Genomic DNA, 71684 nt, shown 5'->3' on the forward strand with positions numbered 1-71684 from the left:
CAAGGTATCCCGATTCACCATAATTAACCTTGTCAACAGGGGGCGGAGCCAGCCTAGGGCTCGGGGGGGCCGGAGCCCCCCAGCCACCGGCTCCGCCCTTGAGTATTTATCGATTTGTTCCATGTAGCCCCCCTAAAATTAGTATATATTGACTCTATGTAGTCTTATTTCAATATTTATAGGTAGATGAGATGGTTAAGAATGCATGCTCCTATTTTAGAGGTCCTATGTGCAAATCCCCCCAACCTCATTTTCTTTTAGCAAGTTTTTATTTATTTTAACTTTATATTTCAATAATTATAAAAACATGTTACCATTATTAATTAATTTAAATGGACTCTTTAGTTTGATAACACTTTTGAATTCATTTTTATTATGTATTTACTATTAAAAAAAGATTTAACATATTTAATTCCATTAGTTCAATGCTAATTTCTAAAAAATGATAAGATTTTTGCAGTTTTAACGTGTTGGAGGCTAAAATTTTTTTGTCCAACCCTAACGGGCTAGACTTTGAAAATTTATCCTCAACCGCACGACTAAAATTAGCCCCCCCCCAATTCTAAATTCATGGCTCCGCCACTGCTTGTCAATATCACTTGTAGAATATGCATTATCCTCTGTTGATGTTCCAAACAAGGTACCCATTGTACCCTCCATTGAAGGTTGCTCACATTCCTCCATTGTCAGATGCTCATATTCCTCCATTGCAGGTTGCTCATATTCCCTCACTGCAGATTGCTAAACAAAAAATTTGTTTTTTCACGAAAATAAATCTTTTAATTAACAAATTGGATATTGGGTGACGAATTGCTTAAGAGGAATTATGTAAAGGTTTACATGGAGGAAGTTCAAAAGACATTCATGCTTAATGAAACATGCATATTTTCTAACATGATTACAATTTTCGAGAATATATGTCGTTTGTAACGGGTTAAAATGAAAAGAACATTGCAATTACATCAATAGCTTAACACTTTTTTGTACAGCTATAACGGGAAGAAAGAGACGCATTGCAATTACATTAACTAGCTTAACATTTTTATACAAATGCAACGGAAAAAAAATCAACATTGCAATTACATTAACACATGTAACATGCAAAGGAGGCATTGTAATTACATTAACCAGCTTAATAATTTTTATACAAATGTAACGGAAAAAAGAGAGTCATGGTGCAATTGCATTAACATATGTAATAGGTAAAAACAAAGCCCGTTGCAAAACATATTTTCTGTATCGCGTTATTTTAAAAGCATGTTACTAAACATGTTATTTTAGTATCTTTTGTAATAGTCTTACCCATTACTTAAATCCCATTTTTTTTTTTTTACCGTTATTGCTTGTCTTAATGAAGAGAGTATTAATTGGACGCAGATTTTGGCGGGAGATGAAGCTGTGTAAAAAGTTAGAGAGAAAAGTTGGAATCTATTATAATACTAAAAGCTGGATTCTAAAGTTGATTATGTGGCTGAATGTTTACATGACTGTTTTGTAGAGCATGTAGTTGAATTAAAATCGTATTTATTTATTTTTTAGTTTGAAAAATTGTATTTATTAATTTTGTACGTGTTAAAAAAACCACATCTCCACGTTCTTCAGTTATTTAGCTCCTCTATGTCAAACTAAAACTACCATCATGTATTAGTTTTCTTTGCCCCTTTTAAACCACTTCCTGTAATCCAACCTTTATGAAACGATTTTATGTCTCCCTCTATTTCATTTCCGTGCGATTTTGTTTTCATCTTTTTATTTCTGTTCTTCAATGCCATACTTTCGCTGAAGTAAGCACGCTATGTGAATATATCATGGTTTTCGATTCATAGCAGTTGAATCTAATTATGGTTGTCTTGATCGATTCATGCAGGTAAAAGTTTCATGAAATTTTCAGAAGCAGAATTCTCAATTCGACGAAGTAAGCACGATGTGAAATATATCATGGGTTTTCGATTTATAGTAGTTGAATCTGATTATGCTTGGGTTATTAGGTATGAAATTACTTTCAATTTCGTCTTTGTTAGAAGTTTTGAATATATAGATCACTGCTTGATTCATGGGTTTTGTACTCGGCAATTTAACTTATAAGCTAAATGTAGATGATGATATTTTAATTAACAGTTCTCGATTGATTTTGAACTTTTGAACTAAGATAGTCTGATTTATATGGGGTCAATTAATGATATTCTTGGCATCTTTTCTTTTTGGGTCTGTCCTTCATATGCAGACTTTGAAATTCACTGAAATAAGCATGGGTTTTCGATTATTAGTAGTTGAATTTGATTATAGTTGTCTTTATCGATGCATGCAGATAACAAATTCCTGAAGTTTTCAGATACAAATTTCGCAATTCACTGAAGTAAGAGGAGTTGATGGACGAACAGAGTAAAGAGGTTGAAGGTGGAGGTGAAGGCGCGATTGGGGTGAGAAATAGAAGGAAAGCAATAAAAAATTGTCAGGTGAAAATAAAATACATTCTTTTGAAATTTTATAACTTTTTGTTTCATCGATTTGAACATGTGTTGATAAAAAAAATAGGTTTTATTGAATTCCTAATCTTTGGCAATTTGTGTTTCCATCAATTTCCATCAGTTTGTTGAATCCCACCCCACTATGCCCTTCACTTTCATCTCTTGCTTCACTCATTCCTCTATTTTACCTTCTCTTAAGGGTAAGTTTTGTTATTGATTTGCTTTAAATTTTAGGTTATTCCAAAAGTTTGATTTTGAGTCATTCACTTTTAAATTGGTAATTTTCGTTTTCACTTGCTTTTTGACTAGATCTTACATTTTGGGGCATTCGCTTTTCAATTTCCATGTTTTTGTAAAGGCTAGATCAGTATGATGATAATTCTAATTCTGCTCTAACCCGAGCATTTTCTATAAGTCTATGTTCATGATGAATGGACAAGCAGAGGTCTCTGTTTTCTAGGGTCTTTCCATATTACATGGATTGGTAAAGCATTCTTCTTACATCTTTCAACAGTATAGTCCATAGAATTTTAAATATTGATTTTCGGAATGTATTTGTCATTATCAGTAAGCTTTTCCATGGGTTTATTTACATCTTATGTTTTTGTAAGCTTTTCCATGAGTTTATTTACATCTTATGTTTTTTTCATTCTAAAAGGAATGAACTCTGTTATTTTGGTATGCATATGATGATGGTTATTGTGCTTCATCTTTGTTCTCAGGTTTTTAAGCTTTAAGACTTTCATTGTTTTAATTGTTGGTTGTGTTAAATATTTGGGATTAAACTCATGAAGCAGGTTTCAACTATTTGAGATTAAATTATTTATGACATTCCAACAAATTCAAAGGTCAGCCATTCCGTTAGGCGTTGCTTCATAATTAATTAGCAGTAGAGCTACCGTCTTCTGTCACTTTTTGATTCTAATGTGTTTCCTTGCAAACTGATTAAAATACTATCATTATAAAATTGATTTAACTTGAAAGAAAGGAATAAATTGGATGATATTGACTCACTACATCATTTGATGGCTATCCTTAAGTTTCTGATCATTTTCTTGTTCATTTTCTTGGTAGTTTGTAAGGAGTATCTAAACAACTAGCAGGTTATACTTCACATAGCCAATCAGTCTGTTTTGTATTTTACCATCTCCTAATTCTTAATTTTCAGATTGTAATGATTTTTAATAGCTTTGTTTTATTTTGGGTGTGGTCAATTTTGAAATTAAAGTGGAACATATAATTAATGAAATCATCACTTATACTCCATGGTTTGTTTAAATATATAAACTGTTAAACATTTTGATGAATTTATGCTTTATGACGGTGAAGGACTTACTTTTGTGATCTGCTCATGATAATTAAATTACTCTCTTATTCTATAGTATTTACCAAATGATCTGATGTGTTTGTCTTCTTGATTGATAGGTTTTAATCATGGAATTGAGGGGTTTAAAGTGCATTTTCATTTGAGGATGATAGAGTTGGACTTTACATCTTCACTTTCTTCTTCTCCAAATAATGAAGAAACTGGTGTTGTTGGGCAGTGACAAAATTATGGTTGGAGAATGTCTTTAGACAACATTTTTCCAGCATCTCTACTAAGTTTGGACGAGTCATCAATGAACCCTTTGTCTAAAGATGTAAAAGAAATCAATTAGAATGATAACACCTCTGTACCAGTTCATACGTGTTGTAGAAAATTTTTACATTCAAAAAATTATTTAGTCCATATTTCAGTATGGAATTTTAAAATTTGAGCTGATTTGCCTTGGTTATAGATTCTTTTGATTAAATTGAATTAGCTTGGAAGGTTTTATTGAAATCAAGGTCTTAAAATATCATGATTAAGTCCTTAAATTTATAAAAACGCCATAAAAATGTACAAAATAGAAAATTAATTTGTTTTATAGATTTAAAATCTGAATTAGGTCTTTACTTTCTAAATTTTGAATTTTTTTGACATATGCGTATTTTTTTTCTTTTTTAACAAAGACCTGTTTATAATGGCATCCATATCTTCAAACACATTATTTTACGTCCGACGTAAAATATTGGATTAAAGTCGTAAAATATTGGATTAAAGTCGTATGTAGTCCTTGTGGTATCTAAGATTTTATCATTTATCTTGTGTGTATCATTTGATAAAATTTACTCAGAATTATTCTCATAGGCGACATTTACTCTATTTTGGATAAAATTATTTAATGTACAAATAATTTTAAATTGTTGTTTAAATATATAAATTTAGAAAATTCTTACATCAATACTTAACTTTAAAGGCTTGGTCTCTCTTTCTCATTTGGTTAGATTTTGGGTAGAGGATAGCAGGTTGAGAAAGAGATATAAGGATTTGCTGCTTTGCGATGAAAAGCGGATTGACCGAGCTCTTGGCATTGCTTTGTTTTTCTCTCTTTTCTTATCAGCGAGTTCTGATCATAATTGATAGTAAATATTTTTTAAAAATAAAAACCGTACTTTGGTTTTCCTTGCCGGCTATACTTGATCAGTTGGTGCCTTTCTCAAAGAAAAAATATTTGGTGGATTATTTTATTTTAATTGATTTTAGCAGTGAATTTTGTAGCTCAAGTCAAATTTTTTACAAATTAAATTTCACTTATAAGTAATATACTTTTAAGTCACTGATCTTTACATAATTTTAAGCCACTGAACTTTACGTAATTTAAAATTTATTGATTACTATAATTTTAAATCATTGCTTGACTTTTTTTTTATACCAAAATATTATAAGGCATCCCGTGCAATGCACGGGGGTTCATGCTAGTTTTCTACTAAAAACACTAATTCTAGAACTCAAATTTATTGTCAAAATTAATGGAAGCAACTTCCTATCAAAAATAGCAATACTCATTTCGAAATAAGTGTAACTACACTGACTTTTTCCCCCTAAAAAACAGGGACTTCAAAAGCCTACTTTGATAAGCCCTCTAATTCAATGGGCATTACAATGCATACCCATTCTTATGTTTAGAATTAGATGTAGATTATAAAAAAAATTACAAGTACAGAACCTAACTAAATCTGGTTTGCTCGATTTTGTGGTCTAAAAATTCATAAATACATGTCCATAATTTGTACAGTTTAAACTTGGGAAAATTACAAAACTAGGTCAAATTGAAGGCCCATTTATATATTTAACCCATTTACTCAACCTACTACATATCTAGACTGATTTTGTGTGACTTTCCCATAATACCCTCAATATTTACGCGTGTCTCGGCCCCTCCCGCCTGACTTCGCAGATTCCATATTATGCGAAGCCTGCGAAGCTAATGTTTGGGTTTATATGCGAAGCCTTCGAAGCTAAAGTATGATTTACTTGATGAATTTAGTTCGCATATGCGAAGCCTGCGAAGCTAAAGTTTGGTTTACTTGATGAATTTAGTGCGCATATGCGAAGCCTGCGAAGCTAAAGTTTGGTTTACTTGATGAATTTAGTGCGCATATACGAAGCCTGCGAAGCTAAAGTTTGGTTTACTTGATGAATTTAGTTCGCATATGCGAAGCCTGGATATGTTTTGAAGCTAATTCGCGAAGTGGTATATAACAAAAAATGGCAAGCAACAACGGATTCTAACATTAAAATCATAACATTATCAAAATTTACAGCAAGATTGCCACAATAACAACATTAAAATCATAACATTATTAAAATTCACAACAAGATTGCCACAATAAACTCCTAACAAATCACTTCAAAGTGAACCTGACTAATCCGATACCAATTTTTGAAGCGGATGAGTAATCTTGGTGTGCACCGTGGGACACATCCATCCCAAAAGGTCTGGACTTCCATTTCTAGAAATGGCAGTCCAGACGTGTCTCATGGTGCACACCAAGATTACTCATCCGATTCAAAATTGGTACCGGATTAGTTAGGTTCACTTTGAAGATTGGCACCATGGGATGGATGTGTCCCATGGTGCACCCAAGATTGGCACAATCTCTCCTAACGAACCATTTCAGGAGTGAATGTGTCAATCTTGAGGGAAGTTCATCCCTATACAGGAAGGAAAATCATCTCCCCTAAAGCCTAGTACGCCGCCTTCCAGAAAGAGATGTTACGTATTCAACCACCTTCAGAAAAAATTAATCGTGTTAGGCAGAAAAAAGACGATTTTGGCTTCACGAAATGAAGATTAGCGAAGCATGCGAATGTAAATGTGCAGGAAAAGAGGTGATTTTATTTCGCTAATCGATTTTTTCACGAGGTATGCGAGGTCCGAAACGTGACGATCTACTTCGTGAATCGATGCTTTCGTGAAGTCTGCGAGGACTGAAACGTCAGGATCTATTTGCAGACTTCGCGAACTAATCGATTCGCGAGGTAGATCCAAACGTTTCAGACTCTTTCTCTTCGCAGATCTTCGCGAAATCATCGATTCACGAAGTAGATCGTCACTTTCCAGACTATTTCTCTTCGCAAAGCTTCGCGAAACCATCGATTGCGAAGTGAATTCATGAAAAAATGCAGAAAAAACAACAGATACTTACATTTTTCGCCCCTTTCACCCCCAAAAGCGACAATAACAATATGATAACATGGAGAAAATGAAGGAAATAACGTAGAATAACCATTTCTAACATGGTAACAAGAAGAAAGAAACCAAGTAATGAATAGGAAGATGAAGAACCATGGCTTCGTTTTCTAGGGTTAGGAAGTTGCAGAATCAAGAGATGAAGAGAGAAAAAAGAGAAATTCATTGTGATTTTGGCGAAATAGTGCAGATTTCGTGCAATTTAAAGGAAGAAAGGAAGATCAAAAGTCCTCAAATCATTAATGCAGGAGCAACTTTTCGCGTAACCAAAGAGATAGGGGAACAGCCGTTGTTAAATGATTTTTCTGTTAAAAATAATTATTTTAAAATGGAAACAATCAAAAATTTAATTTACAAAGTCAAACCTTTAAGCTAATTTACAATTTCAAATTACTTCATTTTTTTTTTTGAGTGAATCGTTGTGACAACAATTTTAAATGGAAATGCCTTAGTATGCAAAATACACAAATCACAAACCTATATGCAAAAACAATCAAACCACAATGATTTTTGTGTTTGTTTTTTTTTTTTTTTTTTTTTACAAAAGAAAAATTAGAGCAGAACAGGATAAAAAACGTGAAAAGTTTATTTGACTATTTTTAACAAATTCAGATTGCTTTTTAAGCAACCTTATCAGAATACTTCTTTTTCATACTTCAAAATAATTAGTTCAAATAGAACTCTCTATACAGTAGGTTCTTCAACATGAATTGCACTCAATTGAATAGTTTCAGAATTTTAACTTGAACCTCTCTCTATTTCAAACACACAGACAAACACCCACGAATCTCTCTCTATTTCAAACCATTTCATTGATAGCATCTCTATCCAAGGGCTTTTCATGGAGCTTCTATCATATTTGCGTGTAAAGCCCTTGAAACTTACAACAAAGCAGAGTTCGAAGAATGATTATTTTGTAAAAATTACAGTCTGCAACTCTTGAAATAAAAACTGTATTTAACTGACAATGTCTATCATATCATCCTTCATACATAAATGATCTTTAGCAAAATTTTGATTGGTTGACAATAAGACCGACCCTAAACATAAACACCAGATGCAAGTAGAAGGAACAAGGACCCAAAACCCTGCACCAGAGATCATTATTAACTGTAAGCAACAAACCGAAATTTGCAACAACGAATCAGCGCAGATAGTGAAAAAATAGATATAACAAACTCTACCAGAAAGAAAGATGCCAATGCTCCTGACGCAAGTTCCTTTGGAAGACTGCGATTTCGCCTAGATGAGGTTGCTTCATAGCTGCAAAATGATATTTATACTGGTTAGAAAACAAATGGCATAGCAGATGAGCTATGTTTTGTTAGACTTAGATAGAAAGGATCAAACCCTTCACAGCTGCAAAATGACATTTGAGTAAATAAGCCCTCTGGCAGAGTTTAAAACTACTTATTGCATGCTCTTGTAACATGAGAACAATTGAAAGCACCATTGTCTATTTATATTTAAACTCAAGACAACTTCGATACGTGAACATGATAATTCAATTTGTTCTGTCTAGAAGTGCTATTGCAAATTAGAGCTTCTAACAAAAATTTAAAGGACTCCAAAACAACTTTTGAAGCAATGTTCAGAACTATAAACCTCATTAAAAGATAAATAAATAGGACCATATTCTGGTTTGTGCAGGTTTCATGAGTCCTGTAGCTGCTAGAGCCACACACAATTTTAAAGAGTCCAGCAAAACGTTTGAAAAGATGAGTTCTAATGATCATACATTTCAAACATTTAATGTTATATTGGATAGGTTGTAATCAACTTCGTAATGAACTCTGCAATGGAATCATAACATAATGGTGTTCAATTTGAATCTGTTCTTCTCCTTATCATAATGAAATCAACATTACAGTTTCTCTTTACAGTAAGAAAGGTCATTATTATTTCTTCAAAATTTCAATAGTATCGATATTACATATTTTTATTTTTTTCAGATTTTGTTTTCCATCTTATCTCCTCAATGCAATGTGTGCCTTTTTCAATTTAGATTATCAAAAATTCTTTTAATATCATTATTTTTTCTCAATTTTTAATTGTTTTAAGGCAGTCATCGTTTCTTCCAAGAGAGATGAGATACTTATATTCGATGCTTTTATCACATAATAACAGAATCACATTTTCATTTCATTATATTCAATTACACCCTTGTTACATTCCATTACATGCTATCAAACATACATTAGTGTTCCCACAGACCTCGACTGACCAAAACCTTAAGATCTAGGCTTATTAGAATCCTAGGGTGGAGATTAAAATCATCTTAAGGCCTAGATCTAACGGTGATCACTACCGATCAAACATACCTTAGTAGACATTCTTCTCATTCCCATAGTCATAGTCCTAGAACATCTCATGCAAATTACTCTAACTATTAACCATAAATTACTGTATTGGAACTCCAAAATATATTAGATATTCGAAGCAACATCCCAACTTAAACTACCAAATCAAAGCAACAATTGAGCTTCAAATTATCATCTATGTTTTGGACTAATGTACACTCTGGGAGGAAGGAAATAGAAAAGGCTAGTCATATCAGGATAAGAACTATTTTCTGAAATTTTAATATACAGATTGCCATTGATATAGAAAAGCATAATAACTTAGAAACGATTTTGATAATGTGTAGGAGCTTGATTAGAAAATGTGCCGAAACCAAAATCGTAATATAGGAAAAGCAATTATTCCTTCTTGGTTCCATTATACGCATAACGGGCATTACAAACGAAAACAATTTTAAACTCCACAGAAATTCACGAAAATTCTAGATCAAATTTCACCGTCAAACATTACAATAATCATATAAATCACAATCGATTAAACAGAAGTTTATAGCTCAGGAAAAGCCTAGATCTACCCAAACACTAAAACAAAAAGGAAATTACAGATCAGATCGAACTTACATGAAGAAAGAAGCAGTGACCACGAGGCCGATCGAAAGCATAGAGACTGCAAGGACCGGGTACAAATTGACAGGGACTGGACTGGTGATCGGTATAGGAGCCTTCAAAAACAGAAGGAAAGAAAGAAATAAACGAAACGCGAAATCAAAGACAGCAAAGCAGAATTCAGGTGATGAATGGAAATGGTGAGGGACGAAATTGAGGTCAAATGTGAGAGACTTACCATTGATGGTGACAGAGAAGGCAGAAGGTCTCTTCTTCGCTGTGGTGAGGATGGAGGAGAGTGAAGCCACGCTCTGATAGTGAAAAAAACCTGAAGTGACCTACTGAGGTCCGGTTTAAATGAGCCAGAGGAGGGTAGACTGCGTTGACGCTGGCTTGATATTATTCCGTGCTCCGTCTACACCTGAAAGTTTCGAGGACTCTCGCTAGGGGAGATCTGAGCCCTTGGTTAAAAGGGTTAGTTCGGGAAGTACAGATATTAGCCTAACATAACCTACTATAAATTTTTGGGTAAATTACAAAACCATATCAAATTTATTTAACCCATTTACTTAACCTACTACATATTTAGACTGATTTTGTGTAACTTTTTCATAATACCCCTAACCTTCACACTTTCCCTTTACACGAACGTTCTCTCCCCTCTTCTCATTGGTTACGTGAAACGGTTGACAGCTCCTCCATTAATGATTCCAAGACTTTTGATCTTCTTATTTTCCTTTAAATTGCACGAAATTTGCACCATTTCTCCAAATCACAATGTATTTTTCTTCTTTCTCTCTTCATCTCTTGATTCTGCAACATCCTAATCCTAAAAAACGAAGTCATGGTTCTTCATCTTCCATTTCCCTGCTCGTTTCTTGGTTTCTTTCTTTTTGTGACCATCGAGGAAATGATGATTCTACGTTATTTTCATCGTTTTTCTCAGTTTATCATATTATTTTTGTCGAAAAATGTAAGTATATAATGTTTTTTTTTTTTTTTTTGCGTTTTCCCCATAAATCCACTTAGCATATGCGGTTTTCGCGAAGTCTGCGGGAAGAAATTTATCGATTTCACTTCGCGAAATGATGATTACGCGAAGTTTGCAAGGTAATTCGACAAATTTCTCTCGCAGACTCCGCGAAATCATCGTTTCGCGAAGTCAGAGCGTCACATTTCTTCTCGCAGACGTCGCGAAATCATTGTTTCGCTAAGTAAAATCAATCTCTTCCTTGCACATTTATGTTCGCATACTTAGCGAATCCTCGTTTCGTGAAGCCAAATCTTCCTTTTTTCTGGCTAACACGGTTGAATTTTTCTGAAGGTGGTTGAATACATAATATTCATTCCTAGAAGCTGGCGTGCCATGAGAGATATCCATTCCAAAAAGCCTGAACTTCCAACCATCGGTTGTGAATAGGAGTCTACACCGTGGGACAGGTCCATCCCTCTGGTGAATAAGAGCCTATGTATCGTGAGACATCCATCCATCGGTGGTGAATAAGAGCCTATGTATAATGAAGTGATTTGTTAGAAGTTTATTGTGGCAATCTTGTTCTGTACCGTGAGACACATCCATCCATCGGTATTGAATAGGAGCCTATGTATTATGAAGTGATTTGTTAGGAGTTTATTGTGGCAATCTTGTTGTAAATTTTGATAATGTTATGATTTTAATGTTAGAATCTGTTGTTGTTTGACATTTTTTTGATATATACCATTTCGCGAATTAGCTTCAAAACACATCCAGGCTTCGCATATGCTAACTAAATTCATCAAGTAAACCAAACATTAGCTTTGTAGGCTTCGCATATGATCGAATCTGCGAAGTCAGACGGGAGGGAGACAGACGCGCGTAAATATTGGGGGTATTATGGGAAAATCACACAAAAACAGTCTAAATATGTATATTATATAGTAGGTTGAGTAAATGGATTAAATATGTAAATGGACATCCCATTTGACCTAGTTTTGTAATTTACCCTAAATTTTTTTTTTGTTAATACATCACCAGCTCACCTTATTTAAAAAGTAGACCTGGACATGGGCTGGCGAGCCCGCCAGGTCCAGACCCATTTATCCGGACTTAGACACGTGAAAATGCATTCAGATCCGGCCCGACCCAAGTCCGTATAAGCCCGTCAAAAACTGAACGGGCTTGGGCTTTATAGATTTTACATCGGCCCGGCCCGACCCGACCCGATATAACATATATATTTTTATATATATTATATAATTATATAAATATTAATCATAATATAATTTTATAAACAAAAATAAAAATAATTAAAGTTTGCTGAATTATTGTTTCGTTTAATTTTGAAAGTCGAAGAATATTAGAAACTCATGTTTACAAAATGCTGTATGCAAGTAGCCAGTGTTGAAACTGTAATATGAGTCTACTTCTTCAATAAGAACCAGTTGTATGAAATTGCTCACAATTAGGTGCCTAAATTTGAATAATGTAACATTTAGTTAGAATTTTCCCAAACTTATTAAGTATTGTATTGTGTGTATTATTTTTTTTATTAAGAAAGTTGGTGTGACATTTTAAATTTAATTATATATATTTTTAAATATAGAGATGGGCTTGGACGGGCGGGTTTGGGATTCATATCTCAGGCCCGAGCCTGAGCCCGAATAAATTTCCTGCAGGCTGGACTGGGCTTAGGCTCATCAGGCTTTATTAAAAGCCCGACACGTCCGGTCCGAGCCCGACCCATGCACAGGTCTATTTAAAAGTAGAACTTTATTAGTTTTATAGTTTTTGTATTTAGTTGTTACGGAATAGACAAGTTTAGAGAGCTAGTGAGACATTTGCAAATTTCAGAAAGTTAATCTACTTTTATGGACAAGTTTAAAGAGCCGATGATGTAAAATAAGCAAGTTTAGAGAGCTGGTGAGACAACAAAGTTCAGGAAGCCAGTGATGAGTTTTTTTTTTTTTTTAACTTAATTGTGTTTCTATTTTCTTGAGGGAACCAATAAGAAACAGCAGTAATAAACAGTGTGTAAACCAAACAGAACATTATCATGTTTGGTTCGCCGTATTAATTTTTACCCTAATAAAATTACAAATATATTTTTTTTTCTTTTACAAATTTATATAACGAGTAGAATCATCATTAAGACCGGTCATTGTATTTTTGTTATTAATAATTTTTATTAAACGATAAAATGTGAAAAGCAAGAAAAATACGAGAAAATCGATGAAAAACATAAAAAACACAAAAGAAAATGATTAAAATACAAAAAAACGTGAAAAAAAGGAAAAACACAAAACAGTGAGAAAGTGAAAAAAAAACCAAAAACAACCTAAGAACTTCAAAGAAGCTAGTTGCGATCCTCAATGGATCAAAAATTAGAACAAGACCAAACATTGATTTGCCAAAGAGAGAAGGCAATAGCTTCAACATGGGTCTCTTGGAGGAATAAGACTTCAAAAGATATAAAACAAACACACTGTTATTTTATTTCATACAGAAAATAAAAAACTTACAAACACCAAATAATATTTTATTTCAGCGAATTCTGCAGCTCATAGGTTAGCAACGGCTGTAGTTTCAAAGTCTGTGCGTGGAGCGTGGGAATGTCCGCCTCCGTTTCTTACCGAAATTCTTTTAGCCGATGCTACTTAATAAAATTTCTGTAATTAAAAAAAAAAAAATCCTTACAAATAAACACCTTACTCACTAATATAACCACTGCAGCAACATTAAGAGAATGATTCTTGCTTGCTCCAAAAAATATGTTGCTCTCAACAATCCATCAACTTTTACTTTCACAATTTCAAAAAATAAAATAAAAAATGCATTTATAAATCAACTCAAGTGCTGCTCCACGTAAGCATTGACAAATGTATCCCCATTAATGATCTTAGTTGTTCCGATAATCAAATCATATGCCATTCCTTCCTGCAACATACATATATATATGAGAAAAATCAAAGAAAAGTTTAATCAATCTGAAACCCCTGCCACAATATAGGAAAGAAAACAGGGAACAAAAAGAAGAAACTGTAACACAATATAGAAAATATAACCATTCAGGATAAGGGAGAAGCTTAAAACTAATCAATCCTTAACTTCAGGCTTATTGCCGTATATTATCTCTTTTTTCTTATCAATATGCTCCCTATACTTTGCTTTCAGTTAATATTTTCATCAATTCGGACTTAATTGAAAAAGTTACATTCAGAAGTATGGGGAAATGGTAATTATTTTGTATAGAGAAGTACAGAAATGCCACATAAATTATGATACCTGAGCACTAAGAAATCGGAGAGCAGAAATTTCAGCATATGTAATGCCTCCAATGAATAAAACAAGTACGAGGGAGCGCCTTCCATCCGCTACTCTGTTACATGCATACTAGTGTTATGATTAAGGAAAGAATAAATAAAGATAAGAATGTTGCATGATACATGTTGGAAATTGATCTCCTACATATAATTGGAAGATTAAGATTGGTTTGAATGAGTTGCTTGCTGCATATATAGGGGCTTTAATGATAACATGCACCACAATAATCCAAGCCAAAAGAAATGAACTTAATACCTGTCAATGCTTGCAGCTGAGCTATGCAAAGTGTCCGAAGATGGACTGCTTGAGAATCCACCCTGCAAAAGTAATATGAAGTATGAATAGTGGAAGATATTAAAAAACCTTATATAGATTGAGAGAATTCTGTAGTATTTAGTCTCTCAAAAGATTAGAATGAAACAACAATGAAATGATGAACTTTCAGATTTTACAATTTGTGAGGAAGAAACTGCCTATTAGTTTAATCAAAACAGAGATCCATAGAGCTCAGAACCAGGGCTGCACTAATTGGAGAGAGAGAGAGAGAGAGAGAGAGAGAGAGAGAGAGAGAGAGAGAGGAGCACTTACTCTCTTTGTTTCCAACTGTGGTCCAGGCAGTAGCTTCACAATGTTTTCCAAAGGGCGCCTGTAAAAGTCGATCACCACATTTAGAAAGAGCACAAAGTACACCAATATGTGGCAGTCATGATATTTCCATTGGAATTTCTCATTCATATAAAAACGATGAAACTATCAAGCTTAAATCCCTAACATGAGTTTCACTGAGGGAAAAGTAAACTAATCCATTCATTCCATAGTTAAATTATGAAAACTGAGCTTTCAGGTAGCTGTTTGAACTCAGAAAAGACTGAGAGCGGATACATAACAATGTTGTCAAAAGTGCTAGGCCCCCTAAAGAATATGAGACCTCAAATCGCCTGAGGAGCTTGCCCGAAAAAAGTAAAAGGTAAAAACATATATAAAAACAGTACGAAGTTTCATAAAATAAACGTTAACTAATATAAGTTATAGATTATCTTCTTTTCGCTCATAAAGCTGATTGTTTTTTTATTCTTGCATTTTCTAGCTCGTGCGAATCTGCTGTCTTCAGTTTCTTTTTTAAATAGACAGATGTCATTTTTTATTTTCCCCAATTCATCTTCTGAAGTTTTCCTGACTTCCTATTCCTTCTCTTCCCTTATATATATTTAATTTGTTTTGAAAACTAAAATTTTGGTTTTCCACATCAAATCATTTATTATGATGTTGTCAGATTAATTTATATATTCCCTTTCCAGAATTGTATTAAGGTGCAAGGTAACATCACAAGTAATGAAACTAATATTTCCTTCTCAAAATAAACATACAGTTCAAAAATGTCTTAAAAGAAAAGGCACACTGTTCTGCACCTTGAAACTGGGTTACAAGCAAATGAATGGAGAAGCAAAATATTCCATACTGAAAACCCGGAATAGTTTGTGACCAAGGCTCAGAGACTCCATAGTTGCTTTATAATTCTTACATTGGCTTATACGTTTGGTCTGACGACTTCTTTTTTAAAATATGAATGAATATTTCAATAAAAAAACTGCTTGAATTTGTGTTTAGCACCAGCAAGCACTTCCATACCAAATTACAAAGCCTAGCAACAAAATTGGCAAAATCTGACATGTCTATAAGCAAATGAGAAAGGGCACAGACGTGTCCTTGGCTAATAAACCAAGGATGGGCAAAGCTCAAAACCAAATTGCACAATTATTAGGCTCACATAGTCGCATTACAAGTAGGGTATCTGGATCAGTGTCATTTAGATTGGTGGGAAGAAATAAATTAATGACAAACTTTGGTACTACAAATCCAATTAAATTGTTTCATGAACTATCTAAAACATGTATCTTATACTCATGTAAGAGTATGAAAGAGAACCCAAGTCCTAAAAGAAAAACTGTATCTTAATGAACACAAAGTAAGACTAAGAAAGAGAACCCAAGTCCTAAAAGAAAAACTGTATCTTAATGAGCACAAAGTACACCTTATAACATGATGTCTAAAAACTATATCTCAGTGACCAGTCTGCTTCTCTTCCGCAAAAATAAAAGCAAAGCAAACAGCAAGAGTACAAGTTTACAAGTTTTTATCTTTTCACTAAACAAAGGACCCATGGTTGAAGAGTGCTAGAGCATAAAAAAAAAAAGAATTGAACTCACCATCCAGATCGTATAGCATGCTGCACAAGACGAATACTCAGTGGTGCATATCCAGAAAAGACATACGCAATGTCATTTGGGCTGTGGCATGCAAAATTGATTCAAAAGTCAAGAGTAAATTCTACACGGGCTAAAAAAATTTTAAGTTAAGGCCACATATTACAGTTTTAGTCCTATACTTCATTCAAGAAACATGGAACAATGAATACAATAGAAAAGAAACATAACGAAAATATTACAGGAGAAAATAATATGCAATTCCTCTCATCTTAGAAAATTGATGCTAGTCATTTTTTCCTGACATGTTAGAAATAATTTTTGAACTAATCTTTTTCAAATTTAATAACTTTGGCATTTCTGCTAATTGTTAATCTTGTATGTTTAAGAAAATTAATCATGCAGCAAAACAAATCTTTGCAAATTTTTAGAAAATCAGATTTCTGCAGACTTTTCAGAATATTCCAACTCTAGACAGAGAGCTGGTATTCCAACATCACAGTCTAGTACATGATTCTCCACAAAGACCTTAGTTTGGCAGTGAAAGAGTGATACTCATTAACTTAGATGTTTTCCATGTGTATTATAACCAGAACTTACAGTACATGTTTATATTTACACAGAAGAAAATAAATATCCATAAGAGGTATAATACTTGGCAGTGTCAGTATCTTCAACCACAAGCTGGAGAGCATGCTTAATTGTTAGCCAGTTGCTTCTTGATTCCTGCAAGGTTCAGGTGATGTTAAATGTATTTTAGTTTTTGATAGGTTCCATTTCCACTCTACTTATGTCTGTAAACCAGAAAAATAATAAACTAAACTGATACAAGATAACCTGCTTTTTAACCAATCCAGCCTTTTCCAAATTATTCAAAGTAGCCATGTGTTCGAACCCATAGCTATGGAGTAACTCCCTCCTAAAACAAAAGTGCAAGAATATCAAATATCCAGGATGTAACTAAAACAGGTGCCATTTATATGGACAATCATTTTGCAAGTCAATATGAAATGATGTAAATCAAGCTATGCTCACCTCAAATAGTCAAAATGCTTTTTGGGTAACCCCGAATTTGTAACAGATAGTAAGATGAGAAGACGCAGAACAGTAGCAAGAGGTTCCTGCTTATGGATTAATTCTTCAATGTGTTCAAAGCATCTGCATACAGGAACTTCTTTGGTCAACAAATCCAAACTCATAGCAACATGTTATGAAAAGTCAAAAAGGCAAGACATCTTGACACATGTAAGAAACAAATGTTAGTATTTAGTAATTAATTAAGATAAAAATAAAACAAACTAGTATCACGTAAAAACCATAATCTCTTCAGTCCGAAACATGGACCATAATACCAGCTGCCACAGTTAGTACAATCTTCAAGTAGAAATTTGCATCATTAGTTTGACTCTCACATGGCACTGTACTTTGACAACAACCTTAGAAAAGCTATAACTTTCATGCTTACAGTTTCTTCATTGTAGAAAAACTGCCCTTGTGTTAACAGAAGTCTGTTTCATAAAAGTGAGTAAAACAGGTCTAGTCTAATGGGGAGTGATGTGGGAGTCCCTCCAAAAGTACTTGGGCTTAAATTAGTGTAAACAAAGGACTAACTTACCTTAAAAGGTACCTCAAAGGAGGAGGATTACCTCACATGTATAAGGAGCCATATAACTCTCTAATTAAGTAATGCAAGATATCTAACACACTCCTCACACCCATAACCATCTGGGACGTGAAGCAAATATCCATGCCCGTAGTTGTCAAATCAAGATTCGACTCATGAATCGAAATCCTCATTTTGTGAAGTGACTCGTGAATCAAATCAAATATTTGATTCTGTTCAAATTCGTAATATTATAAAAATTAAAATATGTATCACCTTTCATATTATATATATAATTTTTTAAAACTATAAAAATACTAAATTCCTTTTTGCTCAACTCAATTAAGATGACCACTTAAAATACTACAATAACTTGCTTTAATTTTTATTAGTCCAAAAAAATTCATAATCCAAAAACTAGAAGGGTGGGATCCACGAGCAAGTGCTAGCTGTTAAGCTCTTTGTTTTTATGTTATAATACAATTAAAGACAGGAGAATACTTTCTCTTTCCTCCCTCTAGAGTCCAGTATTTTCCTCCCTCTCTTTCTCTTTCTCTCTAATTCCCCTCTACCCAGCGGCTTCCTCTGCCAATCAATAGATTGGTGCTCTCCTCTGTGAGATTAGTTTTATCTACCCTAGCAATGGGATCTGGTTTGTTCTTTACTTCAGTATTTTACTTCCTTCGTGCCTCCAAACCTTGCAAACACCCACTTCTCTTTTTCCCTCACTGTCTTTCTCTCTCACTGCTGTCTTTCTCTCTACAGTCTCTGCTTCTCTCCCAAAAAATGAAATTTTTTCCCAGATTTTCTCCAGATACGAAGAATCGCATGACACGCCCGATTCTCACGAGTCAGAACGATTCGGGCGATTCAACATTGAGTCTTGGTCGAGTACAATTTCCCAATAAGCTGACTTGACGTACGAGTTTGATAACAGTGACTATGGCTGACCCAACATTGATGACAAGGCTCTAATACCATATAAATAAAGGACTAAGTCACCCCAAAAAGTACCTCAAAGGATCCAGATTACCTCACGTATATTAGGAGCCATATAGCTCTCTAATTAAACAATGTGGGATATCTAACAATCAGAAAACAAATTTGACAAGATAAACTATACGATCATAACCAAATATAAATAAAGAAAACAAATAAGAAAATCTGCCACAAGAAAACCAAATATGTTATTAGCATACAGCTCCTGTAACTGTCCATCATCAAAAAGTACAACAGTAAAGCAGTATTCTCACACTTGTATACAGGTATAGTAAGAACTACGAAGCATAGAGTATATCATCTCTTACTTACAGGTTTTATCAAAACCTTGCAGTAAGATCAGATCAACTTACATGTCGTAGCTCTGAGCTTCAATAATAGTATGCTCCATGTCAAGTCTTGCAAGAAAAGACGGCTTTGACGTGAATGTTGAGAGATGCTGAGCAAGATTTATATGCCTCTGAAGGAAAGCATAAAATTAACCTCACATTCATTTGAACTGCACTAAGAGGAACCATTAAAGGAGAGAGAGAGAGAAAGGAATAATTACAGTCATTTCCGGCAATGAGTTAAGCTTCTTGACAAAATCCTTTAACTCAGAAACTGTTTGGTTCTGTGTATTACATGACTCCCAGTAAGATATAAGAAACCAGTTGGCAAACCCAAAAGGAAAGCAATGAAGAAACACAGTTATTCTGAAGGGAACAATTAATCAATAATAATGACAAAGCACAAAATCATTTTCAATTAATAGTGGTTGAGTACATGCATATATGAAGTACGGAAATTTGATTTGGAAGAATTCATGTTTCAGAAACTAAACCCTCAAGAACTTTGTGTGAAACATATTGGTTGGATTGCATTTCTACGATTTTAAAAAGGTGGAAGTGCAGTTCTAGAAGCAAACTGGCATATTAACCATCCTCTTAATTTTTCATTTTGTGTTAGTCAGGTTACTTTAAATTCCTAATTTTTCTTTATTATTATACTTGTGTTTTTAGTTGTTTGATGGTTGTATTACTAATGTTACGTTTTTATCTTTACATTTAGTTTTCCTATAGTTGTGCCCATGGAAAAATGTATTCAATGGGTACTTGTAATAATTGAACAACACTATACTTCACCAGTGTACTTACTTTAATGTCATTTTTCTTTTATTTTATAAAAAGCAAAAAATTTGTATATACATCCTTATAGTTTTAATGCTAAAAATCGTACCATATATTTTTAGTATTTTACATATTTTCCCACATTTCCATTTCCCCTCTATTTAGAAATATTGTTTAGCATGTTTGCTTTTGTTTCTGTTTCCATTTCCATGCTACATCAATGCCTATACCATTACACTTGTGTGATTCTCTTGTACAGCAGCGGACAAAAACAGATAGGCACTACTATTGAAAATAGAAAGGCAATGTTCATGTTAATAGTCATTAAGGATCAAAATTTGCAGAATGATTTTCAGATATTTAACACTGCACTTACAGTAGTAGTCATCTCTGCATAGTCCTGCTTCATAGATGTTGCTTTTTGCCGTAAGACCTGTAATCATACTGCAGTTGGCAACTAAGGAAATAGAATACCATGGAGGAAGATGCTCTTAATCATAGAGGTAACAGAAGACTAGGGGTTAATTGCACTCATGGTCCTCCAATTATTATAAATAGAAAAAAATTCCCATAACTTTTTATTTTGTAACGAGAAACCCCTTGCCCTTTGACTTTTAATGTCCTTTTGACTGGAAATTAGCAAGCCCATCTGCCAGAGGTGCCACATGGGTTTCGTGTCATCCATTTTTAACCACGTGAGAAATGAAAAAGAAAATAATAATAATAATAATATTTTTTCCTAGCATCCCTAACCATCATGTCCCAAGAGTAGGGACTTGAGATCCACTTGGCATCTCAGGCAAATTGGTTTGCTGATTTCCAGTTAAATGGACAACAGAAGAAACAAAAGTCAACCGCAAGTAGTTTCTCATTTAAGAATTAAAATGTTATGCCGATTCCGTTCCATTTTTTATGGTTAAGAGGAACATGGGTGCAATTACCCTGGAGATTCCTTCAGAGTTGGGAGGAAAGGCAGATAGTAATGCAAATTAAATAAAGGGTAAACAATTTATTAGTCCCTATGTTTTTACCTATTACACTAGTCAGTCCATACATATATTTTAAGGCCTTAAGTTTTATCTTAGTAAGCTCTTCACTCCCTCCATTTGTTTTTGCATATGAAAATACAAAATTACCCTCAATTATATAAATATAGACTTCTTTTTTTTAATTTTGATTTTTGAAAAATGAAGTGTGTAGTATATATACACCAATTTCTATACTTAAATATATTAACTGAAACAAATAAAATAAAATAAAATAATCTATTTTTCGTTCTCTTAAACTTTTATTTATTATTTTCTTCATTATTTAATATAATATATATCTAAACTAAAGTTAAATATTACTCCTTCAATTCCCTTATATAAGTCATTCTAGCAAATTAGTTTTTTCACCAAATATAAATCATTCTACTTTTCCAAGAATTTTTAGTTTAGTTTTTCGGTCAAGCATTAAATATTTGCCTTGGTCCATGTGTTTTTTAACAATCCAAGGCTTATTCCCCAACTATGACATGAGAGAGAATTTTTTTTAGTTAACCAATGTAAATTCATTGATTTGACTCTATATTAATTGTATTTCTTAATTTGTATGAAATACCCGAGAATGACTTACATAAGGGAATGGAGGGAGTATTATGAATTTGATTCATAAAGTTTATTAGAGATAAAAAAAGTTCATGTTTACAATTGTATCAATATTTTTCATTTTTTTTAATGAAACAAGTTCTAAGTCATTAATTTAAATTTCTATAATTATATAAAATAAAATTAATAATTAATTGCTTAATATTGGAGAGATTAGGATTATAAAGGGCGGCCCGGTCGCATTACGCGTCCCCGCTGAGCGAGGGTCCGGGGAGGGGTCCCACCACAAGGGTGTATTGGGGGCAAGCCTTCCCTTGTCAATTTAATTGGCAAGAGGCCGCTCCTAAGACTCGAACCCGTGACCTCAGGTCACACGGCAACAACGTTTTACCGTTGCGCCAAGGGCATTTTTTCATTAATAATATGGTAAAAGGGCATTTTTTTCATTTTTAATTTTACTTGACCATTGACTTTAAGAGAAGGACTACAAAGTTAGACGGAAATAAAGCTGAGGGACTATATGATATTTCTAAAAACAGACTAATGTAATATGTACAAACATAGAGACTAATAAATTGGTTAGTTACCCTTAAATAAATCCCAAAATAAAAAGATCAACCTGGACGACAACTTCAAAGTTCAGGTCTCGAGTCTCCTTAAATAGCTTATCACTGAAATTAATATGCCAACAATGTATTAGGAAAAAAATATGTTCAGGAGTGCAAGAAAGGTTACGAGATACTAAATGACCACCAAGTAAGAAACGCCGCATTTAAACTATTTTCAGCAAATTAGACAAGCAACTTTTCAACTTTCCTTGATAGTTCTGAAAAACCATAACAAATATCACTTTAACAGCAAACTATAATACCATAACGCACAATTATTAAGAAAACAATACACAAGTTCTGTTTTCTATGTATTTATTTTTATTTTTTTGCAAAATATGTCTTCTCCAAGTAAAAAAAGAAAAGAAAAAAAAGCAAGAATTTACAATGATATGCTTGTTGGAATATATTTCCAGAGCACTGTATCAGCCATAACCATATGAGCAAATCTCACAAGAATAGAGACCACTTGGGAGAAAAAACAAATCAGCAAATGAAGGTTATTCTATAAAATTATCAACTAAGAAATTAATTTTACCTTGAATTAAGAGGAACTTTCATCTTTTTCCCCTCTTGTTCAATGCCCATTATAGATGAATCAAGCTCCACAGAACCATTACTAATATGCAACAACTGCATAACAACTATTAGAGACAGGCAGACAGCTTATACTAGGATCACACTTTTCATCCATTCAGTACAAAATATACATGCACAACAAAAAAGATTAAACTTCCAGATAATATAAAGTAAAGATCCCAAATGCTCATTCCAGAAAAGTTCAATACCCATGCATGTATGAGCATTTACATGATTATGCAAATCTAAATTGCAAATCAAATGTGGTAAAAAAATTAGTAACTCATTTTCTCCTTGGTAGCCTTCGTTACAATTTGATTGTCTTCATAGACGTTGAATTTGGTAAACAAAATCAGAAGTGGTTAAATTTGATGTCTACAAAGAAATCGATTGCAACAAGAACAATTAAGGAGACAATAAGCAAGCCGGATAAAGGGTGAATTTCGCCTTTCAACTTGGCTCGAGGGTTAAATTTGCCTCAAAATAAACTTTAAGTATCAAATTAATCCGTGTTTTCTTTTTAATTAGTCTAAAATGATTTTGTTAACTAGTCTAAAATGACTCGAACCAAAGTCACACGACAACAACGTTTACCGTTGCGCCAAGGCTCGCCCTCTTGCCAAAAAACTTGGCAGGGAAGGCTTGCCCCCAATACACCCTTGTGGTGGGACCCTCCCCGGACCCTCGCTTAGCGGGGACATGTAGTGCACCGGGCCACCCCTTTAGTCTAAAGTGATATATATCAACATCAGAAATTGACACGAAAAAATCACGAATCATATGCTCTTACACGTCACTTTTGGACTACTTTGACAAAAAAAGCCAAGTCATGGACTAAAGTTCATTTTTGGGCAAATTGATCCTGCGAACAACCAAGTTGTAGATTACAAAATCACGACTATGCTTGAAATTCCATGCTCTATCCCTTCATATGAACATTGTCCCTTTTTTTTTCAATAAAATCTAATCACTTTTGAGCCAAATTACCTCATCTATCAGTCCTTCATATGTTAGTTGTGAGCACATGGGAGTAACCATGTCCACCTGTTGCAGAAAAGTAATTAGCTTTAGGGGAAAGAATAGTAAATTTAAAATAACAACATAATGAGTTAATACAACATAGACATCAATCTATGAAGTTAATAATAAGACCTCAAATAAGGACTTGGCTTGTTTACATGGAAGATGTTGAAAACTTCAAATATCTAGAACCAACTAACCTAATGGCTATGATAATGATAAATGTGTTTTATATCAACTAATACTACAAGCTTCAACCACCAAGCCATGGCTTGGTTACTACCAGTTACCACACTTCAAAAAGAAGTGTGAGGTTGTCGGTTCAATTCCCCCAATCTCCAAGTTGGCAAATGCCCCAAATTTATCCAAAAATAAAAGATAATATAAGCTTCAAGTTTCGAGCTCAAGCTACAGATAACAACATGTCCGATTAAATTTAAAAGAGTGAATCAATTGCACTTGATTGTTTCACTCCAATAGAAATAGTCTAGAACTAATTCTCGAGGAACTAGTAATCTTGGTTTTCTGGCCAGAGTTGGATTTCAATCTGAGACAAATCCCCAAAAAAATTAGCAACCAACTTGAGAAATTAAATTTGTCTTTGCTCCAGCAAAGTGTCATCTTATGCTTGTTAAGTATCCCATACTGGTTAATGAGAGAGTATATGGCTCCTTGTATGTGTGAGGCAATCCTCTCTCTTTGAGGTACCTTTTGGGGTGAGTTACGCATTTGTTTACAATGCTATATGAAAATTTCGGTGTAAACAAAACAAAATTAAACATTCCTCATCTTGTTCAAGTATATTGCATCTTTGAAAAAAGATAGAAAAAAGGAAGTATAACACGTATAGAATCCACAAATATATGTGTCTGGGTTTTCAAAGTGCACCAAATATCCCACATAAAGGTAAAAAATCAAGACAAAGCGTACCTCCCTATCCAGAAGAATGAGTGTATTTATCTCTGGAACGCCCATCTAAAACAACATGTAAGAAAATCAGTAGTGGACTGCAATACTAATAAAGACACTAATGGGAATCATGTTACAAAAGCAATTGCTTTTGTAGGTGCATTGAAGTACAATTTACATCAGAGGAATTGACTGGTTCTTCGGTTTGCATGTGATTGAGAATTTCAGCAACACGCACTGATCCTTTTCCTTTAGCTCTAACATGTGGTATCACTCCAAAAGAAGACTGCAAGGCACATGTTTAACAAATACAATAGCATCTGAACCAGGGTAACCAAATTACAATCTTAATAGTAAAGGATGTAGAAGAGAAAAGTTCTTGAAATCATGCAGACCTCAAGCTTATGAATGGCCTTTGCAATATGCCAAAGGGAGCTTGTATCACCGTCAACTTGGAATTGCTGCCATCAAGATGAAAGAGTGAAAAAGAAAAGCAATACATGAGGATGATAATGAGTGGTAGGAACAACAAATGAATAGAAACAATCTCAAAAGGAAAGTGAAAATAATTTCACATCAAAAGTCAAAACTCTAAATTCAGTACTTTGTTAGCAAAATCAAGTTCAAACGATAGTAAGTCTTCATCCAAGGGAACCATATATAGTGGATATTCCCCTATGGTCATCAACTGGTGAACTCCTTCCTCCTCGAGCACCTGCATCAGCATTCATATTCATATAACACAATCTTGGTTACTATATGAACATTCAAAACTGAAAAATAAAATTTAATGGGGTCATGATGGATTCTACCTTCTCGCAAACAACCTCCCGACGAGGCACAAAATAAATGAAATACTCCTTCTCAAGTCCTTTAGATGTGTCATTACTAACATGTGAGCATATGAATCTCATCAAATCACAGCGAGAACGAACAAGGTAGACCACTTTGGTGCAATCGGTCTGAAGGGGTTCCGCAGAAAGAAGTCGTAGTTCAGCACCATGTTCCTGGTTTAAAAAATAGATACATAAACAAACAAGCCACAACAATCACACAATGAGTTGTCAAATAAAAAAAACCATGCAATAAGACATTCAACGAACTTTAACTCCAAAAGGAACAAATTGAAGAAAATTCTCTTTAGGGAAAAGAGGCTAATATAAGGAACACATACAAGTTAAAAGGAATTTACCTTAAGAATTGATGTTTGAACAATCAATGAAATGGAGCCACTAAGCTTTGGATCGATCACCAAGCACTTACTCCCTCGAATCTATTACAACGAGTACATAAAAAAAAATAAGCATAATAATAATAGAAATGCCAACTAAGCAACATTGGCTTAGTTGTTTAAATATTCAAAACTACAGAAACAATGGGTCACAGTGGATAAAGATTGAATGAGATTACATTCTTTAGGATGTTCACAAGCTCTCTTTGTGACTGTTCCCTGCACATATAAACGCGTATTAAAAAAGTAAGGAAGGGGGAACCAGATTACAAAAGGAAGAAAGAAAAATGTTTTCACCTGAGGGATTTGAGATTCAGAGGAGAGTTGTCTATATTTGGAATCTGAGCCATTCAATTAATATTCTATACTAAAGCTAAGTTGACCAGAGCCACAATGAAGGAGGTGAAATGCACAGTAAAGCACCAGCTGGAGAGGTGTTGTAGAAATCGTTAGCAAGAAGCACACTTTATTTAGAAACAGCAGTGAAGCTTCTCCTCAGGTGTTGGAGAAGCTTCAAAATGGACACGGAAGTAACAAGATTATGCTAGTTTGAACATGTACCATACAAATGCAGGAAAAGGGTAGAGCAAGCTAAACTATATTTAATTGGGAAAATGATCTCTTTGTCAGCCTATGCAGGTATAATACTCACTATAGTACAACTTCTACACTTGCTTTTCAACCAAATCCATGACTTCTCTGTTGTACTTTCCCAAAACTCAACTATTCTATTCGTGTATCATCTTCAAGAGATGACTCTGCCTAATCCAACAAGCCCAGAAGATCTCAGAAGTCAGATCAATCAACCAAAGGAAACAACAATATATGTGTTATGGAACCAATTGAACTAAAAGCTCAAGCTGATAGTTAAAGGTCCACTTCGTATTAATATCCGACAATATGCAAGAGTGTAGGATTTCTCTAGTGAACATTATATATTGCAGAATTACAATTCAAATGGAAATTTCCAGAGTGGCAAACTATCCATAATTCCAAAACCTGGGAATCCAATGCGTTCTAACTAGATATAGCACTATCACAATTTTTATTCATTATTTGATTCATCAAATGAAAACGAGAGTGCAATTCTAATAACTAGCATGACCAATTCTTCGGTTTCATCTACTGCCCAATGAAATGGTATATACACAATGCAAACAAAGGTAGTTTGAACTTGGAACTTAACTGATGGTTATAATTTCAACGCACGCAGACAGAGAACCACGGTTTCTTCAGAGTCGCATTCTGAAAACCTTAGCATAGACTTGAAGAACCAAAAGAATTGGGAGATGGATTAATAAATTTTAGGTTTTCTTCGTAATTGAGCGAAATTGAGCGGGTACCTGCCAATGGTTCAGACAACAAAATCTGGCGGTGGAGGAATCAGGAACTGAGAGTGGAAGAAGTGATCAAATCTCTGACAGTGAGTTAGAGAGGGAGAGAAGACTTAAATTGTGACAATTGGGTTAAAAGGAATAATGGTGTCCAAAGTTTGAGCTGGTTTCACCCCTTAACATTCGATCAACACTGAAACAACTTTTGTTGGAATTATTAATCTAAATTATTTAATAATTCCTGGGATTTTATGGAACAGTCTTTTCATCCCTTTAAACATTTCCAAAATTAAATATGCACCATGAGGGCACTAATATTAGAGGTGATAATTATCGGGTTCCTGTTATAATCGCGTTAATCTAATCGGATTAGTGTGATTTTGTGTCATGTTTTTGAATCATATTTTATTAAGTATTATCTCTATTAAGCATGACTTATAAGAGTACAAGAGGTTCGAGTTGCGTTTGCATTACGTTTGTTAACAAAGATGACATAGAAAAGAAATTGAGAAAATATAACAATAATTTTAAATATTCGTGTTATTTTCGAGTTAGCATATGAAATCTAACACAATCCAGAAATTTGCTTGTCAATTCCGTATCAAACACATTACATATTAAGTTAAACTCAAATATTAAAATAAACAGACCGTGTATACTTTTACCACATCAAACTAATATAACCTTAGCTTTGCGAAGTGACATGCTTTGTTTTGGATTTTTTTTTTAATTTCTTAGATGTTATGGTTGGAATGAGGTAAACCATGAACATGACATAGGCAACCTGGAAGAAAATTTACTCAATCATTTTCTTTTTTATCTTTTCACTTATATCCTATTCAATACGTGACATAAACATCAAAATCAGGTTAATTTATGATTTTTGACATTTCATGTTTTTCTTGCTTGCTTCATGCTTATAATCACCTAAACTCATGTGATCGCTTTGCAACCCTAACAAGACGCTCCTTGACAATAACATGAACACTTATTTCTCAGCCCTATAATAAGTTGTAAATGGTTATATCGCATCAAACGCAACGTAGAACGAAATAAGGTTCAACTTGTAGCACAGGACTTAGACAACAGTTTGTTCTGGACTACAAATTAACATGCAATTCAATAATGAAAGGCAGTGGCGGAACCAGGACCCCAGATGACCCGGGGCTCAAACATATTAGTAAAAAAAAAATTCAAAACGTCAAAAAAAATCGAAATTAACTGTGCGGTTGATGGTAAATTTTCAAAGGGCTGGACAAAAATTTTTTAGCCTCCAACGCATTAAAACTGTAAAAATGTTATTATTTTTTTTTAGAAACTAGTATTGAACTAATAGAAAATTAAACATGTTTACTTTTTTTTTTAATGGTAAAGACATAATAAAAATGAATTAAAAAGTGTTATCAAAATAAAAATAAAGAGTCAATTTAAATTAATTAATAATGGTAACATGATTTTATAAGCATTCTTAATCATCTCATCTACCTTTAAACATTGAAATAATACTATATAGAGTCAATATAATTCTCTCCAAAATATTACCAGACACCATTACTTTTTCTTTTTTTTTGTCAATTCTCCGGCCGCCTGCCGGGGCTCGAGCCCCCTAACCCCCCCTTGGTTCCGCCCCTGATGAAAGGCACCACCGTTTAAACTATTTTTAGATGTCTCCAATGCCTTTTTATTTTGTGTTATGCTAATGATATATTGATCACAGGTATATCTCTGTAATTGATACAAAAATTATAATCACATCAAAACCTGTAATTGATACAAAAATTATAATCATATCAAACAGTTTATCTCTATAAATCGTATTGATGTGTCAAAAAAACAACTCTACTCATTCTCTTGATGAAATGTCTTTTGGATTTCATAAAAAAAAAAAAAAAAAAAGAACTACATCAGATTACAGGTTCATCAAAAGGTAACTCGAATAAAGAGCAAGCATTACATAACCAATAACGAATAACAAATCCCAAACATCCCTAGCTTTCTCGCAATCCTAAAAAAGAGACAAATAAGAATGCATTGAAAGATCTAATTACGTTTATTCTAAGAGGAGCCAAAAAAAACAAATTTTAAAGTAAAAATTAAGTTACTTTATTATTAAAATATAGATTAAAAGGCAATTTTGGTATTTAAAAATTTCTTTAGTATAGTTTGACCACTGAACCAAACATAAAGACTAAGGAGTTGATGAAAATGAAAACTGAGGAACTATATAATTATTTGTAAAAATAAAGGGACTGACTAATATATTAGGTAAAACACATGGACCTTATAAGTATGTACTTTTTTTTTATATACTTGAACTTTGAAAAAAAGAATATTTGTAAATATTTTTATTTTTTAAAATTATCCCATTATCTAGACTATTTTTTTACTAACATTCTTATAATATTTTTATTTATATAATTTTTATCATTATATATTGATTTAAAACTATTCTTATGTCTTTTAACATTTTAATTGCAACAACTCATCCTGTCAAAAACAGCTAAAAGCAACAGCCGCAATCTAACGGAATAGTCTTGGCACTGATTTCCTTGGTATTTTCCCCTCGATCTTTAATCTTCTGTATGCTTCTCTTATATGGCAAGGTCTGATTGGCCCTGATTCCTTCCTCTCTGTCATTACCATTCTAGCTGCAAACCATACCATGGCACACAATCCAAAAATTAGTTATATATGATTGACATGATATTTGTTTCAATTAAATTTCACTATTTGGTATTGAAGAAATGACATTATAATAGCATACCTGTCTCAACAAGTTCACCAACAAACATTTTGGCTATTCCGCATACTACAATTGTCATTGGCAAGGATACTTTCTGGTTTCCAGTGATGCTCACCAATAACTGCATTCACAACATAACACAAATATGCAACCATCTTAATGTTTTTCCATGAAACAAAGAAACAAAAGAAAAGAGCCGAACATTAAGATAAGAATGTTGAAATTAAAAAATACCCTTTTCATGTTCGCCTTCTGAAGAGCAGATCTACGGAACGATTCATACCTGCTCATTTGGCCTTCAGTGAACTGTGACAAAATAGCCCTGAACCAAAGAGCTGTAGTTCAGATTCAGAGAGATGGGACTTTCAAGCATGATCGATTCAGAGGTGGAAAATAACTAGCTAGTAATATTTCATAACCATCCAACATGTTTTATATGTCAATGCAAACTGTTTTGTTTCATTGCTCCTTAAATTCAAAAACCAAAGTCCAGTCAATTTCTCATCATCAAGGAGAACATATATGAATACCGCCTTCATTGGCATCCAGCTTGAATCTATATTTAACTTAAAAGGAATACACATATATACAAGGTTTCCTAGGCTACTCCTACAATTAAGCAAACCTATGTTGCATGGAAACGGAAAAACAGAAACTAAAACGGACACCGGGAAATGTTATTTCTATAAAAATATAACTAGGAAACGGCAATGAAATCGGAAACGCGGAACGCTAGTGAAAAAGAGTTTTTGTGCAACATAGAAGCAAACATAGCAGCCACAGCAGACTTTAGCAGCCTAAGCGTGCTTATATTTATGACGCTACCCCTCAAGTTGGAGCATGAAGATTTATCATGAAGCCATTACAGCTTTTAGTCTGAAAATTAAGTAGCCAACACAGTTGAATACCAACTTCCCAAAGCATTATCAGCAAACTTCACATAAAATGCTGGTCATCAAAAGCATAGCCATTTTGATAAGTAAAACAATGATGTTTCATTTAAAATTCAACATAAAGAGAAAATTAAAATCATTATCTTTCAAAAATATTTGGATCCTCGACAGAATGGTGTATCAATTTAAAAGAAACAAAAGTAGAAAGCTAACCACCATCCACTTCAATGGCAAACAAAATCAGGAAAAGTAACACAAACAACTTTTCTGACAGAAACGCAACAATAACACAGTAATCACAAGCCAATCAGACACAATAAACACACAATCATAAAAGAACAAGTAACGTATCAAAATATGGCCGTGACAGGGAGGTGTGAATGTGTGACGAATTTTATTTATTTTTGGCTCTTAGTGTGACTAAGGGAGAGGGAGAGTTCCCGGAAGGGTGCTGGTTTAGTGCCTTATTTCTTTTATCTGTTATAGTTCATTACATGGATTCAATACACTGATTTTCCTCTCATTTCTATTTCCTATTCTTCTACTTCCTCCGGTTTCAAATAAGTGTCGTTTTAGATAATTGTTTTTGTTCTTTTTTAAGTGTCGTTTTCGTTTTTCAATAAAATTTAGTATAGTTTTTTGGTCTAAGCATTTAACTTTTGTCTTGATTTATGTGTTTTTTAAGTTTTCAAAGTTTTTTCTCCAACCATTATAGGAGAGAGAATTTTTATTTAGTTAATCCATGTAAATTTATTAATTTAAGTGTATATTAATTGTGTTTCTTAATTTGTGTGAAAAACTCTAAAACGACACTTATTTGAAACCGGAGGGAGTATACTTTTTCCTGTTAGTGTTTCTAGTATCTTATCTCTAGTTGAGTGTTTCCATCAGATTTCCAATCTGTATCAAACAGTAATCATAATACGTCAAAAGGAAAGACACACAAAAGGATAATTCTATGTGAGGCACAGCCCCGTGAATACCCCCCTTCTCCTATCAGAAAGCTAAGATACCCAAAAATGTATAACCCAAAGCTAGCCCTCTTTGTACTTTTAACTATATAATATATCCATTAACCAACATTCACACCAATCCCCTGATATAACAGAATCGCAATAACCATAACCATAAGCACGTGCCCCCATTTTATCTTTTCCAGTCCAGTCCAGTCCTTAATTCCTGTATGATATTCTCCACCATGTTCTCACAGATTCTCGAGCAACAGAAAAATGTATATTGATTTAGAATTGCAATGGCAAAAATGATGAATTTGTTGTGACTAGATGGAAAAACTAAATAATGTGCTATTGCTTGCAGAGAGAAAAACAAAAACATTAACACATAATCAATATCAGATTGAAACTTGAACATTTGTTTTCCACTTTCCTCTATACAAACTGTTAAACATGAATCAGGATAGCATGACTTTACAGAGTGTATATCGGGCCATTGAAAGAGTTAAACTATATACCAACCTTCAAAACTATATATAAAATGTATCAAGGATCTATATCACAGGAAAAGAAAACATAAAGTCCTAGCCAGATGGGCCATACCTTGCAAGTAATGCATATTGAGCCTAGTTATACAGTACTCTGCACAAGCAGAGCCTCTAATTTCAGTAGCTCCAAACAATAAGCAAAGAAAAATCTCAATAAAAATACAGAAGAAAAGCAAAAAAGAAAAAAGAGCATTCTAACTGATGTCCACAACAGAAACAATCGAAATTTTTCTCTTATTTATAAAATATTTCAATAAACAATGACTCCTTTAAAAAAAACATTTAGAGTCTCACATATGATCCAAATGTGTCTTTGCTGGAAAATCCACTTACATGAAGGATTTTCCAACCAGCAAACTTCACAATCAATTAACTTCATCATAACCTTCCCATCAGTAAAATTACTTGATGAGGCATTATAGAATAAGCAAGAAGTCGAAGCAAAGTAAGAACAATTAGGAGAGGCTTATAAATATATGAACAAATGTAATAATTTACATTACTTACTGCATCATGGCCATTTTATCAGGGTCACCACTAGATGGGAACTTTGCGAGCTCAACCTCCACATTTTCCTCCTCTTCATCATCATCTTCTTCTTTGTTCTTGCGCTTGTTTCTAGCAGTCGCCAACATACGTGTAGAAGTGGAAGGGTCATTAGGATGGACATCTGCATTTTCAACATCATCATCTTCTGGTGGAACAGGTGGATCCTGGGAAGCAGCAAGGTTTTGACCATCCAACTCATCAGGTCCAATAGGGGAATCAGGCGGTGTTTCCTCTTGCTCTTCAAATGCTGCCTCAAAAGGATCTTTTGATTGCTTCATTGCTTCTTTCCTGCTATTTTTAAACATCAACTAGTCCCTATTAAATATCAGAAATTCAGAACCATCATTAGGAGTGAGAACATTACCCAAAAAAATTACACGTAATCTAAAGAAAAATGTAAGTATCTCTAACCACTCTTAAAAAAAAAAAAGCAATTAAACCACAAAATTCACACCTGTTCTACAAGCTAATTACAAGAAGTTTCGCCTTTCTTGACAAGTGGAAGGTCGATATAGTAAATGTTAATTACGCCAACTCAGTTACAATACAGATAGAGTATTGCATACCTTGAAAGTTGAAATAAGGAGAAATTGAATTGGAAGAAATCTCGGTGAGAATAAGAAGGAAGACAGCCAGACACGAACCGGTGCTAGCCGGCGATGGCACCTTCAGGGACAACGGGACGTAAATGGTTTATGGGGGTTATGGAAGCAGAGGTGAAAACGAAATTAGGAGAGGAGAATTAGGGATTCCTGCGTTTTTATCCAGTTATAGACTTACCAAGTTACCATTATATTTTGTTGCTTCTCTTTTCCTTTCAAAATCTACTCAGCAAAACGACGCGGTTGTGGATTTTGACAAAAATAAAACTACAAGGATTAAGGTGCAATTTTATTCTAATATATAAAATGGTACAATTTTATCTTTAATGTGTCAAGAGTAATTTTACTTCTAACGTTGATAAATTGAGTCAATTTCGAATATTATTATAAAACATAGATATTTTTTATTTATTATTCTGCATCAATTACATAACAATTCGTTCCAAAAAAAGATTTCATGTTTTTTATAATTTAATAATAGAATTAATATTTATAGAATTTTTTATGATTTCTTTGTCCAATTCGTACAAAAAAAGAAGTATATTCTTTTATTTTTTTCACATTCCAACATATATTTGTGATTTGTTACTGACTAAATGATGCACGTGTGAAGTGTAGATGATAAAATTCATGACCAAGAAGACGGTTTGATGAATTATTTCTCAAATTGACCTAATTTATCAACATTAGGGATAAAATTGCACCATTTTAGATATTAAAGGTAAAATTCCTTCTGATTAAGGGTATTTTTGTATATTAACCCAAAGATTAAAGCATTTCATGTATCTAAAATATTGATTGTTGGGGTCTGATTTATTATTGGATACAAAATTTTATCATGTCTTTTTTATTTGGTATCATTTGCCCCTGTGGCATTTATATATATAACATGTAATAGATGGAAATTTATCCCATTCGTTAATTCTTCTTACATCACAATTTTTTATACATAACATATATACATAATAATTGTTTAATTATTTTTTTCTATATAAACTTTATAGGTGAAAAATAAGAAAAAAAAAAAAGTAAAAAGCATAATTAAACCCCTGAACTTTATCTGTTTTAAGGATCAAGTCTCTAATCAATTATTTTTCCACATTGAGCCCTTATCAATGATTTTGTTATGAATTTGGCCCTTATTTAACTTTTTCCAGTATATTCTTCAAAACTCGATTTTCTCCTCTCCCATTTTGTGATTTTCAACATTAGAATCGTCAAATCGATCTTCTCATCTCCTAAACTCAACGGAAAAGTTAAATAAAGGTCAAATCCATAACAAAATCAATGATGAGGGGCTCAATATGAAAATTGATCAGTGGCTTGATCCTTAAAACAGGTAAAGTGGCTTAATTATGCTGTTTACTATCAACAACTGGTCTTAATTTTGAACTGCAGTTGGTTTTTCCCTTTTGTAAGGAAAATTTAGAGCTCTGAAAGTGAGGAATAGATGGCATTTAATGTCTATCAAAATACAAAATCTGTACATTTCTCTAATATGGCTTTCCCTTCTACTATTAACAATTCCAAAAGATGTTGAAGCTGGACCAACATTACCATACAGTTAGTTCTGTTACAAGAATTCTGCTATTTTATCTCCTGTACTTGCCTTTTTAACACTATTCCACCAGGAATCAAGAGTTTGTACAGACTCATGGCTTCAAATTTCTACCTTCCTAGTTTAAAACCTTTGCTTTTTCTGCAGTTCAAGGCTCCTGCAATTTCGTTTCGTTTCCAATACATCCCGATCAGGCACTTGTCGAATTCCAGTTGTTTATTCCACAGCTCCAAGATCCTATTTTTCGTGTGGAGGATTAAAAATTCGTTCTTGAATTCAACAATTTGATAGTCAAAATTTGTATACTTCAGTCTGAACCTGGACATTGTTTGAAGATAACCCCGTGTTCGCTTACACTTTCTCCTGTCAATCTCCTCCTTCTCTGCCACGAATGTCTTCCTCCCCCTCTTGTCAATGGACCTGAACTAGAGCATCTCTTAAATGATCCCGACGCCTCCCTTCCGTACCTGACCGATGTACTGAACAAATCCGACATTGACAGTCCCCTTTCTATATCTGGTTCAGAATCATAATCAGGTGCTATAGTTTGGTTTTGGAAAGCATCTAGCAGCTGTGCTGAGCTTGTACTGGCTACAGCATCAGCATCCATATCGACAGATAAATCCCGACTAGAACATCTTGAGCCTACTTCTTTTGCCTCGTCACACTCGCTGTGTACTAATTTTAAGGCCTGAACAACCTCGCCCATAAAAGGGCGGTGTGATACCTCCGGTTGCACACACATTGATGCAATAGCTGCTACTTTGGCTACACTGTCGAAAGGGACATCGGGTCCTAGAGATGGATCTGTAATTGCTTCGAGCCCTTCTTTACTTGTTAACAGTGGACGGGCCCATGCAACTAGATTCTCTTGACCAGGCGGCTGAGACATGTCGACTGGTTTTCTCCCAGTTAAAAGCTCTAGAAGAACTACACCGTAACTATATACATCACTCTTTACAAGAAGATGACCTGTCATTGCATACTCCGGAGCAACATACCTATGCAAATCATTTAGCCGGGAAGCAAAAACATCGATGAGAAATAAGTGAAATTACTTAGATGCCATAAGGATGTTATGTACGGTAAACTAAGATGGAGTTATCAGAAAAGAATTGTTACCCGAAAGTTCCCATCACACGGGTTGATATGTGTCTATTCTCCTCATCCATGGCACTTCGAGCCAAACCGAAGTCAGACACTTTTGGTGTGAAGTCATATTCCAACAAGATGTTGCTAGACTTGAAGTCCCTGTGTATGACTCGTGGACTCGAATCCTCGTGTAAATAAGCTAGTCCTCGAGCTGCACCAAGTGCTATCTTGATCCGAGCATCCCAATCAAGTGGAGCTGATTCCTTGTCAACCCCTGATAAATAAAAATGAAGGAAAATTTAACAACTCTGCTGAAAATTCACCAAGTAAAGAAAAAACATTGTATTCCTGATCAAACACAATCATTAGAAATAAAAAAAACATACCATGAAGATGAGATTCGACACTGCCATTTGGTACGAGTTCGTATACCAAGCATCGATTGCGCTCCTCTGCACATATTCCAATCAACTTGACCAGATTCCTGTGATGCAGACGGCTAAGCATTTCAACCTCTGCCAAGAATTCGCGACCGCCTTGCTGATCATCTCTTTTCAGAACTTTGACTGCCACTTGGGTTCCATCTTCAAGAACACCGCCATAAACACGCCCAAATCCACCTTCACCAATTATTCTTGAATCATGAAAGCTATTTGTTGCTCTTTCCATGTCAATTGTACTGAAGGTCTTAGCTGAGCCTGTATAAGGTGCAATACTAGATCCAAATGACAAGGAAGCAGAGCTCATAGCACTTCCAATCATTGAGCCAGTAGTACCTATAGAAATTTTAGTTCTATTAATTTCCAAACGAAAGGAAGAGAAATAGGGAAGATATACCAGGATTTACGAACACCGTAATTACCTGATGGTTTTGCAGTGGATGCCCGCAAAGTCTGGGGGGTTTGATTCGCTCGACTCGTGCGGCCTCTATGCCTGACCAGCAAAACCCAAGCAACAGCAGAGCATAAAACTACCAATATAGAAGCAGACAGGGCTATAACAGCAATTGCACCGGCACCAAGATTTTTCTGGTGCCCTTTCTGAACATCAACTCCAAGGGGCTTTATTGTCCTTGCGTTATTGTTACTGCTGGAGTATGGTCCATCATCTATGATAGTAATGCCAGAAGTCGCTGAAGGTGGAGACGGAGGCAAGCCTATAAATACAAAAGTATCAGATTAAAAGAATCTCTCAGAAGACAATAAATGTGCACTGAAAATTACAAATTTATACCTGGATACCGCACATATAATACATCGTAGCCTCCAAAATACGAAGATTTAATTACTACTTGCTTAAGCCAGAATCTCTGAGAAGTCAAGGAGGCAGTAGTATTATCGAATTTCTTTCCAAGGGGTACTAAGTCAATAAGGACAATGGTCTTCTCGGGTTGCTGGCTAGCAGCATTCGCTCCCATAATGCGGACTTGACTTTGTTTCATAAAAACACCGGCAGCAATTTCCTGAGCAAGCTCCGAAACCAAAGGGAAGAAGGTATAAAGTGCAACACTAAGTTGCAGTCCAACTTGCATGGGCAAGACACAGCTACATGGTGACCCAGGCGGAGTGTTTGTGTATGGATCCATGCAAACAGTTGCTGAACAATCTACAGATAAAACAACCTATGCGTTAAATCACAGTAAGACAGTGTGAAACAGAATAAAGTACACACAAAAAAATCAACATAAAGGATTGCAGATTCGCAGGTTTTATGTACCTTCATTGGGAGGCGGAGGTGGCAATGCATGAATTAGTGGGGGAAGAGGTACTTGTGGACTCCTTGATGACGACCCGAAAGGAGAAGCTTTAGGGGGAAGAATAGGCACTTGAAAATGCAGTTACAGTCAGAATGTCAGCTATTAAGTCATCAATAGTACAAGCAGAAAAAAAAAAAAAACTTTCCACCGGGTCAATGTCAATCGTTAATTTTTCTTACTTTTGGTCCAGCCAGGTGCTGTTGTTGGAGACGGTGAAGGAGCAGGGGGGCCATTGTTTAATGGCTTAGGAATGGGGTAATGTGAGGGAGAAGCTGAAGGTTCTGCAATACAAGACAAATTAGAAACTGAAATTACACAACACGCTCTGAAAGTGAACTACCTGAGCTTAACAAAATCGTGGTACCTGGACTAAGGGGTGGAGGAGCATAGTGTTTTTGCCTGTCTGTAGGAAGAGATGATGGAGAGACAACTGGACCTGCAAAAGCACCAAAAACGAGATGAAAGTTGGATCCATGAGTGTTATGATGAATAACCACAAATCGTAAGCAACTTGAAAATTGTTTTAAATGATAATAAATAGACCTTGCTTTTCTGAAGATGGAGGAGATAATTCAGGAGCAGGGCTACTGATTTTGGCCTTGGCATGGGTTTGCTTATGAGATGGGATAGAAGGTGAAAATGCGGGAGAAGATTTAGCTGGAACTGGAGCATCATTAAATTGCCTCATGTCTTTGTGCGTTGAAGGAGATGGAGCAGAAAATGAACCTGCAATAATTATCGTCAACTTTTCATTATCTCATCATGGTACTCCAAACTAGTGGTTTGCTCAAAATAAAGTTCGAAAAATGTATACCTTTGGTTGGGGAATGGTTCGTTGGTGGTAAATGCTTGAGTGTTTCATCTGGTGGTGCAGCAACTGGAGTTCCATCTCTTTCCCAGTCAATGTTTGGAGGAGTTGCTGCACGAGAAACATCCGGGGCTGCCCACAGATAGAACCAGTGATTTATAATAATATATATTGTTATTGTTAAAATATTCATTACCTTACATAATTATTAATTATTGTAACTAAATCAGCAAAATGATTAAACAAAAGATATATAAACATGTATATGTATCTGCTATTATCCTATTATACTAATTTACGTGTCTGTTAAGAACAAAGTAGTCATACTTAAATGTAACAGAGCAAAAACGTTTGATCCCAATATGAACAAACAAACATGGTTGAACGTTTTGCCATAGTGACTTTCAATCATGTACTATGATCACCATAGAGACTCTATATGATTTATTATGGCTATTATCTTCGAACTCAAAGACCGTGTATCAAAGGTATAGAAATAGAGAAGCGGAAATAAAAATTAGCAAAACAAAAGGCATAACACGATAAAAGTATCAGACATTAGCCTAACATGAGTGAACTTCGATGGTTTCAGAATCAAGACAACAGCAACTTAAAGGAATATAATTTAAGTGTATCCTCGTAGAAGAACCTGGTAATGTAGAGGGCGATTCTCTAGGCTTAATAGGCTGTGCTGCAGGTGAACTTTCTGGAAATTGTCCAATTGGTGATACAGTTGGAACTGCTTGGCATCAAAATGAAATAAGTAGCACTTGGTCAGAACTTTACTTAATCAGAAAACATAAAGTATTTCACTTTTATCTTATATGTAAATGCAGACCGGGAGTCACAGATGGCATTACTGCTGGGGCAATTGAATGTGTTGATGGTCGGTTTGATCCCAATTTCATCGGTGGAGAGGCAACTGGCATCACAATTTGGAGAAAAGTAAGATAACAGGAAGAAAATAAAAGCTCATTTCAAATAGAATCTATTGGAGAATAAGTTACATCAAAACAAACACCAATTTCAAACCTGGTATAATTGAGTCTGGTTTAGGAGCCCCAGGGAATGATGTACTTCCACCATGATCACTTGACGGTGAAATTTCAGGTGAAGTCGGTTTGATGATGGGTGAAGGTTCAGGTGCACTATGGTGGATGTTTGGTGAATCATGTGAAAAGTTCGTCCAAGGAGATGCAACTGAAACAACATATAATGAAACAAAATTAGTTTAGAATCAAAGTTGACTTGTAAACATGATACATGAACAACAACAACATGCACTTAGTTACTAATATAGCCCACCTGGCACAAGTAGAGGATCATGTCTAACCGGTGCCTTTGCCTGAGTAATATTTCGCTCCATCGGTGATTCATGTCCTTTGGCTATTAGTGGTGGTGGTGCAGAACTTAATGGTGGAGATACAATTGGAATGATTGGAGATGATGGCCCATCTGGCGTAGGTAGAGGATTGTGTGTAATCGGTGCCTTTCCCTGAGTAATATTTGGCCCCATGGGTGATTCATGTCCTTTGGCCATTATGGGTGACGGTGCAGTACTTAATGGTGGAGATACAATTGGAATGATTGGAGATGATGGCGCACCAGGCACAGGTACAGGATCCTGAATAACTGGTGCCTTAGCCTGAGGGATATTTGGCTCCATTGGTGATCCGTGTCCTTTGGCCATAACGGGTGGCGGTGCATTACTTAATGGTGGAGGTACAATTGGAATGATTGGAGATGATGGCGCACCAGGCAAAGGTACAGGATCCTGACTAACTGGTGCCTTAGCCTGAGGAATATTTGGCCCCACGGGTGATCCGTGTCCTTTGGCCATTACGGGTGGCGGTGCATTACTTAATGGTGGAGGTACAATTGGAATGATTGAAGATGATGGCGCACCAGGCACAGGTACAGGATCCTCACTAACTGGTGCCTTAGCCTGAGGAATATTTGGCTCCATTGGTGATCCGTGTCCTTTGGCCATTACGGGTGGCGGTGCATTACTTAATGGTGGAGGTACAATTGGAATGATTGGAGATGATGGCGCACCAGGCACAGGTACAGGATCCTGACTAACTGGTGCCTTAGCCTGAGGGATATTTGGCTCCATGGGTGATCCGTGTCCTTTGTCCATTGCGGGTGGCGGTGCAGTACTTAATGGTGGAGATACAATTGGAATGATTGGAGATGACGGCGCACCTGGCACAGGTACAGGATCCTGACTAACCGGTGCCTTAGCCTGAGTGATATTTGGTTCCATGGGTGATCCATGTCCTTTGGCCATTACGGGCGGCAGTGCATTACTTAATGGTGGAGATACAATTGGAATGATTGGAGACGATGGCGCACCTGGCACAGGTACAGGATCCTGACTAACAGGTGCCTTAGATTGAGTGATATTTGACTCCATGGGTGATTCGTGTCCTTTGGCCATTAGGGGTGGCGGTGCAGTACTTAATGGTGGAGCTTCAACTGGACTAATTGGAGATGATGGTATAAGCCCTTTAGTCAGGGGCAGTGGAGCAAGCATGGGTGGTGCCGCAGGTGAAGGAAGAAGATCTGATGCTATGATATTAATTTGCATAAGCATTATTAATCAATCTTGAAATCATTTCAACAATTTAAAGCCACAATTTATGCACATTACCATTTGGCTGAGGTCCTGAGCTTGGCACATTGCTTGTCACCGAGCTTTCTGTGGGAGCCAGTGTTCCCTCTGTAGAAGGAACCTCAGAAGAAATTACTGGAGCTGGGGAGATGTTGTACCCTGAAGAAGTTAAATATTAGCACTATCTACTTCTAGTAACAAATATAAACGAGATGGAGAAAACAACATATATGTTAGTTCTATTCGAATTGAGTTGAACCTAGTTGAGCTATCTCCCCCACTACAAGTTGAATTCATGAAACATGTTGTGCAAGGTCAAAAAATAACAACTATAAGAGCTGTCTTCTAGTATCACAGAATCAAGTTTCTTTCATAATGAGGTTACACCATTCATGTTCTTCCCTCAAATAGCCTAAATTCAAAAGGCTACTTACTAGATCACATCTCTTCATCATTGTGGCAAAGAAAATCCCTTTGCCCACTCTAGAGGAGGAACTTAGCAAACCATACCAAGCAAATGGAATTTAAACTAAACATTAATGCACTGAAAGAAATGTGCCTTGTTTCGAAACATAGAAGTTCTCAGACTTGGAGCAGCTAAAAATGCTTAGCTTAGAACTGTTTATAAGAGTAAGAGTGACTTGAGTAATAAGAGTTATGATGCTAAATATGCAGATTCATTCTCAAAACAGAGAAAAGTGTGAGATTTACTTAGTTACTAGTTCTTGAAACAACGATCTCTACAAATAAGTTGAAGAACACATGAAAAAAAACAAAATCATACTTGGGCATCAGATCAATAAAGCTTCAGAAATCAACAATTGGTTCTTCTCTACTCAACAAATCAAATAAAACCAAAATCTGATTACAAAATGACCATAGAAATGCAGCTTATATACATGAACATTGCCAATATGAAATCTGAGTAGTCCATGTAACCAATTTGTCCATTATGATAATTTAACAAGAAATTAGTAATTCTAAACAAAGCAGAGTGAAAATGAAGAACAAAAAAAATTACCTCTAGATCCTTGAACTGTGAAAATAAAGCCAATGACACAGAGTTTCAACAACAGAAGAAGAATGGCTGGCACAACCTCACCCATCCCATAAAGCACCAAATCTCACAGCCCCACTCAGGAAATTTAATTAAACAAATCCCCCAAAAAAAAACGAATACTTTGTTTTCAAGTGGATTGAATCATATCTTGGAGCAATAAGAAAGGAGAAGTTAGATTAAGCAAGACCCACAAAGAAACAGTATAAAAAAAGCAATGACAAGTGATTTCATAGGAATCCCAGAATTTGTTTGCTGGAAAGAACATGGGTAATATTTTATCTGCTAATAAAGCTCTCAACTTTGAGATTTCCAAGTTCGATTATTGAAGCATCCTCTTGGCTAATTTGAGTTACAGTTGCTACTGGATTAAAAAACCACCATAACCCAAGATAATAAAAGTAATAAACTCACTGTGCCAAGTAACAGATTGCTTTTAAGACAGAAGAAAAGAACAGGTAGTTTGTGGGGACAATAGAGGTTGAGAGAGAGAGAGAGAGAGAGGACTTTTAGTTAGGATGAAGAAAAGGTTAACGGGAAGTTAATTTAGCGGAAAAGGTTAAAACTTTGAGTAGAAATGCAATTAACTCTTTAATTGGGAATTGAATTTTTATATTGTTAATTAATGGCAAAAAAGTCTACAGAGTTCTAATCATTTTGATTTGGCATAATACATTTTTGTACTTTATTAATCCCTTAATATCCCCCATTTTTTTGGAGTAAGGAGAGATTTTAGAAAAATTGAAATGTCATGCACTTTAAGCAAGTTCATGGGTAATAAATCACTTTAAAAGAATTCGGATGAGCTAATAGATATTTTTTAAATAGTCAATGGGGCAATTTAAGCAAGTTCTAGGTAAATGTATTGAGCCTTTTGATGGATTAAATATCTAATTTTTAGTCACATTAAACCTCCTTTATAACAATAACAAGAAAAGGCTAATATGAATATAAAACCCGATTAATAAATAGAGTGTTACTCATTTAAGTTGCATTTGAAATTTATTTTGACTGTTTAAAAGCAATTTTTTTATATGACAGAAACGGTAAAAACCTAATTCCAAATTGTAAAAAATATAATTTCAGACATAAGTGAAATGAGTTCCACTCCATTTAATCGATATATTTACAACTAATTAATTAGGTAAGTATAGGCTTAATATGTTTAAAAAAATATATAAATACCAAAATGAACTCAAAGTTATTAGAAAAGTGTTAATTTGATCCTCACATAAAAAATATCACCAATTTAACCCCAATGCTTATAAAATGGTGTCAATTAAACCCTAAAATTCTACACTTTCTTCTTGGAGATAATAAAACGATACTATAAATTGGTGTTATTTTAAGGTAGTGTTCAAATTAATACTTTCTCACTAACCTTAATGTAATTTTGGTATCTCATTTAAAAAAAAAAATCAAAAATATAATATCTTGAAATAAAAGATGCTAGACTTGAGAGTGAGTTTTTATATTGTTAATGAATTGGGAAAAGGGAGTTGAGATTCCACTCCTAGGATTGTTTTAAATAGAGATTTCTTGTGAATGTTGCTTTTATGTTGAACATGTGGAGATTTAAAAAAAAGATTTGGACACCTTATTTGGTTTAATAAATACTCCACTAAGTAACTTGTAGATGAGAAGTGAATTTTTTTTTTATGGGATATTTTAAGTATATTCTAAGTTATTGTCTGATTAAGAGGATCATATGATATGCCTTCTTTACATTTTCACATTTCTTTTTTCTCTTTTTCTTATGAGAATTTCTTTTTTCTCATTAATAGTAAAACCTTCTTACTGTTTCAGTTCTAGAAGATTAATTTCAAATTTCATATAATTTTTAAAAAATTAAGTTAATATAGTTGGAGAATAATTTCACATGTCATTTTTTAACTTGTTTTTATTTAATTTACTAATATAAACGGTTCGGTGCCTTCTATGGTTACTTTGTTTTTGACAAAGTATCATTACTCTGTGTGTTTTCACCATTGGATGATGAAGTATAAAATTAATCCAATGGTTAAAACACACAAAGTAAGGCTTATTTTGTAAAAAACAAAATAAGCATAGCCTTTACCGGTTCAATATAAAATTTTATTAAAATTCTCAATAATATTATGTCTTAGATTTGTAGAATATTTATAATCTTAAATTAATTTAGTGTACATAATTTATTGGTTGTTTATATATACAACTTGTTTTTTTTTTTTTTTTTTTTTGAAACAAACTTGTTTTTTAATAGAAGCTAATTTAATTTTGGAGAAGTAAAGGATTGACATGAAATTGATAGATCAAAGAGAAATAGTGAAGGAAGTGGTATAAATTGTTATCTTATTTTGAGTGGATTTATTCCAAATATAATCAAGCAAAAGGTTGAATTCGGCTGCCTAATTTAGTGGGTTGAAAAAGTGAGCAGCTAAATACCGCACTCAAATTACTATCACCGTCTTCATTTGGACTTTTTTGCCCTTCTCATAATTTTGATCAAAAACTAAAAATTCTCTCTCCAAAATCATAAACCCGAAAAACAATAATTGAAATTATGAAAATAATTGATGTGTAACAACCTGAACCACGAAAATGGACGATTACGAGTCGGAAACATTAAAATTTATGTTTTTTTTATCAAAGAACTCATGAAAATAATACATATTTTTCATGACGATTTTGTATTTTTTGTCACAAAAAATTGGAGAATTTTGCATTTTTCGTCATAAAAAATTGAACGATTTAATATTTTTCGTCACTAAAAATTTTACGATTTTGCACATTCAAAATTTGGCCTAAACGGATGCGGCATCCGTTCAGCCCATGGTGGGGGCGGACGTGACACTCCGCCCCACCAATGGTGAGAACGGATGGCGCATCCGCCCGGCCCATGGTGGGGGCGGATGCCGCATCCGTTTAGGCCAAATTTTAAATTTTTCTCTCAATTTTTTTTTCTCAAATTTTGAATCAAAAATTATGTAAAGGGTAAAATTGTCAAAAGATGGCGGTAGTAAGGAATTTAAGGGCGGTAAATAGCAATACCCTTGAAAAATGAGGCATATGATGTGAATATAAAATGAAATGAAAAAGGGTAATATTCCTTATAATTCCACCAAATTCAAGTACCATCCAACCAAATGCTTTTATTCCTAAGCTCTCTCTCTTATAATGGGGTAATATTCCTTTGAATTCCACCAAATTCAACTAGCATTTAACTAAAATAAAGTGCAAATTCTAAAAGTATCTTAAATTCTTCAAATTTTTCAATAATATTATTTTTCATTTTTCATGTTTAAGATAGTTGAAAACATTATGATATATATGTTAGCGATATTTTCGAATAATGCTAATTTTAACTTTGTCACGTGTAGTTTATGTGTGGGCGTGTCATATAAATTAATTTTCAACTAATGTGGACGGTTAAGTTTATGGATTTGCATGTCAACACTTGAAATCTTAATCAAAACGATTAGTGAGTGACACAATGATTGAAAAAGTCCCCTTGATTTCTAGTGTCGTTATAAAAAATTGCTAGAAATAATCTTATTTAAACTATTGCGAGTAAATAAAAGACGAGTAAGTAAAGGAAAATAAAAGTGCGAAATTGATATAAGATTTGGTAAAAAAAGATGCTTATTGATGTAAATGAAGGTCTGAATACATGCGTTCGAGATAAATAATTAAAATTGAAATCTCTATACCAACATATAGATGAAGAATTTCAACATAAAAGCATAAATAATTCAAGGATAATTAATTTATTAGTCCCTATATTTTGACAAAACACACTGTTTAGTCCCTGTATTTTCAAAAACACATGATAAAGTCTCTAACCTTTTTCTCGATGAACTGTTTAGTCCCTAACGTTTTTCTCGGTGAACTGTTTAGTCCCTGCCGTTAGACTCTCATGAAGATTTTGTTAGTGAATTTGGATTTGCGTTCTTCTTTTCCTTTATTTTCCTTTCCTTTAAACTCTAATGCATCTGAAATCAACTTTGAGTGTTCTTTTTCTTGATTTTCTTCTTAATCGTTCAAATTCGTAAGCATTGGGTCTGTTCTTTTTCTTATTCTCCATACAAATAGCTTCTTCTTCTAAATTGGATTTCCTCTTCTAAAGTTTGAAGGTAAATAGTAAAAGGTAATTTAGTCATTTTCGAAGTCATAACCGGTAAAAAACTAACAAACAGACGGAATGACTAAACAGTTCACTGAGAAAAAGGTTAGGGACCTTACCATGTGTTTTTGAAAATACAAGAACTAAACAGTGTGTTTTGTCAAAATATAGGGACTAATAAATTAATTACCCATAATTCAATAGCATGTGCAGGAATCGAATTGCAATGAATATAATAACAAGAATGAAAATTAAAATTCAAAGGACAAAGTCGGAGCCACAGTTGGCTATATCGGCGAGGCACTGAATTCACGTCGGCTTTGGATTCACAAACACCACGAGTGGTCGGCAAAAAATAGAGTTGACTTCATTTGCGGATTTTTGATTCGAGCGGTATTTGAGTGAACTGACAGTGGCGTCAGTAATTAAAGTCAGGAACAGATTTGGACTAAATTTTGAACGACTCGTGTGAGAGCTTTCGAACGTGGAATTGAGTAAATCAAAAGGCTAATATGAAGTTCAGGAAGTCAAGAACAAGTTTGCGTAGAAATCGGAGGGCAGAAATAAACTTTAAATGCTCGGGACCGTTCAAATGAAAAAGGTGGACTAGTTGCACATAATATGTAAAATGATTTGAGGTAAGAAGAATGACTTGTAAAATGGGATTCAGGATATGGAATTAGGCAAAATGAAATATGAAATTTATAATGTTAGGAGAGAATGTTTATAACTAGTCGAGAGCAAAAATGAATCTTAAAGAGTCTGAAATGGAGACGAAAAAGTACTGGACAGAAACTATAAAAAGGAACAAAAATAATTTTAGTGAACTTTTAGCTAAGAAATGGGTAATTTTTGGACTAGGAATTGATAATTGAATATAAGGGACTAAAAAACGAGTTGCTAAAGAAACGAATTAAAGCTAAAAGGAATTTGAAAGGTGAAATTAGAGCTAAAACTTATGAAGAACAAAGCATAAAGTCTAAAAAGAATTCGATATAGTGTAAGTGTTTTGGTTGGGTTTTTGAATGGATACTTTTGGGTCTATTTATAGTTTTTTGGGATGGTTTGTTGGTTGAATATGTTGCCCATTTCCCTTGTTTTTCTCTCAGCTTTCATTCATCAAACATCTCCTTAATTCACTTCCCTTTTTTTATCATTTCAGTCCATCCTTTCCTATTTTCTTGGGTTAGTGGGTAGTGAGTGGTTGTGTCCATATGTGGATGAGGTGTCGGACTTCAAGTGTGAGCTTTTGGTTCGGTTTGGTACCCGTTGGTGCATCCCGTATCGTCGAACCATGCGTGGGTGGTTGCTGGAATTCTAAGCCACACTGTGCGTGGAATAGCCCACACGTCGTGTGACTTCTTTTCACGCCTGTTCTAATTGAGTATATTCTTTTGAAACTTCTACGTTGTATGGGTTTGGTAAGTGGTCATAATATAGTTGTTGGTATATCAATCCTTCTTGTGGTAAAAACCTAGCTTCATAAAAGAACTTAGTAAAACTGATAGTATATTCTGGTAATTTACTAATTTTACAACATTTCATGTTATTCAAATTCATTATTATTTCAGCTTTTCTTTCAGCAAATACTGTTTCTCTAGCCACTAACCATCTTTCTCCTAAAAATTCTCTTTTTAATACCATATCGAATAATAATAACATTGATTTCCAATCATGAGCACAAGCTTCTATTTGTGGTCTTAACTGATGAGTTATAGATTCCATCCAAAATCCTACTTTTCCTATCATTGTTTTAGAGATTAGGTCATACATATAATCTAAATTTTCAGTGTGAGATGAATTCATTAAGGCTATGTACATTCCTAAATTCCAATCATTTATTCGTCTACTTATTTCTTGTTCATCATAGACATTATCTAAGTCTAAAAAATATCCATTTGGATTTAATCCTTGAGACATAGATCCTATAAATTCTTTAAAGTCTCCTTGTTGGCCTATAGGTATATGTTGTGGAATCGTAGGTACTCTTTTAGTTACTACGTCTAAATTGGGGTCTATCATTTCTTCTTCTGGATAATTATCGGCATCTTCGTTTACTATATTTTCTGATCCTATATCTGATTCTTCATACCTAGTGTATTTGTTGTTGTATTCGTTGTTTTCTATATCACTTTCTGGTTCTTCTTCTATTATTGCATTAATGTTCTTCATTTGTTCTAATGCTTTCATTATTTGATGATTTTCTTCTATTAATTTTGTTTCATCTTTATTTTCTTCTTCTATATACCCAATGATTTTTAGTTTATTTTCACTTTGAATATCTGAACTATCTGAACTATCACTACTACTGTTACTGATGTGAATAGTTTTCCCTTTTACTTCTTTAACCATTGTTCTTAAGACTCTTACTTCTTCCTTTAATTCTTTTAATTCATCTGTAATGTGGATTAGCTCTGTTTTTGTTTGTTTTAATTCTAGCTTTGTTTCTTTTAATTCTTTTTTAGTATTTTTAAATTTGTGTTTATATTTTTTATATTTTTCGACCCATTCTGTACTTGAATTTATGACTAATTTTATGTTTTCTTTTTGTAGGTCTTTGATTTCTTTATGTTGTTTTTCGATTTTTAGTTGAAGGTATTCGGCTTCGGTGCTTACGTCTACATTGGATGGTTTAGCATCATTGTCTTTGAGTTTGCTGTTTTTTAGCGGTTCATATTTGTATTTTTCCTTTTCAATAATTTCTTGGGCGTGATTTTTAAGAAATGTTATTACACTATGTTCTTGTTCGGCCATTAGATTAGAATTGTCCTTTTTTGTGTAAATCGGTTAACAGATCTAAGGTTTTATTTACGGTTGTAGGGATTTTAGGTTTTATTTCACTTATATCCATCATTATTGGGTCCTTGCTTCGTCTCCAAGCATCTATGGGTACTATTTCTGGAGTTTTACTTTGTGTTATAGTAATGTTTAGATTTTCTCCTGAGGTAATGCTACAGCTTTCTTCTATGGGTCTTTTTCTTTTGTCTATATTAGCTACTAACATGTTTAATTTTTCCAAAATTATCTTAAACGTTGATATTTCCGATGTATTCCACAGTTTTGTTAATTCATGTGTTATCATTTCTTGGATTTGAATATGGTTTTCTTGTATTAAACTAAGAGTATTCTTTAATTGTTCTTTTGCTACAATCTCTATCCATATTTGGTCCAATTTTTGGTTAGGATCACTCATCTTTGTAGATTCTTTTTATCCATCCGTCTTCAAGTTTGATCCATTCTTTCTTAGGTGGTTCTAATAAAGAGTTTAATTGTTTGATTTCACATTCTAGTCTCTGTTGTTTAGATTCAATTTCTAAATATTTTATTTGAGATTCTATGATTGTCTCTGCCATAATAGTTTTTATTATTTGTAATTTTTTCTCTTTTTTATCAAGTTGTTGTCGTATGTTCATATTTTATTTATATACCGTATTTTGTTTTGGTCCTCTATCGTAATTCCTTCATTATTTATCTTATATTTTATTTTATTTAAAAAGTCGTATCCTAATAATAGTGCATATGTACTATCATATTCTGTTACTCCTACAATTATCTCATATTCTAGATCTTGAATTTTAAATCTAATTCTTATGCTTTTAGTTATGATTATTTCTCTTGTACTATTTGGACAGTTATAAGTTTGTGGTTCGATTAGTTCACATTTATTCTCATTTATTTGGCTAATATGTACTAAACTTTTGGTTCCTGTATTAATTTCAGCTATACAGTCAGTTGCTCGTAGCTCATTAAATAATATTACTTTTATTCGTAACTTATCTTCATAATATGTATGTAATAAATCTAATGTTCTCGGTTGTCTTATTATGTCTTTCTTAAAACTTAACCTTCCTCCTTCTATCCTAGGTAATAATTTCTGGATTGGTTGTAGTTTTCTAGAATTAAAATCTATACATATTTCATCTGGTATTGTTATGATGGAATTTTCCTTATGTTCTAGTGGTTCTAATATTTCCTGATATAATTTTGGTACTAATATATCCCTATCATTTTGTTTTCTGATATGATGATTACCTGTAAGGGCATATATCATTTTTGTTTCTATACTAATTACTTTACTTCCTGGGGGCATTCTTATTCCTTCTAATTTATAATAGAGTGTTAAAGCTAGATCTTTATATTTATCTTCTAATGAGATACTAAAATCTGGTTGAATTGTGAATTTAAGTTTCTGATAAATTAAGTTTCCTCTTACTACTGCTATTAAGGCATCTTGGATATTATCTAATATTCTATCATCTAATACATATATTTGAATAGGAGTATCGATATTTTTCTGAAAATATGCTTTTATAGTGAATTCTATTCCTCCAAAGTAAATATTCCTATATTTCTTTGCTTCTTTATGTGATAATTTGGATAATTCTCTTTTTATTACGTCATTTGTTATTAAATTTATCCTTGCTCTACCATTTATAGTAGTTGTATCTATAATATTCTCATGCTTCTGAACAATATATCGTATATTTTTATTTCTCTCAAACCATTTTGTTTTAAATATCTTATTTACAGATAGCTCTTCAGTTTCATCTTGTATTTTCTGATAAATATCTGGTTTAAAACTTAAAGTTTGAGTTATACCACCTTCATAAGTATCCATTTGATAGTAGATATTAGTATTTTCTGTATGGGTTTGTTCTGTTATTTCTTTATTCTCTTCCATTGATTAAAGCTTGAATATGTCTGTAACTTTCAGTAATTATTTGTTTTTGAATTTCTATTGTCTCTTCTTGCTCTCTATGTTTTTCTTCTAATCGTTTTACTTCATCTTCTAAGTCAAAAACTCTTTTTTGTAATTTTATCTTTTCAATACGCTTAGCATCTAAAGCACCTTGTGCTACTTCTAATTGTCTATCTTTTAATTCCATAATTTGTAATGCTCTTCTACAACTTATAATATGTTGATTGATATCCTGATTATAAATTAATGGTTTTTCAGCAATAATCCTAAGACTTTCAACTGGTATATCCATTATCTAGTGTGTATAATTCTGAAAAATCACGATTGTGAAATTAATTAGGCATTTAATCATTTCTACTTTTCTTATTAACATTATATGCCTATTTAGATCACTAGTTCCTATATTAAGGAGATGTTGGTAATATTCTAATAATATAATTAATTTGCCTAATAGAATAGAAATTTCTAAACTATTGCTTAAATCTAATTCAATTATGCCGCTTGTAATTTTATCAACTGCTTTCCTATGAATATTAAGCTGTGATGCAAACATACTGGTATATGAAGATGACATAGTGATTTCAAAAAGTTCTAACTATTTGTGAGATCCTTTGAAAGCTCTGATACCATTTTATGTGGACCGTTTTTTCTGATGTGTATAATGTGTGCAGGATCGCTCTTATGACCCTAAAAAGGGTAGGAAGACAAACGACTGCTGAAGTAAACATTGTTAAATGAAATTTAACATCCATAATATATTAAACCTTTAAGTGTAACTAATGATAACAAATTAATTTAATTAGAACAAGAGTTATAGAGGAACTCTAGTATACCTTTCAAAGCAATCCTCAGTGGAGACTTCTGAACTCTGCCTGACACCCTCTCATCATCATCATGGGTTATGGCTGTGTTCCAGCATCTCTACACACCTCTTGGATTCGTCTGAAGGCTAACTATTGTTGCTTTATAACTCTGGATCTTTTTAAACTAATATGCTATACGGAAGTTAAACTTAAGTAGTTAACAACTATGGATGCTAAAAGGGGAAGTTTAGAAAGCCATGGATATAGAGAGAAAGAAAGCTTTTATTGCTCAAAGCAAGTTATATCTCATACATCATATGTCTTCTCCTTATATAGGTAGAAGATCAAAGGTGAAATTACCAAAAAGGAGATTACATCATCACAAAAGTTAAAAGTACAAACTTTTAGGTTACACGTGTCGAATGCTTCTTATTTTGCTCTTCCACCTCAAGCTTTACATCTTGCCACTAATCTCTAATGTTTCCACCTCATGCTTCTTCTTTGGACACATGTCTCTTCATATCTTCATGTCTTGCCACGTGTTGATCTTATTGCCACCTTTTCTTTAGGTATTGACACCTCGTTCTTATATTTCTTATTTTTCTTATCCATTTTTATCTCATTTTCTAAATAAATGGATCCTCCTCTTTTCTGGGATGGGCTTCTTCTTTGGGCCTTATGGAGTCAATATTCATGGGCTCAGGTCTTATGGGCTCAATTCTAATTAAACATGATTTTCTTGGGCCATATATAGATTCATAATGGGCTAATGTATCTGAACTATGTTTATATTTCTTATCCATCAATTTCGTATGCATTTCTATCAAAATTTGTTGACTCGTTTCATCACCCATTTCCATTAAATAGTTGATAGTTATCATTTCTTCAACTTCTCCATGATTCGATCTGGCTATTATAGCCACCTTTTTATTTCTAATATAGTCTTCGAGTCTACATTTGATCGTATGGATTCCATGTGCTCGTTTTTCTCCTAACCAAGATTTAAAATTTTCTAATTTGCATGGAATGTCCCATTGATGGTCGGAATTATCTACATCAATCTTAGTGTTTCTACCAGTCTTAAAAATCTGAGCAATTATTATCGGTTTCCCTTCTAAGTCCATAGCAGCATCAAAAATTTGAACACAAAATATTCCTCTTCCAAATCTTAATCCAAGTTCGTCAATGGATCTGGGTATGATAGATGGGAGTTTTGAAACACTATTAAGGCTCTCATCAGTCATGACTTTGTCCAGAAATCCATATCGAAATAGTTTCTGAACAACATCTGGACTGCAGTCTTCTGAGCATATATACCTAGGGTATTTGGTCATCTTAATGGTTCTATATACGGTTTGACTCTTCTTATATGTAAAAAATTTCATGATATTCTTATATGCTTCTGTCATTTCTGGAGGGAATTGTATAACCTGGGAGGTTGTGATTTCTGATGAGTTCTGATTAATCAGCTTAGAATGGTTCAAGGTGGTGGCTCCTGAGAGTCCACTAGATGAAGTTGGCAGCTCAATTGGCTTCTTATGAAGATCTCCTAACAACTCATAAGATGATCTAGGAGTCATGGTTCGTATATTCTGATTGTTCTGAGACTGGAGTTTCTTGAGTTCTTCCTCAAGGTTGTCCAGAAAGTTCTCATGATTTCTGATCATTGCCAGCATCTGGCGGTTCTGATTTCTGATTTCTGATATTCGCTGGATCATTATCTCCATTCCTGCTCAAAAAATCAGCTAAGATATTTCGTTTTCCAGAGATAGGTTTAACAACAAAATTATAGCAATTGAAAAAACTTTGCCAATGCCTTCTTTTGTTCAATTCTGGTAGGGGATCTATTTTATTTCTGATAAATGCTCCTACTTGTGTATTATCTGTTCTTATGATAAATTCTATGGGTAACAAATGATACCTAAATCCTTTAATTCCATTTTTAACAGCTAGTAATTCTTTTTCATTGATATGATAATTTTTCTCTGAGGGTTTCCAAGTTCCTGATCTATAGCCACATATTAAAGGAGTTTCTTTGTCTATATCTTCTTTTCTATATGCGATGAGTACTGCTCCCCACCCGATATCACTAGCATCTGTATATAATTCTAATTGATCATTATCTTTAGGTAGTCTTAATTTTGGGAGAACTTTTACTGCTTCTTTTATTTTTCTTATAGTATCAGTGTGAGTTGTCGTCCATTCAAATACTTTATGTTTCTTAATTAGCTCTTGCAAGGGTTGTCGTAATTTTGGTAAGTCTTTTATATAATCTGATGCATAATTTATTATTCCTAGAAATTGTTGGACTTCTTTCTTAGTATCTAATTTTTCTTTAAAATTTTCGATTCTAGTTACGATATGATCTTGTAGTTGTAATCCTTCACTATCTATTATATATCCTAAATATTCTATTTTATTTTTAAAGATTTCTGATTTCTTTTCAGATAAAAGGATTCCATGTTGTCGTACTGTTTTTATAAATGCATCTAGGTGCTGTAAATGGTCTGCTATATTATTGCTATAGATTAATATATCATCGACATAAACTACACAGAAGTCATTTAATTTTCTAAATATCGTATCCATTCGTCGTTGAAATATCTGGGGTGCATTTTTCAAACCAAAAGGTAACACAATCCATTCATAATGTCCTTGTGGTGCACTAAATGCTGTTAAAGGTCTTGATTCTTTAGTAAGCTTAATTTGCCAAAAGCCACTTTTACAATCAAATTTACTAAACCACTTTTTTCCTGATAATCTATTAATTAAATTTCTCTTATAAGGTAAAAAATATCCATCAAAAATCGTTTTCTTATTTAGTTCTCGATAATCTATTACCATTCTTGCTTTGCCTCTCTTTTGTTCGCTATGTTTTCTTACTAAGAATGCCGGGCTACTATGAGGGCTTTTACTTTCTTGAATTAATTTTAAGTCTAATAATTCTTTTATTTGTATTTCAAATTCCTTTTGATCATCAGGACTATATCTTATTGGTCTAGTGCGAACAACATCATTAGGGTTTATGAGTTCTATCTTAGCATATATCTTTTCTTTTTCCCACAACGTTATAGGGTTTTCTCCAAAGTTGATCTTTAAATGGTCTAAATATTTTTGTTTTAAAAGTTCTAAATTAGTATCTCTGTTTGTTTTGATATTATGTATTGTGAGTGGATATAAAGGTAGGACGCGCTTAAGGATAATCCATTTATTACAAGGAGTTAAAAGACTTATGGTTTCAGGTTTGATTAGCTGGACTTTAAAGAAATCAAGAAAATTATTTCCTAATAATATATGTTGTTTCATATTATTTTCTTGATAAATTATGGGTAATCGAAAGATTGTCTTGTTAAGTATTAATCTCATATTTTCGGCTATAATATCTAATTCTTTCATTTGTTCATTAAATCCTGTAACTCTGACCTTATGTCCTTTAGATCTTTTCCATTTATGGGGAACTAGTACATCTTGCTTCGCTAAACATATATCAGCTCCACTATCTATAAATATGCGGCGTTTTATAATCTTATTAGGTTTATATTCTACCGGTGCTTCTACATATATGGCTACCATTAGTTATTAGTTTCACTATCTTCATATTCTATTGGTTCTAATTCTTCTGAGTTCTCACCTTCTGTTTCAGTAATATAAAATTCATCTTCTTTATGCCATTTATCATCGCTGGCTCTTATTTGTTCTAGACTCATTATAAATTCTGTTGTTCCTATATATTTGACACCTTTTTGTTTTAATTTAGGGCATTTATTAGCATAATGTCCTTTCTCATTACAATTCCAACATTTACATTCTGTAAGTTTAGTATTTTTATCCCTTAGTGGTCTTTCTCGTCTTTTCCTAAATTTTCGTTTATATCTAAATCTGTTCCGATTTTCGGGATTATTTTTATATCGTCTAAATCATTTTCGTCGAAATCGTCCATTATCATACTTGTTAGTATAAGACTTCTTATATGTCGGATTATGTCTATAAGTGCGATTAGGAGTATATCGTCTATATTTTCTCCTAATTTTATCATCACAACCAAAAACTAACCGTTTTTCCGTGAATCCACATATTTCTCGTAACCCGAGTTTCTTATCCTTTTTAACCTTTTGTTGAACTCTATATTCTTCACATTTTCGCATAAGATAAGCTCGTAGTACTCTAATTCTTTCTCCTAATGTACCATTTTATGTGGACCGTTTTTTTTGATGTGTATAATGTGTGCAGGATCGCTCTTATGACCCTAAAAAGGTAGGAAGACAAACGACTTTTATGTGATAATTTGGATAATTCTCTTTTTATTACGTCATTTGTTATTAAATTTATCCTTGTTCTACCATTTATAGTAGTTGTATCTATAATATTCTCATGCTTCTGAACAATATATCGTATATTTTTATTTCTCTCAAACCATTTTGTTTTAAATATCTTATTTACAGATAGCTCTTCAGTTTCATCTTGTATTTTCTGATAAATATCTGGTTTAAAACTTAAAGTTTGAGTTATACCACCTTCATAAGTATCCATTTGATAGTAGATATTAGTATTTTCTGTATGGGTTTGTTCTGTTATTTCTTTATTCTCTTCCATTGATTAAAGCTTGAATATGTCTGTAACTTTCAGTAATTATTTGTTTTTGAATTTCTATTGTCTCTTCTTGCTCTCTATGTTTTTCTTCTAATCGTTTTACTTCATCTTCTAAGTCAAAAACTCTTTTTTGTAATTTTATCTTTTCAATACGCTTAGCATCTAAAGCACCTTGTGCTACTTCTAATTGTCTATCTTTTAATTCCATAATTTGTAATGCTCTTCTACAACTTATAATATGTTGATTGATATCCTGATTATAAATTAATGGTTTTTCAGCAATAATCCTAAGACTTTCAACTGGTATATCCATTATCTAGTGTGTATAATTCTGAAAAATCACGATTGTGAAATTAATTAGGCATTTAATCATTTCTACTTTTCTTATTAACATTATATGCCTATTTAGATCACTAGTTCCTATATTAAGGAGATGTTGGTAATATTCTAATAATATAATTAATTTGCCTAATAGAATAGAAATTTCTAAACTATTGCTTAAATCTAATTCAATTATGCCGCTTGTAATTTTATCAACTGCTTTCCTATGAATATTAAGCTGTGATGCAAACATACTGGTATATGAAGATGACATAGTGATTTCAAAAAGTTCTAACTATTTGTGAGATCCTTTGAAAGCTCTGATACCATTTTATGTGGACCGTTTTTTCTGATGTGTATAATGTGTGCAGGTAGACGAATAAATGATTGGAATTTAGGAATGTACATAGCCTTAATGAATTCATCTCACACTGAAAATTTAGATTATATGTATGACCTAATCTCTAAAACAATGATAGGAAAAGTAGGATTTTGGATGGAATCTATAACTCATCAGTTAAGACCACAAATAGAAGCTTGTGCTCATGATTGGAAATCAATGTTATTATTATTCGATATGGTATTAAAAAGAGAATTTTTAGGAGAAAGATGGTTAGTGGCTAGAGAAACAGTATTTGCTGAAAGAAAAGCTGAAATAATAATGAATTTGAATAACATGAAATGTTGTAAAATTAGTAAATTACCAGAATATACTATCAGTTTTACTAAGTTCTTTTATGAAGCTAGGTTTTTACCACAAGAAGGATTGATATACCAACAACTATATTATGACCACTTACCAAACCCATACAACGTAGAAGTTTCAAAAGAATATACTCAATTAGAACCAAAAGAAAATACATTAGGAGAAAGAATTAGAGTACTACGAGCTTATCTTATGCGAAAATGTGAAGAATATAGAGTTCAACAAAAGGTTAAAAAGGATAAGAAACTCGGGTTACGAGAAATATGTGGATTCACGGAAAAACGGTTAGTTTTTGGTTGTGATGATAAAATTAGGAGAAAATATAGACGATATACTCCTAATCGCACTTATAGACATAATCCGACATATAAGAAGTCTTATACTAACAAGTATGATAATGGACGATTTCGACGAAAATGATTTAGACGATATAAAAATAATCCCGAAAATCGGAACAGATTTAGATATAAACGAAAATTTAGGAAAAGACGAGAAAGACCACTAAGGGATAAAAATACTAAACTTACAGAATGTAAATGTTGGAATTGTAATGAGAAAGGACATTATGCTAATAAATGCCCTAAATTAAAACAAAAAGGTGTCAAATATATAGGAACAACAGAATTTATAATGAGTCTAGAACAAATAAGAGCCAGCGATGATAAATGGCATAAAGAAGATGAATTTTATATTACTGAAACAGAAGGTGAGAACTCAGAAGAATTAGAACCAATAGAATATGAAGATAGTGAAACTAATAACTAATGGTAGCCATATATGTAGAAGCACCGGTAGAATATAAACCTAATAAGATTATAAAACGCCGCATATTTATAGATAGTGGAGCTGATATATGTTTAGCGAAGCAAGATGTACTAGTTCCCCATAAATGGAAAAGATCTAAAGGACATAAGGTCAGAGTTACAGGATTTAATGAACAAATGAAAGAATTAGATATTATAGCCGAAAATATGAGATTAATACTTAACAAGACAATCTTTCGATTACCCATAATTTATCAAGAAAATAATATGAAACAACATATATTATTAGGAAATAATTTTCTTGATTTCTTTAAAGTCCAGCTAATCAAACCTGAAACCATAAGTCTTTTAACTCCTTGTAATAAATGGATTATCCTTAAGCGCGTCCTACCTTTATATCCACTCACAATACATAATATCAAAACAAACAGAGATACTAATTTAGAACTTTTAAAACAAAAATATTTAGACCATTTAAAGATCAACTTTGGAGAAAACCCTATAACGTTGTGGGAAAAAGAAAAGATATATGCTAAGATAGAACTCATAAACCCTAATGATGTTGTTCGCACTAGACCAATAAGATATAGTCCTGATGATCAAAAGGAATTTGAAATACAAATAAAAGAATTATTAGACTTAAAATTAATTCAAGAAAGTAAAAGCCCTCATAGTAGCCCGGCATTCTTAGTAAGAAAACATAGCGAACAAAAGAGAGGCAAAGCAAGAATGGTAATAGATTATCGAGAACTAAATAAGAAAACGATTTTTGATGGATATTTTTTACCTTATAAGAGAAATTTAATTAATAGATTATCAGGAAAAAAGTGGTTTAGTAAATTTGATTGTAAAAGTGGCTTTTGGCAAATTAAGCTTACTAAAGAATCAAGACCTTTAACAGCATTTAGTGCACCACAAGGACATTATGAATGGATTGTGTTACCTTTTGGTTTGAAAAATGCACCCCAGATATTTCAACGACGAATGGATACGATATTTAGAAAATTAAATGACTTCTGTGTAGTTTATGTCGATGATATATTAATCTATAGCAATAATATAGCAGACCATTTACAGCACCTAGATGCATTTATAAAAACAGTACGACAACATGGAATCCTTTTATCTGAAAAGAAATCAGAAATCTTTAAAAATAAAATAGAATATTTAGGATATATAATAGATAGTGAAGGATTACAACTACAAGATCATATCGTAACTAGAATCGAAAATTTTAAAGAAAAATTAGATACTAAGAAAGAAGTCCAACAATTTCTAGGAATAATAAATTATGCATCAGATTATATAAAAGACTTACCAAAATTACGACAACCCTTGCAAGAGCTAATTAAGAAACATAAAGTATTTGAATGGACGACAACTCACACTGATACTATAAGAAAAATAAAAGAAGCAGTAAAAGTTCTCCCAAAATTAAGACTACCTAAAGATAATGATCAATTAGAATTATATACAGATGCTAGTGATATCGGGTGGGGAGCAGTACTCATCGCATATAGAAAAGAAGATATAGACAAAGAAACTCCTTTAATATGTGGCTATAGATCAGGAACTTGGAAACCCTCAGAGAAAAATTATCATATCAATGAAAAAGAATTACTAGCTGTTAAAAATGGAATTAAAGGATTTAGGTATCATTTGTTACCCATAGAATTTATCATAAGAACAGATAATACACAAGTAGGAGCATTTATCAGAAATAAAATAGATCCCCTACCAGAATTGAACAAAAGAAGGCATTGGCAAAGTTTTTTCAATTGCTATAATTTTGTTGTTAAACCTATCTCTGGAAAACGAAATATCTTAGCTGATTTTTTGAGCAGGAATGGAGATAATGATCCAGCGAATATCAGAAATCAGAAATCAGAACCGCCAGATGCTGGCAATGATCAGAAATCATGAGAACTTTCTGGACAACCTTGAGGAAGAACTCAAGAAACTCCAGTCTCAGAACAATCAGAATATACGAACCATGACTCCTAGATCATCTTATGAGTTGTTAGGAGATCTTCATAAGAAGCCAATTGAGCTGCCAACTTCATCTAGTGGACTCTCAGGAGCCACCACCTTGAACCATTCTAAGCTGATTAATCAGAACTCATCAGAAATCACAACCTCCCAGGTTATACAATTCCCTCCAGAAATGACAGAAGCATATAAGAATATCATGAAATTTTTTACATATAAGAAGAGTCAAACCGTATATAGAACCATTAAGATGACCAAATACCCTAGGTATATATGCTCAGAAGACTGCAGTCCAGATGTTGTTCAGAAACTATTTCGATATGGATTTCTGGACAAAGTCATGACTGATGAGAGCCTTAATAGTGTTTCAAAACTCCCATCTATCATACCCAGATCCATTGACGAACTTGGATTAAGATTTGGAAGAGGAATATTTTGTGTTCAAATTTTTGATGCTGCTATGGACTTAGAAGGGAAACCGATAATAATTGCTCAGATTTTTAAGACCGGTAGAAACACTAAGATTGATGTAGATAATTCCGACCATCAATGGGACATTCCATGCAAATTAGAAAATTTTAAATCTTGGTTAGGAGAAAAACGAGCACATGGAATCCATACGATCAAATGTAGACTCGAAGACTATATTAGAAATAAAAAGGTGGCTATAATAGCCAGATCGAATCATGGAGAAGTTGAAGAAATGATAACTATCAACTATTTAATGGAAATGGGTGATGAAACGAGTCAACAAATTTTGATAGAAATGCATACGAAATTGATGGATAAGAAATATAAACATAGTTCAGATACATTAGCCCATTATGAATCTATATATGGCCCAAGAAAATCATGTTTAATTAGAATTGAGCCCATAAGACCTGAGCCCATGAATATTGACTCCATAAGGCCCAAAGAAGAAGCCCATCCAAGAAAAGAGGAGGATCTATTTATTTAGAAAATGAGATAAAAATGGATAAGAAAAATAAGAAATATAAGAACGAGGTGTCAATACCTAAAGAAAAGGTGGCAATAAGATCAACCCGTGGCAAGACATGAAGATATGAAGAGACATGTGTCCAAAGAAGAAGCATGAGGTGGAAACATTAGAGATTAGTGGCAAGATGTAAAGCTTGAGGTGGAAGAGCAAAATAAGAAGCATTCGACACGTGTAACCTAAAAGTTTGTACTTTTAACTTTTGTGATGATGTAATCTCCTTTTTGGTAATTTCACCTTTGATCTTCTACCTATATAAGGAGAAGACATATGATGTATGAGATATAACTTGCTTTGAGCAATAAAAGCTTTCTTTCTCTCTATATCCATGGCTTTCTAAACTTCCCCTTTTAGCATCCATAGTTGTTAACTACTTAAGTTTAACTTCCGTATAGCATATTAGTTTAAAAAGATCCAGAGTTATAAAGCAACAATAGTTAGCCTTCAGACGAATCCAAGAGGTGTGTAGAGATGCTGGAACACAGCCATAACCCATGATGATGATGAGAGGGTGTCAGGCAGAGTTCAGAAGTCTCCACTGAGGATTGCTTTGAAAGGTATACTAGAGTTCCTCTATAACTCTTGTTCTAATTAAATTAATTTGTTATCATTAGTTACACTTAAAGGTTTAATATATTATGGATGTTAAATTTCATTTAACAATGTTTACTTCAGCAGTCGTTTGTCTTCCTACCCTTTTTAGGGTCATAAGAGCGATCCTGCACACTGAGTGTGGTTAGGCCACACAGTGTGTGGGTTAGGCCACATGTCGTGTGAATTAGCTCATTTTGGGTAGAAAGTCCAGACATCACTTCACACGTCAGAATTGTGCACTGAAATTTTTGTGAAGGTTGAATACAAAAGCATCAATCACAGTGATCCGTTTATCTTGAACACAAAGGCATCAATTAGAGTGAGGGGTGATTGAGACGTGATGAAGATGGTGAACCTGATGATTTTTCTTGCTTCTGAAAAGAAAAGACAAATCACCATTATCATCCCAAAGGCCATTAATTCTTTATGATGTCGTCGTTTTTTTTTTTTTTGCTTTTGTAAAGCCTAGAAGCACTCCAATGTTCTAGTTCCTTCTGCTTCTGAACTTCTTAGCAAAATGTTATCGAAGCACACTCTTACCCAAATGTCCTAGGAAGCACACTAGGGAGAGAGAGTGCCTTCAGAACATTGTGCTAATCATTCTATTTTGGAAGCACATTCCTGGGGTTTAGAGTTAGAATTATTGTTGTAATCTTGTTGTAAATTTTGATAATGTTATGATTTAATGTTATAATTATTGTTGCAATCTTGTTGTAAATTTTAATAATGGTATGATTTTAATGTTAAAATTATTATTGCACTCTTGTTGTTATGATTTTAATGTTATATACCACTTCACATTTTTCGCAAACTGCGAAGCCTGCGAAGATAATACTACTTAAGAATATGAAATTTACTTCGCATTTTGTGAAAACTGTGAAGAAAAAGTCATTCTGCGAACTAGTATTATCTTCGCATGCTTCGCAGTTTGCGAAAAATGCGAAATAAATTTCATGTTCTTAAGTAGTATTATTTTCGCATTTTGCGAAAAATGCGAAGTAAAACGGAAGAAAGAAGAAAGAGTAAAAAATTTCTAAATGTTATATATATAAAAGATATTTTGGAAAAGTCATAAATAAATAGTCTAAATAGATGATGTATTGGATAATTGGTTTACATATATAATAGATCTCCCATTTAATCTAGTTTTATAATTTTTCCTAGGCTTAATACACATATTTGCCCTCGTATTTTCTCGGAAAAATAGATTTCCCCTTATATCAAAAAAATTCACAAAACTCTCCCTGAGCTTTCCACGAACCTTCACATATGCCCTAATCTAACGGGGTTGTGATTTGGCACAAACGGCGTGCCACGTATGACGCCACGTCCCTAATTACATGATTATTTAATTAAAAAAAACTTACGTGGCAACTAATATATAAGCGTGAAATTAAAAAGCCATTCGTCTACTTCCTTCTTTGTTTCGACCCTGAGTTCAAAATACACAGACAAGAAAACCCTTCGTGTTCTTCTTCCTCTCAATCAGAAACGATCGTCACCTTCTTCTTGCTCTAGATTGACAAAACCAAAGAAACAAACCCTAATAACACTTGTGTTCGAACGAGGGAAGGGATATTCGATTTTTATGGGAGGATGAAATACGTCGTAACACTAAGCCCTGAAGTGGAGTGAAGAATCCATCGATTGCGAGTGGAGAACAAAAAACGCGTAATGGTAAGTCTTCAAACCTCTTTTTTCTATGGAGTTGATTTCTGGGTTTAGAGCATGCAAGTTCGACATATGGGTATGGGTTTGTTGTAGGTGTTTTATGGGTATGTGTGTTCTGAGTGTTGTCGAAATTAAATTTTCTGTTATTGTCGATTTCTGAATGTTTCATTTTTTGTATTTTGCTTTTATCCTAAATGTCTGAACTTTGGATTCATGTTATCTTCTTGTTATTCTAAGTTTTTGATTGCTATTTGATGTAAATGTTCTGAACTTTGTGAACTCGATCTTTCTGGACGTGGCGTCATACCTGGCACGTCGTTTGTGCCAAATCACAACCTCGTTAGATTAGGACATATGTGAAGGTTCGTGGAAAGCTTAGAGAGAGTTTTGTGAATTTTTTTTGATATAAGGGCAAATGTATTTTTTCGAAAAAATACGAGGATAAATATATGTATTAACTCTTTTTCCTATATCGATTGATTAATTATAAGTATTACTCCAAAAATAACTTTAACAAACTATTATGTTCTCGTAAAATTTCTCTCAGAAAAAAAGTGAAATAGCAAGTGCCACGTATAAAAAAAAAAAAAAGCACACGGTGACATTGACTCACAGCATAAAAGGTGTAGGGTAATTAATAAGCTAAGTACAGATTCTGATTTTAAATGGGATATTTAGGAAATGGAGAGAGCAGCCCACAGTTAGAGGTAATTTAGAAAATGAAATACACCATTATCCTAATTAATGATGATGGTGGTGTGTGATGTGGTCATTATGCAATAATCAACATGCGTCCCAAAAGATTAACTCCACTTAATTACCTTTAAAGTGGTCCTAATTATCAATTTCAACTAGGATTAAAAGTGGTGAAAGGTGGCGATATTAGTATATCATTAGCAAATATTTTTTATGTCTAAGTTAGCGGAGTTTAAAAAGAGATGATGATGCATAAGAAAAGTTTAAGATTTAGGGAGTGTTTGGTAGCTGCTTTTCGACCTCCTGTTTGCCTTTTCACTTTGAAAATGAGAGTTTAAAGTGTTTGGTTAGACACCTCCTGTTTGCCTTTTGTAGCCGAAAAGTAGCTTTTTATAAAAGCAGGGAATCTCTGCTTTTTGGAACAGCAGCCTTTTCAAACAGCAAACAGCAAACCGTAACAGGAAACAGCAAACAGCAACAGCAAACAGTAACAGCAAACAGCAGATAAAACAAACGGACCCTTAGTGTTAAGATACTCATATTTATCTTATCTTGTTTTATTTATCAGACATTAAGAATTGAAGTTTAATGGCTACAATATTAAAATGATATTCTAAGGAACTTTAGTTCTTGATTTTTTTTTTTTTTTTTGTTTTAAAGTCATTTAAGTGTTGTTTGATTATAGAGAACCAATTTTTAGAGGGAGAAAGATGATTTTGAAAAATAAAAAATATGATTTTGCTAAATATCGTTTTGAATAACTTTAATTTTTAAATATTTTCATTTAAGATCGTTAATTGTTATTTTGAAGAGTTAGTTAAAACGGAGCGATCTCAGATATTAAAAAGTATAAACTTCAACTACCAAAGTTCAACGCTGATCGGTATAATTTGCCCTATTTTTAAATGAGTGATCCAGTGCTGGGAGAATTGAATTTTGTGGGATCCACATACTTGTCCATCCTGAAATATCAGAAGGAGGTGTAAAAATATCTTAAAAATATGTGAGATTCACGCATTCTTAGATATATCAGACTTTTGATGTTTCAAACCCAATCAATAATAATATTATTAGTAAAATCATTAATCATCACTAAATACATTGATGGATATCAAAATGAAGCAATCAACTGCATTTTTTTTTTTTTTTTGCCAAAGTTTCTGTTAGGAATTACTAAATGATTCGGAATATCAGACGGGACCCAGCTGGCCCATAGGCCCAGCAAGGCTCAAGAAGGATCAATATAAATAAGGGGGACACAATCTAAACAAGGGGCGGGTAACATTATCTCCAAACTCTACTTTAATAACAAGAATATTTTCCCTTGAGCTACTAACTGTCTTGATCGTCGGAGTATATTCAGGGACCGCTCTCCGCGCAGGGACGATCATCGCAGAACGCGAGAACCTAACCCGGAGAGAGCCAGTTCACTATTCCACGTATCCTGATTATTTAGTGCGGTGAGCGTGGAGTTCAAGTGACTTCGGAATCTCAAGCAAAATGCAAACCCCAAATGAGCCCGCTCCGACGCAAGCGCCAGAAGTAGGAACGACTAGCTCCATGACTAATGTCGAGCGTTTCGTTCCGCCCATTCCAATTTCCCCTAGAAACCTGGGACCACTGATGGAGGAGGTGAGCCCTGAAGAAGAAGAAACTTACAATACCACCCAACTCCTCAGTGCGATACAAGGTTTTCAGACTACACAGGCTATTTATTCGCCGGCTCAGATGAAGATCATAGATCAACAGAGAAGCTTGCAGGAGGAGAATGCCAAAATCTGGCAATACCTTAAAGAAGCAGCAGAAACACAAAGAGAGGGCGCACTGCCGATGGAGCCTCGGGACCCAGGGTCTTGGCAGGGAGGGGCTCCGGAGCAACCACGGTCGGAGAGAGCGGTGGGCGACGCGACGAGACAGCAGCCGCGAGTAACGAAGACATGTTGGAACTGAAGATCCAGCGTTTCCTAGACAAGAGGGCCCTCGGGGGCGTCATGGGAGGAAGCCTCACCTCCAATAAAACACCACTGGTGCAAAGAATCATCGAAACAAGGTTCCCACGGGACTGGAAAGCTCCTCGACTATCCCAGTATTCGGGGACCGAAGACCCGAACGACCATGTGGCGTTTTTCATGAGCACCATCAACTTGTACTCAAAAGACGAGGACATCATGTGCAAGGTTTTTTCGACCACACTCTCGTCTAGTGCGCAAGAATGGTATCGAGGACTTGCTCCAGAGTCGATCGACTTGTTCGATCTCCTAAAGGATCTGTTCCTCTCCCGTTTCGCCGCAGCAGCAAAAGTAAGGAAGATCAGCTCGGACCTCAACGGGCTCAAGCAGCGAGCAACTGAACCGCTGTGCAACTTTATTTCTCGGTTTCACCATATGGCCTCACAGGTTAAAGGCCTCAACCTCGAGGTGGCTCATGACGCTTTGGCGAAAGGAACCTCGTGCGAGCCTCTAAAGCAGAAATGTTTCCGAAAGATGCCAAGATCTTTCGAGGAGCTCATGACCATGGCACAAACCTTCATCCGGTAAGGTATGACGACTGCGACCGACCCGCAAGATACGAAGAGTCAGACAGGGACAAGGACAGAGGAGGCACGCACAAGCAGGAAAAAGGTAGACCGATCGCAGAAGCGCGTGAGGAAGGCCGGGCACGCAAGGAGGCCCCGATGCCTTTTTCGGCTCGGGCCGAGCGAGCAAACCTGGAGCGCAGGGGAGACCGATCCCGTGGAAAGGAGGTGCATTATGCTGCTCAGAGCCATCCTCGCCGATTCGCACATCAGACTCCATCGACCGACAAGGGCAAGACCCGTACCGAGAAAGAATACTGCAAGTATCACAAATCCTCCGAACACTCCACGGAGAACTGCTATCAGCTGCAGAAAGAGATTGAGCGGATCACGGAGCAGGGCGCGCCACCAAAGGCAGTTAGGCAGAGGGAGCAGAGCCTGAAGCAGCGGGACGCCGGCCGAGCAGATGAGCCAAAACGACCGAGGTACCACGGGGAGATCCACGTCATAAGGGAGGGAGCACCAGCGCTCTGCGCACCTCCAGAGAGCTCCCGAAAAAGGAAAGCGATCGATCAGACCCTGACGGTGCAGCCATCGCTCCGGACCAGTCATTCGGAGGCTCTAGTTGTCACCATCAACATCGCCGGCTTTAAAACGCACCGAGTGCTAGTAGACACAGGAAGTTCGGTGAACTTGCTCACCTGAACGGCGCTTCGCGCAATGAAGAATGCTCACACTACCCTCTGAGCCGGGACTTTCCCCCTGGTTGGCCTGTCAGAAATTGAAGTCCCGGTAAAGGGAGTCATCTCACTATCGACTATCTTCACCGAAGGCGTCAAGAAGATCGAGGATACCGCAGAATGGGTGGTGGTCGATATCCCCCTGGCCTACAATGCCATCATCGGAAGACCTCTGCTGGCTAGCTTGAAGGCCACGGTTGATATCTTTGGATTATGCTTAACTTTGCCGCTTCAACACGGAAGGATCACCGTCCAAGGAGATCGCATCCTGGCCAAAAGATTGCAGTGGGAGGCGACTCAGCCTCGGACAACGCTTTACCTGGAGGATGGTCCGATGGATGTGAGGGGTTACAATCCCATACCAATCGAACCGGTCAGTGACTGTGTCATCGGGGACACCAAGACAGTAAAAATCGGGACCAAGCTCACGTCCCATTTGGCCGACGAGATCAAAGCCGTCCTATCAGAACATTCAGATCGCATGGTGCACCGAAGACATCACGGGGGTCTCACCCGATCAAGCAGTGCACAGATTGAGCATCGACCCCTCCATGGAGCCCCTGAAGCAGAAGATGCGAGTGCAGGCGAAGGATAAGCAAGCCGCAGTAAGGGCAGAGGTCGACAAGTTACTAGCTGTAAAATTTATTCGCGAGGTCCACTATCCGGACTGGCTTTCTAACATTGTACTTGTAAAGAAAGCCAGCGGAAAGTACCGCATGTGTGTAGATTTTACAAATGTTAATAAAGCATGCCCCAAGGATTCTTACCCGCTGCCTAATATAGATCAGCTCCTCGACCAAACAGCTGGTCGCAAAATCCTATCTCAGTTTGATGCCATCGCGGGTTTTCAGCAAATCCCTCTGGACCCAGCTGATGCCGAGAATACCTCCTTCATTACGCATGAAGGCACTTATTGCTACAATGTCATGCCTTTTGGGTTAAAAAATGCGGGAGCCATATACCAGCGGTTAATAAACAAGATGTTCGCCCATCTCATCGATAAGACGGTACAGGTATACATCAATGACATGGTTGTCCTAAGCACTGAAGAGAGCGACCACCCGCGTGACTTGGCGGAAGTGTTTAAAATTTTCAGAGCCTACAACCTCAAGCTAAATCCGGAGAAATGTTTCTTCGGAATTCGTAGCGGTAAATTCTTGGGATGCGTGGTGTCAGAGAAAGGCATCGAGCCCAACCCCACGAAGATCGAGGTAATCTTGGTAATGAAGCCACCGCGCGACTTGCAGGGGGTTCAAAGGCTCAACGGAAGGATCATCACATTGGGACGGTTCATTTCTTGCTCGGCACAGCGGTGTTTGCCTTTTTACAAAGCAATCAAGAAGGAGCATCCCTTCAAATGGTCTACGGACTGCCAGGCCGCATTCAACGCCATCAAAATCTTCCTCGCCACACCCCCACTACTGTCGGTGCCAAGGCTAGGACGGGACATTCACTTGTACTTCACCATCACCGATGAAACGGTAGGAGTCGTTTTAACTCAAGAAGAGGGGACGGAGCTTTACCCGATTTACTTTCTGAGCAAGGTTCTGAAGGGAGCCGAAATTCGATACTCCGAGGTTGAGAAGGCTCTGTTCGCCATAACTCAAGCATCCGAGCGTCTTAGACCATACTTCCAAGCACATACGGCTGTGGTCAGGACCAATTACCCCCTCAAGAAGGCCGTCCAAAAACCAGAGGTCTCCGGTCGGATCACCAACTGGTCAGTTCGACTATCCCAGTTTGACGTACGATTTGAGCCCAGCACGACGATCAAAGCTCAGGTACTGTCCGATTTCATCGTAGAATTCACCGGATCGTCTACTGGTAACCCCACACCAACAAAAGCTCACAACAGCGATGTCTGGACCATGAGTGTAGATGGGTCCTGCGGCCTAGGACGGGCAGGCGCAGGCGTAGCCATTCAGGGACCCAATAATCTCCGAATACGGTACGCCGTCCGGCTTGATTTGCCGACCACGAACAATCAGGCAGAATATGAGACCTTGATCGCAGCTCTTCGGTTATCCAAAACAATGGTGAACGGACATCTGACGATATACTCAGACTCAAAGCTCGTCGTTAGCCACATCAGCGGTACCTATAAGGCAAAAGATCCGACGATGTGCCAATATTTGGCCCTCACCACCTCCTTGCTCAATGATCTCAAAGACAAAGGAGTAACCCTTGACCTCATACTAGTGCCACGAGAGGAGAACGAGGAAGCGGATGCCATTGCCGCTCTCGCAGCAAGTAAGCAGTCCAGTGATCCGCACACCCTGATAGAAACCGCTGCTACCTCAGCCATTCACACAGAGTGCTCGCTACAGATCGACACAGCGGACGCAGCAGCGGGCGGGTGGAGGAGCCTGATAATCAGGTACCTGCAAGATGGAACGCTGCCGGAAGATCGGACGGAGGCATCCCTCGTGGTTCGTCGTTCCTGGCGATATGCGATGCACGACGGTTTCCTCTACCAAAAATCCTCCATACACCCTTGGTTGCGCTGTATATCCGAAGAGGAAGGGGATCACTGTCTAAAGGAAATTCATCAAGGTGTTTGCAGCTCCCATCAGGGCGCTCGGGCAATTGCGAAGAAGGCCCAACTTCAGGGACTTTATTGGCAGACCATGGACTCCGACGCAATGCATTTGGTTCGTAGCTGTCAGGCATGTCAGATACACGCCAATACTCATCACGCGCCAGCAGCTCCGCTCAAAGGCATTGTCACACCTTGGCCATTCGCAGTATGGGGCGTCGATCTACTCGGCCCTTTTCCAATGGCCTTAGCTCAGAAACGCTTCATAGTGGTAGCAGTCGACCATTTCACCAAATGGATCGAGGCAGAAGCGATCGCAAAAATAACCGCCGACAACGTAATCGGTTTCCTCAAACGAGCAGTCATATACCGATTCGGGGTCCCTCACTCTTTCATCACAGATAACAGGAGGCAGTTCGACTGCAGTAATTTACGCAAGTTTTGTAAGGAATGGGGTATCAAAGGGTGGTACACCTCCGTAGCGCACCCTCAAAGCAACGGGCTCACTGAAGTAAGCAACCGAACAATTCTGCGAGGAATTAAAGCACGCTTATCAGACCAGGGTCGAGCATGGCCTGACCATATCCCAGCGATACTATGGTCGTACCGTACAACCCCGCACTCTGGCACTGGGCGCTCTCCTTTCTTCCTCACTTACGGAGCAGAAGCAATGGCGCCGTCCGAGGTCACCCTTCGCTCTCCTCGACAGATCACCTTCGAAGAAGCTGATAACAACGCGGAACTTGCCAAAGCAAGTGAATGTTTAGAGGAAGAATGCCTTAATGCCTTGCTTCACATCATGGCACATAAGCAAAACATAGCTCGATACCACAATAGACGAGTCCGGCCCCGCACTTTTCAAGTCGGAGACCTTATGCTCCGAGACGCCGCTGCCGCCCAATCTCTATTAGCTCAAGGCAAGCTCGGGCAGTCATGGGAAGGGCCGTACAAGGTCGATACTGTCCTCCACAACGGCGCCTACAAAATCGCCTCATTAGACGGTTTGGTGTTTGACAACAATTGGAACATCCAAACTTTGAAGAAATATTATCAGTAGCCTGTATACACAATTCCGATTAATCGAATGCCCGTATTTTATTTGAGATCTTTTCATTTATCGAACATCTCGACTGCCTTCGTAATCGCCTAACAATCCTATATTGTTACCGATTATTTACAAGCGGACACCACAATGCGTTCTCCGCTACAAAAAAACATCAAAATGTTATCCAAAGGCTTATCGAGCATCTCGACTGCCTTCGTAATCGCCTAACAATCCCATATTGTTACCGATTATTTACAAGCGGACACCACAATGCGTTCTCCGCTACAAAAACATCAAAATGTTATCCAAAGGCTTATCGAGCATCTCG

General features: G+C 35.0%; 4 protein-coding genes and 1 long non-coding RNA gene across 10 annotated transcripts; 1 reads left to right on the top strand and 4 right to left on the bottom strand.

The window, feature by feature from the left end:
* Window positions 1–1649: 1649 nt before the first annotated feature.
* On the top strand, window positions 1650–4192 carry LOC136203348 (uncharacterized). Of its 2 annotated transcripts, none has more exons than XR_010674799.1 (4): window positions 1650–1784; window positions 1868–1988; window positions 2309–2456; window positions 3894–4192. It is a non-coding gene; the product is annotated as an uncharacterized lncRNA (long non-coding RNA). The 2 variants fall into 2 exon arrangements; XR_010674798.1 differs by having other exon boundaries at window positions 1868–1915.
* A 3607-nt stretch (window positions 4193–7799) lies between these two features.
* LOC136201982 (uncharacterized) lies at window positions 7800–10360 on the bottom strand. The gene is made up of 4 exons (XM_065992384.1): window positions 10169–10360; window positions 9946–10046; window positions 8209–8287; window positions 7800–8112 (listed from the first exon to the last, which is right to left on the bottom strand). Exons 1-4 carry the CDS (start codon window positions 10169–10171, stop codon window positions 8065–8067), a joined length of 231 nt encoding a protein of 76 aa, XP_065848456.1. The 5' UTR covers window positions 10172–10360; the 3' UTR covers window positions 7800–8064.
* Window positions 10361–13378: 3018 nt separating this feature from the next.
* On the bottom strand, window positions 13379–27637 carry LOC136202606 (vacuolar protein-sorting-associated protein 33 homolog). Of its 2 annotated transcripts, XM_065993333.1 has the most exons (24): window positions 27425–27637; window positions 27268–27345; window positions 26379–26507; window positions 26261–26300; window positions 26043–26123; window positions 25663–25857; window positions 25455–25565; window positions 25246–25311; window positions 25029–25136; window positions 24872–24916; window positions 23909–23965; window positions 22881–22975; window positions 22354–22405; window positions 20522–20578; window positions 19587–19649; window positions 19390–19496; window positions 17470–17592; window positions 17272–17353; window positions 17090–17160; window positions 16438–16518; window positions 14819–14876; window positions 14486–14547; window positions 14192–14285; window positions 13379–13843 (listed from the first exon to the last, which is right to left on the bottom strand). In XM_065993333.1, exons 3-24 carry the CDS (start codon window positions 26429–26431, stop codon window positions 13751–13753), a joined length of 1794 nt encoding a protein of 597 aa, XP_065849405.1. In that variant the 5' UTR covers window positions 26432–26507; window positions 27268–27345; window positions 27425–27637; the 3' UTR covers window positions 13379–13750. The 2 variants fall into 2 exon arrangements, with proteins under 2 accessions (XP_065849405.1, XP_065849407.1); XM_065993335.1 differs by lacking the exon at window positions 27268–27345.
* Window positions 27638–29306: 1669 nt separating this feature from the next.
* Window positions 29307–33874, bottom strand: LOC136203795 (transcription initiation factor TFIID subunit 11). Of its 3 annotated transcripts, none has more exons than XM_065995030.1 (5): window positions 33668–33874; window positions 33060–33389; window positions 30393–30480; window positions 30180–30279; window positions 29307–30063 (listed from the first exon to the last, which is right to left on the bottom strand). In XM_065995030.1, exons 2-5 carry the CDS (start codon window positions 33377–33379, stop codon window positions 29936–29938), a joined length of 636 nt encoding a protein of 211 aa, XP_065851102.1. In that variant the 5' UTR covers window positions 33380–33389; window positions 33668–33874; the 3' UTR covers window positions 29307–29935. The 3 variants fall into 3 exon arrangements, with proteins under 3 accessions (XP_065851102.1, XP_065851101.1, XP_065851100.1); XM_065995029.1 differs by having other exon boundaries at window positions 33060–33416; window positions 33556–33874; XM_065995028.1 differs by having other exon boundaries at window positions 29309–30063; window positions 33060–33416; window positions 33668–33873.
* Window positions 33875–35134: 1260 nt separating this feature from the next.
* Window positions 35135–43064, bottom strand: LOC136202586 (uncharacterized). 2 transcript variants are annotated; one of them, XM_065993300.1, is made up of 16 exons: window positions 42553–43064; window positions 41571–41690; window positions 40223–41482; window positions 39950–40117; window positions 39756–39839; window positions 39567–39656; window positions 38924–39049; window positions 38653–38835; window positions 38474–38545; window positions 38289–38390; window positions 38070–38177; window positions 37587–37958; window positions 37216–37509; window positions 36740–37129; window positions 36384–36627; window positions 35135–36262 (listed from the first exon to the last, which is right to left on the bottom strand). In XM_065993300.1, the coding sequence occupies exons 1-16, from the start codon at window positions 42635–42637 to the stop codon at window positions 35569–35571; spliced, it is 4392 nt and encodes a 1463-aa protein (XP_065849372.1). In that variant the 5' UTR covers window positions 42638–43064; the 3' UTR covers window positions 35135–35568. The 2 variants fall into 2 exon arrangements, with proteins under 2 accessions (XP_065849372.1, XP_065849371.1); XM_065993299.1 differs by having other exon boundaries at window positions 40223–41488.
* Between the last annotated feature and the right edge of the window lie 28620 nt (window positions 43065–71684).

This window comes from Euphorbia lathyris, chromosome 8 (assembly GCF_963576675.1).
Source record: "Euphorbia lathyris chromosome 8, ddEupLath1.1, whole genome shotgun sequence".
Classification (NCBI taxonomy): Eukaryota; Viridiplantae; Streptophyta; class Magnoliopsida; order Malpighiales; family Euphorbiaceae; genus Euphorbia; species Euphorbia lathyris.

Excerpts from the sequence above, each read along its gene's own strand:
- LOC136203795 (XM_065995029.1), bottom strand. The coding sequence starts at position 33,406 with ATGTTTAAAAATAGCAGGAAAGAAGCAATGAAGCAATCAAAAGATCCT. Across the intron at positions 30,280-30,392 it reads AGAAGGCGAACATGAAAAGG|TTATTGGTGAGCATCACTGG; the intron begins GTATTTTTTAAT and ends TTGTGAATGCAG. Across the intron at positions 30,064-30,179 it reads TGGTGAACTTGTTGAGACAG|CTAGAATGGTAATGACAGAG; the intron begins GTATGCTATTAT and ends TATGGTTTGCAG.
- LOC136202606 (XM_065993335.1), bottom strand. The coding sequence starts at position 26,431 with ATGGCTCAGATTCCAAATATAGACAACTCTCCTCTGAATCTCAAATCC. Across the intron at positions 20,579-22,353 it reads ACTTTGAAGTTGTCGTCCAG|GTCTTACGGCAAAAAGCAAC; the intron begins GTTGATCTTTTT and ends GTATGATTACAG. Across the intron at positions 19,650-20,521 it reads ATGCAGAGATGACTACTACT|AACCAAACAGTTTCTGAGTT; the intron begins GTAAGTGCAGTG and ends TGTAATACACAG.
- LOC136201982 (XM_065992384.1), bottom strand. Across the intron at positions 8,288-9,945 it reads GTCACTGCTTCTTTCTTCAT|CTATGAAGCAACCTCATCTA; the intron begins GTAAGTTCGATC and ends ATCATTTTGCAG. Across the intron at positions 8,113-8,208 it reads CATTGGCATCTTTCTTTCTG|GGTTTTGGGTCCTTGTTCCT; the intron begins GTAGAGTTTGTT and ends TCTCTGGTGCAG.
- LOC136202586 (XM_065993299.1), bottom strand. The coding sequence starts at position 42,637 with ATGGGTGAGGTTGTGCCAGCCATTCTTCTTCTGTTGTTGAAACTCTGT. Across the intron at positions 41,489-41,570 it reads CTCAGGACCTCAGCCAAATG|CATCAGATCTTCTTCCTTCA; the intron begins GTAATGTGCATA and ends TTAATATCATAG. Across the intron at positions 36,263-36,383 it reads CGTGTGATGGGAACTTTCGG|GTATGTTGCTCCGGAGTATG; the intron begins GTAACAATTCTT and ends TGATTTGCATAG.